The sequence below is a fragment of the Pinus tabuliformis genome, chromosome X (assembly GCF_031772625.1).
Source record: "Pinus tabuliformis cultivar Carrire ecotype Pingquan chromosome X, CPIR1, whole genome shotgun sequence".
Classification (NCBI taxonomy): domain Eukaryota; kingdom Viridiplantae; phylum Streptophyta; class Pinopsida; order Pinales; family Pinaceae; genus Pinus; species Pinus tabuliformis.
Genome location: NC_142308.1, coordinates 652,905,449 through 652,977,537, shown reverse-complemented (window position 1 = coordinate 652,977,537; position 72,089 = coordinate 652,905,449). Strand labels below are relative to the sequence as shown.

Genomic DNA, 72,089 nt, shown 5'->3' with positions numbered 1-72,089 from the left:
ATAACGACACTCACAACATGCTCTCTTCTCAACATCGACATCGTTCTCATTAATCATCTCTAGTATAATCATGACCGTCATGATTTCCTTCCATTATTTTCTCACATTACATGACTCCATGTATATATTGCCGAGGATTTAAGTGACGTGGGAGTTGAAAAATGTTGTTTAAATGTATTTAAATAAACATATGATAATGTTGGCAATAATATTATAACAAAAATATTAATTTTATGGTTTGGTTTGCAACCCTATTAGTTTTTCAGCTATGGATTAAAAAAATCTTAATTTCTTAATTTTTAAGTGCCTACATTTCCTTATTAGTAGTTGCTTTTCAATTTCGGGATTGATTTTAAGATTTTGGCCACAATGGTATTGGTTTTCAAAAACATGTTTTCTAACAAATTGTCATTTTAACCCCAAAAATAGAAAAAAATACTAGTAACCACACCATTTTTTATACAAATATTGATTATAAAATTTTGTTAACAAAATTATAAGTTTCAAAGTCACAGTTGCAAAACATTTTAATTTTAAGTGCCCATACAAACATCAATATAGATCAAAAGAATATCCGGGGGAAAAAACAATAACATCGACACTTTGACTAATCATCAACATGACTCCCTCGTGTATATATTGCCAAGGCTTTAAGTGAAGTGGGGGTTGAAAAATGCTGTTGAAAAGTATATAAAAACTCCTTTTATGATTTTGGAGTTTCAAAACTCCTTTCACCTCTCTTCCAAATGATGGACACATAAGTAGAGTTTCAAAACTTCTTTTATATATTTGACTACTATGTTGGACCGGACCAATAGAAACCGTTTTTTTTTAATAGCTTTATTTTTATTGAGTCATGAGCTTATGTGGATGGCAGATTTAAACATCTAACCCATGGCAAAATCTACAATGATAAAGTAAAGTAAATTGAGAATTTTGTATCATATTTATTATGTGGATGGCAGATTTAAACATCCAACCCATGGCAAAATTTACAATGATAAAGTAAAGTAAATTGAGAATTTTGTATCATATTTATTATATTTAGCTGCCATGTATACAAAATGTTTTCCGACCAAAATATTTCATACATTTTTTCACATGTTATATTACTATGTTCGCGTCTTTCTTAAATGGAACTAGCTTAAATCTAATTTAATTTTGAATCTATCAAGCACCAAGAATGATCAAATCTCTTTTCACTTTAAAAAAGGTTTGTATCTAAAAAGATTTGATTCCTCTCAATACTTGGTAGGTCCTGAATTAAGATGAATCTAAGCTAATTTAATTATTAATTATTTTAATTTTATTTTGACCTAGTTAATTTGTTTAGAAGACATTACATTACATTACAACATTTTTACTACACTAGATGATCCCCTGTTTGTTGGGGACATGTTCAAATAAAACACAAGGATTACTTAGAGCATTTGCCTAAATTCTTTTCAATAAATGCTATTGATTAATGATCAAATCAGTACTTGAAAAAAATATAATCTTAACCAACAAGAATGCCTAAAATAAATTTATGGGGAAGTTCAATTAGTGAATCTTATGTTATGAAGTATTATATAAACCATAAAATTTAAGATTCAAATTCCCTGAAAATCAACGTAACCTAAAAAAAATATTTGATCTAAAATAAAAAATAATACATACTGATGATTAATTAAAGCAGCTCCTATACATCCTTAATAAATCTTAATAAATAAGAATATGATCTTCCTGGCACGATGAAAATCACTAATAGAACCCGATAAACATGTCTGATTTTTTTTGCCCATGGAGTCTGTTATCACTCAAGTTTTCCCAAAAGTTGTAAGAAAGAGAAAGGAGGCTGAGGTAATCACAGACCAATCTTTTAGATACAGAATCTAGCCAATCTGTATCCAGAGAGGGCTCTATCTTTATGATTTAGATTGTTTTTTAAAGGTATTAGGCTAGTTAATGAAGTTCAAGGGGTTTTGTTTGAGTTTGGGTGGTGAGATTCAATAGAGCAGAGAGGTAAGACAGAGTAGTTCAGTTCATTGGACTAATGGAGTCAAAGAAGATGGCTTTCTGGATTGAGTTTCTTTACAGAGGATGGCTTCACAGAGCGAGGTAGTCAAATATGGAACAAATAAAAGACTTGAAACAGATGGAATGGGCTCAAATGGGGTGAAGGGCAGTTAAGAGTCCTTCAACCTATTTAAAGAGGGAAATTGGATGATTACTGATAAGGAGCAGTTAAGTATTCTTTAGCAAATAATCAACATGAAAGAATTAGGAAACATGCGCAATTAAGATTTCACTGTTTATCCTAATTCTGAAAAAAACACAGAGAACAATAATGACTTGAAAACAAAGTGCAATCAAGCATATTTTGAAATTAAATCTTTTCTTTATCATTTAGATTGTGAAACACGGATGATATAATAAACAAGAAAACTTTAAAACACAAGATATAGAGGACTTATTGATTTGGTGGTTGATTCAAGAAGTCTGTGACAAGTCCTCTGCTTCAATTCTTCATCCAGTAGGCCAGTCAACAATTGATTCCAACAACTCTTTATTCCAAAAAATCAATATTACAACAAAGTCTAGGAATCCACCCCCAATCCTCTAATTGAGGGGATATTTATTCAGAAAATTATGCAACAAATATCTCATAATGGAGTGAGATAATATCTAGGATGACTAAAAATAGTTTACAAGAAAAATAGAAACAACTAGTCTTGAAAATAAGAAAAAAAAAAGATAAACTAATGTTGTGCTGGAGGCAGGCCCTAGGATTCAGCTTGTAGTTGCTTTCTTCAGTAACTCTGCGCTGGCTACCTGTCTTAATTGATACTCTTTGATTGTGATCTGATACACTTTGACCTGTTTTGACCCCTGTTCATCTCTGTTTGGTAAATAACTCTGTCTAGTAAATAACTCAACATTTACCTTTTACCCGGGGTGAATTTAACAATACTTCTAACATGCCTTCTGTGAGGAGCATTGAGGGGTGCAACCTTCAGGGCTAAAGGGGTTTTCTATGGAAAAATAGACCAAACAACAGGTTTGGGGTCTTTTTATGGCAGTTTGTTATGAAACCAGCTCAAGAAAAGATAGAAAAGAAAGATCAACGCCTTAGAATTCAGCCTCTTCGAGGGGGCAACCTCCTTTACATTACATAAATGAACAATTCTTGGATGATACAAATGACAAAACCTCCTTTCTATATATAGGAGTCTAAGGAGTCACAATATAATCCAGCCGACCTAACAATAATAATATAAAGCCACAAAAATAATAATAGAGGGATTCTATGGGGCACAGAAATAACAATATGTGGGTAATAGGGGCACAACAATATAAATAAGGGGTATAACTACAATAGTAATGGGGTAATCACTAGTATTATAGGGACCCAACATGCCCCTCTCCTTCAAAAAAAGTGTTGTCCTCAACGCTTGAGTAGTTCTGGATACTTCTGCATAAAATTCTCATCCTCCCATGTGGAATCTTCAGCGGATAAGTTCTTCCACTTGATAAGATACTCTGAAATTGATCGATTTCGTAGCTGTCGAGTTCTTGTTTCTGTGACTGCTTCCGGTTCCAATATAATTTTTCCTTCCTCGTCAAGTTCTGGCAATATTGTTTGAACTGGGAGCTTGTCGCCTATAACCTTCTTTAAACATGAAACATGGAAAACTGGGTGCAATCGAGAAACTGCAGGAAGTTCCAATTTGTATGCCATAGTACCAATCTTTTCCAACACCTTGTACGGACCATAATACTTTGGTGATAATTTATTATCCTTCTTAGCTTGCTTTAGGGACATTTGCTTATATGGTTGTAGCCGTAGGAATACCCAATCACCTACATCAAAACTTCTTTCACTGCGATGTTGATCTGCCTGTTGTTTCATTCTATTTTGTGCCAACACGAGGTTATCCTTTAAGAGTTGGAGGACTTGTTGTTGATGTTCAATGTGATGTTCCACTGCTTGAACCTTAGAATTTTCTCTTAAATATGATGTGATTGATGGTGGTTGGTACCCATAAAGTGCCATAAATGGGGTCATTTTTGTTGCTGTATGGAAGGAAGCGTTATACAACCATTCAGCCAGAGGCAACCATTTGACCCATTGTGTCTGTTTATCAGATACAAAGCAACGAAGATATCCTTCCAAACATTTGTTTACTATCTCAGTTTGCCCATCAGATTGAGGATGATAAGATGAGCTATGAGCTAACTGAGTACCAAGACAAGAAAATAATTCTGTCCAAAAATTTCCAGTGAAAATGGGATCTCTGTCACTTACAATAATCTTTGGGTTTCCATGTAGCTTTTGAACTGTTTCCATAAATGCAGTAGAAACTGTACTGGCTTTAAATGGATGTGATAATGCACAAAAGTGTGCATACTTGGTAAGTCTGTCAACTACCACCATGATGACACTCTTTCCCTCAGACTTGGGTAAACCTGTGATAAAATCCATTGAAACCTCCTCCCAATGTTGGCTTGGAATGGATAAAGGTTGTAATAGACCCGGTGTCTTAATTGTTTCAACTTTATTTTGTTGGCAAACCAAACATTCCGCTACAAACTTTTGAATATCTGATTTAAGGCCATCCCAAAAAAATTCCTTCTTAACCCTGTGGTAAGTTTTTAAAAATCCTGAGTGCCCTCCTAAGGGAGAAGTGTGCAATTCCATAAGAATCTTTTGTTTTAGCTGGGAATTCTTACAGAGGTATAAGCGATCTTTGTACCATAACGAATCATTTTTCCAGCTAAATGTATCAGAAGTACTGGAATCTTGTTGTAGCTTTCGAATAAGTGCCCACACTTCTTCGTCATTCTTCCATTCCTCCTTTGCTTCGTTTATCCAATCTGGTTGGATAATAGAAATGGCACACAACAATGCTTCCATATCCTCATCCTTTCTTGAGAGTGCATCTGCCACCACATTTTGCTTCCCTTTTTTGTAGATGATTTCAAAGTCATAACCCAACATCTTTGTGACCCACTTTTGTTGCTCTTCAGAGGATAATCTTTGTTCTAAAAAGTATTTAAGGCTATCATGATCCGTTTTTACCTTGAAGTGTCTTCCCATTAGGTAGGGTCGCCATTTCTTAAGTGCATGGAGTATTGCCAACATTTCCTTCTCATAAATAGCTTTGCTTAAAAACTTTCCCTTGATTGGACGACTTTCAAAAGCAATGGGTCTTTCATCTTGCATTAGAACAGCACCAATTCCATTTCCTGAAGCATCACATTCCACAATAAAGGTTTTTGTGAAGTCCGGCGTAGCTAAGACTGGTGCTTGGCACATTGCCTCTTTAAGATGTTTAAAGGCCTTTGTTGCTTCCGGAGTCCATGAAAATGAATCTTTCTTCAATAATGTTGTTAGAGGTGCTGCTATTCTCCCATAATTCTTAACAAACTTGCGATAATACCCTGTCAACCCAAGAAATCCTCGCAGATGCTTTATGGATGTGGGGATTTTCCATTCCTTAATGGCTTTAATTTTGCTAGGGTCTACCTTAACTCCTTCATGAGATACAATATGACCCAAATATTCCACCTCCTGGACTCCAAAGAAACATTTGGATCTTTTTGCATATAATTGTTTCTCCTCCAATAGTTGTAGCACCTTGTCAACATGTTCAACATGATCCTTCCAAGACTTGCTGTAGATTAGTATATCATCAAAAAATACTAACACAAATTTTCTAAGGAATGGTTTGAAAATTGAATTCATCAAACCTTGAAATGTTGAAGGTGCATTGGTAAGGCCAAAAGGCATGACCAAAAATTCATAATGACCCTCATGAGTTCTAAATGCCGTTTTCGGAATGTCTTCAATCTTCATTCTGATTTGATGATATCCCGAATGAAGATCCAACTTGGTGAAGTAAATTGATCCATGCAATTCATCCAGTAATTCATCAATGACAGGAATGGGGAACTTATCTTTAATAGTGAGCTTGTTGAGCTCCCTATAATCTGGACACATGCGCCATGATCCATCCTTCTTGTGCACCAATACTACTGGAGCTGAGAAAGAACTTTGACTCGGTTGAATTATACCAGCCTCTAGCATTTCTGCAACCATACGTTCAATTTCACTTTTTTGGACATATAGATATCTGTACGGCCTGATGTTTGGAGGAACACTTCCTGGAATCAGATGAATAGCATGATCATGATCACGCATAGGTGGGAGACCTTTGGGAGTCTCAAATACCTTGGAATGATTGTCCAGGACTTTTTGGAGATCTGGAGAAATAGATGATTCCAATGTGGAAACATCTAGCGAACATAATTGTGCAATTACACCTCTTTGCTCCTTTTTTAGAAGCTTTGTCATGCCATTAGAGCTGATTATCTTTCCTGGTTTCCCTGCAATACCCCTTAATTCAACTTCCTTTCCTTCCACAGAAAATTTCATGAAAAGTTCTTGAAAATTAAAAGCTATTGTACCCAAGGATTGTAGCCATTGGACTCCTAGTACAACATCAGCACCTCCCATTGGAATGGAAAGCATTGGGCTAGTCAATACATATTCTCCCATGGATAGCTTGATATTATGGCACTTTCCAGAACAATTTATTGTTCCTCCATTTGCAATCATCACTTGACACTCTGGTGCTGGATATAGGAAGCAATTCAATTCTTTTGCTACCCTACAATGAATAAAATTGTGGGTGCTTCCTGAATCAATCAACACTATTACCTTTTTCTTCTTGATTTGTCCTTCTATCTTGATGGTTTGAGGAGTGGTAATTCCCGCCAATGCATTACAAGATATGGTCGGATTTATTTGTTCTTCATCTAGGCTTTGTTCCTGGAATATATCCTCTTCTTTTGACCTTTCTTGCTCCTTTTCTTCTTCCTCTTCACAATCTATGTAGAATAATTTCTTCTCAGCACACTTATGACCTTTTGTGTATTTGCTATCACAATTGTAACAAAGCCCTTTTGCTCTTTTTTCTTCCAATTGTTGTGGTGTCAACCTTATAGGTTGTGGAAGACTATGGGCAACAACACTTCCATCTTTATAGTTGTGAATGGTATGCTTCCTAGTTGCCATAATTTTGCTTTCCATTTTTCTTGCTAACCTGAATGCCTTCTCTAATGAATCAGGTTCCCAAAGGCACACATCATGTTGGATATTATCCTTTAAAGACCCTATGAACACATCAATCCTATGCTCCTCTGGAATATCTTTTACCCTTATGTTCAATTTTTGGAACTCCTCAATGTGCTCCATTATTGAACCCTTTTGTTTGAGACTTATCAATTGGCTAAAAAAAGTGTTGCTTTTTGTATCCTCATAATGTGCTATCAATTCTTCCGTAAAAATTGCCCAAGTGATAAATTGTTTACGAGAACAAAGCCATTGATACCATACAAACTGATTTGGTTCCAAATATAAAGTTGCCATACGTACCTTTTGTGTGTTTTGCACATTATTGAGATCGAAGAATTGCTCCATCTGTAATATCCATGTGGCGGGATCCTTGCCATCAAACTTCCTCATATCGATTTTTGGAACATGGTGAGTCTTCGATCCAACATTAGAGTCTATGGAATCATGATTAACATTTCTTTTGTTCTCATCATGAGTTTCCTTTAGTACTCTTTCACCCTTAGTGACCATTTCTTGTAGCAACTTATCCATCTTATCATCCATGCCATCAATTTTAGCGTCCATGCCATTCACCTTAGCTTCCATGCCATCCATCTTACCTTCTACACCTTTCTTTAAACCGTCCATCTTAGCTTCTACATCTTTCCTTAAACCATTCATTTTAGATTCTGTTGCTTTTTGTGCAAGTGACATTCGTTGCACTTGTTCTTGTAATTTTGATATATCATATAGCATTTCTTCTTCTTCTTCATGAGTCATGCTAGAGCTTTCAGGCTCCTTACTAGGTGTTTGCATTTTCTTTCCTCGGGGCATCAGTTACCAATAATAATTCTCTAATATGCCCTTTGAATTCATTCAAAATAAATTTTCAAACCAAGCTTAAGCAAAAATTAAAGAAAATCTACACACCTTTTTTCACTTTGTAGGAGCTTGATATTGCCTCCGATGTATCTCTGAACTTTCTAATTATCTAGTTCTGAATTTGTGACCTGTAGTAGCCCTCTGTGTCCTCTTTCCAATGCCACAAGTCTGACCCAAATTGGATTCTCCAAGGAAGAGTTATGCGAAATCTCCCACAGTGACTTGATTATAGACTAGTTCAGTAGAGCGAACTTGTACGACGTGCCACGTGTCACTGTTTCAACTTTTGACTCTAAAAAATATATAAAAGAAAACTACAGTCCGTCCTCTTTCTGTAACTTCTTACGAAATTTCAATCCGATGCTCAGAAAGAAAGTTATGACGATTTTCCCCAGGTCACCTGTTTTGAGTGTAATTCAGGAGTCTGCAAAAAGACCAACTTCCTCAGATCATATCTCCGAAACTATCACGCGAAAAACTCTGAAATTCGGACCCAAGGTTCAGCGCGATTTCTTCTCAAATGGGTTTTTTTTGCGACTTCTGAAACGTCACAGAAAAAAAGTTATAGCGAAAATGCCATGATGACCTGTTTGGAGCAGCGAAACCCTAGAATCCAAAGCTCTGATACCAAATGTTATGAAACCAGCTCAAGAAAAGATAGAAAAGAAAGATCAACGCCTTAGAATTCAGCCTCTTCGAGGGGGCAACCTCCTTTACATTACATAAATGAACAATTCTTGGATGATACAAATGACAAAACCTCCTTTCTATATATAGGAGTCTAAGGAGTCACAATATAATCCAGCCGACCTAACAATAATAATATAAAGCCACAAAAATAATAATAGAGGGATTCTATGGGGCACAGAAATAACAATATGTGGGTAATAGGGGCACAACAATATAAATAAGGGGTATAACTACAATAGTAATGGGGTAATCACTAGTATTATAGGGACCCAACACAGTTACGGACTGTCCTTAAATTGAATTTGACCTTCTCTGGTAGAATTCTTGGTGGAAAACCGAATTTGCAAGGTTTCATGGCAAGCTAGATAAATACCTGCGTTGAAGAAGAAAACTGTACAAATGCAGGTTGGCTGACAGGCTGCGGGTTTGTTGCTAGAGTCTTTGTGGTTGGGTGCCAGTTTGTAACTGAACTGTTGGCTCGGAAGTTGTTCTGTATGAGAGTGCAATCTGTAGGGTATAACAATGAAAATTGCGCTTTATCTGTTTATTTTGACAAAACTGAGGTTTGGCAGGACTTTTTTGGATTTAATGGGCGGATGACGTAAGCAGTACCAGAGTGACGTCAACGGAATCAGAGTGACGTCAGCAGAATCAGATCTGACGTCAGCAGAATTAGAGTGATGTCAGCGGAGTGGAGGGCGGTAAGTGGTTTGATCGCACCGCTTTTGGGGTCAAGTGGTTTTGGACGGAGGGTGAGCGAGCATGCTGAACGGGCGACGCGTGGTAGAGGTACGGCAGAAAACCGCTGGGTGATCGCGAGTTATCACGCGGTCAAAAGGGGGGTCGCGATATCGTTTTCGGCCGTTGGATGAGCGGGGAATGATCAGACGGCTGACGGGCTTTGGAGATGGTGGGGAGTTATGCTGCAGGGCCGACACAATAAACAACGTTTTAATTATTTCGGGCGCAATTCTATTGGTCGGGGTAATGGTTAGGGACGGTTATTAATTAACCCGGACGGTTAATTAACTCCAAGGTTGCGCGGCGGGGAGGTTATGGTTCTTAACAAGTTTCAAATAAACTTATTAATCCATGTTTATACAGTGTTTTATGATCGTAATCGACCGGGGCGGGGTATTTGTAATATCGGGGTTTTTATTATATTTATATAATACAGGATGGGTAATAATTTATATGGGATTTATATAATAAAAGTTAGAGTTAATATGAAAATGAATCGAAATGAAAAGCGCCAAGTTTTATGTTAAAATTTTTTACATTAAAACTTAGGCTAAAGGGAAAAAGGGGTTTATATGAGAAATGCTTGCCATTTTCCTAAGTAAAATAGGGTTTTACTTAGGCAATCTTTATGAAATGGAATGAGTGGTTTATGAGTGATATTAAGAACAGATCTTAATATTTTAGGGGGAATTAGTGAATGATTAGGGAAAAATATGAAGGGGAGTTAGTTATTCAACCTTGCCTCGCCTGAGCTGCATCAAGTATAATGTCTGCCTTGCATTTTGTGTAGAGATAATGATTAACACATTAAAGATATAATCTATCACAAGTATCATTTTGCAACACCATCTACCTACCCTGCCTACTTTGGCCTAGCATTTTTTCTTCTTTATTTGGGTGCACTTAGACTGACAAACCCTTATCAACTTTCCTTTTCTTTTCATGGTAAGCCTACCTAAGTATGCACTTATAACACTCAAGAGCTCAGATTAAACTGTTGAGCTCCTTTTTATTTACTCTACCTATCTACTTATCTGTCAAGATTAAACAGTTTGGTCAGATTTTATTCTCTATCTCTAAAACAGGAAATTCAAATATGAACTAGCCAATATTAAGCGGTTTGGCCATTCATCAATTATGGCATAAATTAACATGTTGCACACAATTGCTTATTACAGAAAATGAAATAGTAGTGACCTTTTGGACTTGCACACTTTCCTGGTCTTTCTTTGTTTGGGGTTCATTTCTACTCATTTTTTGACCATTTTATTCTTTTTACCTTTTGATTTTTCTTTTAGGGTATACCTTCTTCACATTTTTTTGATTTTTTGATAATATGGAAAACCTTTGCAACAAGAAAAGGTATGAACATATTACAGAGCTCATCAAGTCAATCATGAAATATGACACCTATTGATATAGGAGCATAACAGTGGCTCCACTTGGAGATGGCTTTCCCTGGTGGAAAGTCAAGAACAGCAGGTCAGATGGCCTTCTGCATAACTTTGACTGTGCTCTAAAGTCTCCTTCTGCTGGTTGCTTTATTGTATATATATGACAGTAACACTTGTGAAGCTTAGGACCTTCACTTCGGGCTTCAACTCCAACAAGTTACTATCCAATTAACACTAAACCTCTATTCTTCCTACTTGAATCCCACTTGAGCACCTTGTAACTTAGGTAGGAATCTTCAGTCTTGGTCTTTCTATCAAAAAATCTTTTAACCTTTTTCCTGCACAACTTGAGATCTGACCTGAAACTAAAAGGTGCTACAACCTTCAAACCAAATTAGTAAATCATCAAGATCTTGGATTCAAATCTTTAAGGACTTATTTTGTAATCTACTGAAAACTGAATTAAATCAAACTGAAATCCTACCTACTTACTCTAATTAGCTCTCTAACTGTTGGTTAGGTAAAATGAAACAACCAATGCAACCACTCAAGCATTATATACATTGGTGACCTTTGTTGCTTGTGCTTGTTGGTGTTTAAAATTGAGATCTTGCAATCAAATATAGCTTTGTTAACCTTTGAGAAGATAAGGAAATTCCCGATCTCCTTTGTTGAATCTAGAAACTATACAAAGGATCTTGTAAAATATATACACTATTCTTGAACTGATTCAAACAACTATATAAATGTTCTGGATAGCCTTCATGCCATGAAACTGAAATATCACTTTTACCTTTATCACCCTGCATGTTTTCAACTGCACTTTGTGGTGATATTTCTACTGATTGTAATGTTTGTCTGGTAAGACCATTATCATCTTGATTTTGACTTTCATAGTCTGTTAATGGAGAAAAATTCTGATTACTTTCATCGTCCAACCTATCAGTTGTTGGATCATAAAGAACTTGGAAGGATTGTTGCAACTTATTACATATAGGTTCAAATGGAACTTCATAGATTTCTACAAGTTGCTCCTCCTTTTCTTTAAAAATTTTACACCACATTTCCTTTAAAAATTGAAATGATTCAAAACAAAGAGGCAGGGAATCAACTTGGATCATTTGATCATATGTTCTGGCTTCCAAGTGTTCTTCTGCAACCTGATATTCAATAGCATTTTGGGGCTGCAAATCTAGATATGAGTAGTCTTGAACAAAGATTTTATTGCCCTCTAGATAGTTAATATCAAGATTTGTTAACATTTGATTTCTAATTGCATGATAGTTATCTCTGATAAATTGAAATGAATCAAAACAAAATGGTAAAGTTCCTTCACTGATTTCAAAATCTTCTGCACTTTCCTCCTCATTTTTATAGCTGAAATGAACAAGTTGATCACTATTTTCAAGCTGCTGAAACTGAACTTCCTTATTCCCCAAATTAGCTTCTGATTCCTCTGCAAGGTTAATTTAGATTTGAGAAACATAATCATCATCATACTGATCATATTTGGGTGAATAATCAATAGAAGGAATGTCATCAAATATACACATTAGATCAGGAGATTGCTTCTCCACGTATTGCTCTATGAATCTATCTTCTGGTCTATGGTAGATTGAATTGGTAGGAATTTGTTTATGAATATCAGCCTTTTCCTTTTGTAAAACAAATGTGTCATGGTGATTTCGAACAAAACATTCAACTTTCATTGTGATCTTCTGCATCATTTCCTCTGTTTTCTTTATCAAAATGTCGAATTTTTCCTCTTTTTTTACTTTCAACTTTTCTCTTCTAATTTTCAGATTAACTTCAACATCTATTGCCATGTTCTGCATCTGTTCCATTGTTGAGGGATTTCTTTCTCTTAGATGAAATTCTATCTCTGAATCAAATGCTCTTGGGTAATGCAAAAGAGCCGAATCATGAAGAGGTCTTATATTTAATGGTATTGAATAGTAGGCTTGATTAAATATGTCTGAAAATTGTTGTATTGTTTCATCTAGATGTCTTTTTAACTGATTACATTCTTCTATGATCATGAGAAGATTGACTTTGATTATCCATCTATCAGGAAGAGTTTGAGAAACTGCTCGAGATTTGAGATGCTTGCCTCATGAAGGGTTTTGAACCAACTCTTAACTTTGTCTTGCAAAGAAAGAGCGAAAATCCTAACACTAACATCCTCTTCATCTATTTCAAATAAGTTAAGATAATCTTCAAAAGCTTGAATATGTTTTTGGGCAGTGATACCATTCTCTCCATCAAACCTAGGGAGATACTTGGGATAATCGTTAGGGAAAGCATGGAGTGTAGGAGGCAAAATGAGTGGTTTATACCTATCAGGAACTTTATGAGGTACCGGAATATGTTCAGGGATTGTATGATTAGTCTTAATTTTTTGATTCTCCTTAATTGGAAAATGATTTTCATAAGAATTAGAAGACTGTTGTTCAAATGTGTAAGGAGACTTTGCATCTACATTTTTCAAAGGAAAATAATAAAAATTTAATCTAAAATCATATCTAAAATACAATATACATTGAAAAATCTTATCAATAAGAAAGAACATAATGTCTTGGATAACAATCCAAGCTAAAAGCCTGATCTTTTCACACAGTTCTTTTAGGTTCATTTCTCCAGTGGAGTCTTGATTGTGAAATTAATGTGGAGTCGCCAGGTGGATGATTTTAACCTTTGTGTGTCTGATCACGGTCCACCATCATAGACCAGATTTGAAACTGTAAAACAATTCTGAAGAAAAAAGTTAGTTCTTCAGGAAGCTAAATTTTGAGTATTTTATGATTATTTTACTTTTTTATGAATTTTCAAAACAACTTCTATGATTTCTTTAAGAGGTTTTGATATGAGATTTAAACTTTCTTAAAGACTTATTTGACAAGAGGAACTGATCAAGTATTTGAAACCATATGTTCAGTCCATAAGCTAGACCGAAGATAGACTGAAGCAGCGTTCATTTACTTCTGCAATTGCAAAGCAAAAGCATTTCAAAGGCTACCTGGCTAACTTTAGGCTCCCTCTGTAGCTTATGAAATAAACAATAGTAACAAACAATTATTCAGGTCCCCAGCGGAGTCGCCATTTATGTTATCACTTAGGTTTTCCCAAAAGTTGTAAGAAAGGGAAAGGAGGTCGAGGTAACCACAGACCAATCTTTTAGATACAGAATCTAGCCAATCTATATCCAGAGAGGGCTCTCTCTTTATGATTTAGCTTTGTTTTTTAAAGGTATTAGGCTAGTTAATGAAGTTCAAGGGTTTTGTTTGAGTTTGGATGGTGAAATTCAATAGAGCAGAGAGGTAAGATAGAGTAGTTTAGTCCATTGGGCTAATGGAGTCAAAGAAGATGGCTTTCTGGATTGAGTTTCTTTACAGAGGATGGCTTCACAGAGCAAGGTAGTCAAACATGGAACAAATAAAAGACTTGAAACAGATGGAATGGGCTCAAATGGGGTGAAGGGCAGTTAAGAGTCCTTCAACCTATTTAAAGAGGGAAATTAGATGATTAGTGATAAGGAGCAGTTAAGTATTCTTTAGCAAATACTCAACATGAAAGAATTAGGAAACATGCACAATTAAGATTTCACTGTTTAACCTAATTTTGAAGAAAACACAGAGAACAATAATGACTTGAAAACAGAGTGCAATCAAGCATATTCTGAAATTAAATCTTTTCTTTATCATTCAGATTGTGAAACACGGATGATATAATAAACAAGAAAACTTTAAAACATAAGATATAGAGGACTTATTGATTTGGTGGTTGATTCAAAAAGTCTGTGACAAGTCCTCTGCTTCAATTCTTCATCCAGTAGGCCATGCAACCGTTGATTCCAACAACTCTTTGTTCCAAAAAATCAATATTACAGCAAAGTCTAGGAATCCACCCCCAATCTTCCAATTGAGGTGGTATTTATTCAGAAAACTATACAACAAATATCTCATAACAGAGTGAGATAATATCTAGGATGACTAAAAATAGTTTACAAGAAAAATAGAAACAGCTAGTCTTGAAAATAAGAAAAAAAAAAGATACACTGATGTTGTGCTGGAGGCAGGCCCTAGGATTCGGCTTGCAGTTGCTTTCTTCAGTTACTCTGCGTTGGCTGCCTGTCTTAACTAATACTCTTTGACTGTGATCTGATACACTTTGATCTATTTTGACCCTTGTTCATCTCTGTCTGGTAAATAACTCTGTCGAGTAAATAACTCTACATTTACCTTTTACCCGGGGTGAATTTAACAATACTTCTAACATGATGTCTGTGAGGAGCATTGAGGGGTGAAACCTTCAGGGCTAAAGGGGTTTTCTGTGGAAAAATAGACCAAACAGCAGGTTTGGGGTCTTTTTATGGCAGTTACAGACTGTCCTTAACTTGAATTTGACCTTCTCTGGTAGAATTCTTGGTGGAAAACCCAAGATGGATAAATACCTGCGTTGAAGAAGAAAACTGTACAAATGCAGGTTGGCTGACAGGCTGCGGGTTTGTTGCTGGAGTCTTTGTGGTCGGGTGCCGGTTTGTAACTGAACTGCTGGCTCGGAAGTTGTTCTGTATGAGAGCGCAATCTGTAGTGTATAACAATGAAAATGGCGCTTTATCCATTTATTTTGACAAAACTGAGGTTTGGCGGGACTTTTTTGGATTTAATGGGCGGATGACATAAGCAGTACCAGAGTGATGTCAGCAGAATCAGATCTGACGTCAGCGGAATCAGAGTGATGCCAGCGGAGTGGAGGGCGGTAAGTGGTTTGATCGCACCACTTTTGGGTCAAGTGGTTTTGGATGGAGGGTGAGCGAGCATGCTGAATGGGCGACACGTGGCAGAGGTACGACGGAAAACTGCCGGGTGATCACGAGTTATCGCGCGGTCAAAAGGGGGGTCGCGATATCGTTTTTGGCCATTGGATGAGCGGGGAATGATCGGACGACTGACGGGCTTTGGAGATGGCGAGGAGTTATGCTGCGGGGCCGACACAATAAACAATGTTTTAATTATTTCGGGTGCAATTATATTGGTCGGGGTAATGGTTAGGGACGGTTATTAATTAACCCGGACGGTTAATTAACTCCAAGGTTGCGCGACGAGGAGGTTATGGTTCTTAACAAGTTTCAAATAAACTTATTAATCCATGTTTATACAGTGTTTTATGATCGTAATTGACCGGGGCGGGGTATTTGTAATATCGGGGTTTTTATTATATTTATATAATACGGGATGGGTAATAATTTATATGGGATTTATATAATAAAAGTTAGAGTTAATATGAAAATGAATCGAAATGAAAAGCGCCAAGTTTTATGTTAAATTTTTTACATTAAAACTTAGGCTAAAGGGAAAATGGGGTTTATATGAGAAATGCTTGCCATTTTCCTAAGTAAAATAGGGTTTTACTTAGGCAATCTTTATGAAATGGAATGAGTGGTTTATGAGTGATATTAAGAACAGATCTTAATATTTTAGGGGGAATTAGTGAATGATTAGGGGAAATATGAAGGGGAGTTAGTTATTCAACCTTGTCTCACCTGAGCTGCATCAAGTATAATGTCTGTCTTGCACTTTGTGATAGAGATAAAAATTAACACATTTAGAGACATAATATATCACAAGTATCATTTTGCAACACCATCTACCTACCCTGCCTACTTTGGCCTAGCATTTTTTCTTCTTTATTTGGGTGCACTTAGACTAGCAAACCCTTATCAACTTTCATTTTCTTTTCATGGTAAGCCTACCTAAGTCTGCACTTATAACACCCAAGGGCTCAGATTAAACTGTTGAGCTCCTTTTTATTTACTCTACCTATCTACTTATCTGCCAAGATTAAACAGTTTGGTCAGATTTTATTCTCTATCTCTAAAACAGGAAATTCAAATATAAACTAACCAAGATTAAATTGTTTGGCCATTCATCAATTGTGGCATAAATTAACAAGCTGCACACAATTGCTTATTACAGAAAATGAAATAGTAGTGGCCTTTTAGACTTGCACAATTTCTTGGTCTTCCTTTGTTTGGGGTTCATTTCTACTCATTTTTTGACCATTTTATTCTTTTTACCCTTTGATTTTTCTTTTAGGGTATACCCTCTTCACATTTTTTACATTTTTTTTTATTTTTTGATAATATGGAAAACCTTTGCAACAAGGAAAGGTATGAACATATTACAGAACTCATCAAGTCAATCATTAAATATGACACCTATTGGTATACGAGCATAACAGAGTCTAGAAAATTTGGTGATAGGATGCGGTTTGTATACAAAAGTTGATTAAAAAATCCCATGGAACTAACTTTAAAAAACATGGTTTATTTTTTGTTTTGAAATAATATATCTAATAGAGGTAGTTGTGTGGAAGCTATCTGCAATACTGTAATTACTTACATGATACACCTTATGAATGCGAAATCACATTGTTGATTTCAGAGACATAGCAAATAGATTCTACTCCTCTATGCTACTTCACCTCTTATATATGTTAAGGAGATTAATAAATAAGTGTTGGTTCGAGCAGTTAATTTAAACAAGAAAGAAATGAAACTAAAACTGAATGGAAACTGAAAAAAATAACATAAGTAAACACAATATTTTACGTGGTAAAACCTTGACAGTGTGTCAAGGAAACATCCATGGGGTAAGGGATTGGATCTTTATTTGATCAAGAATGATTCTCCATGATTACATTCTCTCGGGCATTCACCAGTTTTATAAGAGTCTCTCCTCTGTTACATAACTGCTATTAGTTAGCAATCTCGTTACAAAACTAACTGGTAGTAATCACTAAGATTTTACCCATGATTACATGTCTTGTTGTCACATTTCAACAAACTCCACCTTGACAACAATTTTCTAATCCCTTGCCCATGCCCATTCATCATCTCTTCTACAAGCCAAGAGAAGCCAAACACCATCGCAACTTCTCTACTGTAATTGGCTTCATGAATATGTCTGCACAATTCTCCCGTGTATGGACCTTCTTGAGAGCTACTTTTCCACCATCGATCATGTCTCATAAAATGATACCATACATCAATGTGCTTGGTCTTGCTGTGATAAGTTGGATTTGTAGCCAAGTGAATAGCACTGTTAGAGAATATATTCACTCTCTCTCCTGCATCCTTTCAATCTCATCAAGTAGACCCTTTAACCAAATTGCTTCTTTACTGGCATCTGAAGCAACTATATACTCTGCTTCAGTAGTGGATAATGCAACTATTTCTTGAAGCTTTGACATCCAACTAATTGCTCCACTTGCAAGAGTAAAGACATAACATGTAGTAGATCTCCTTTTGTCCAAATCACCTGCATAATCAACATCCACATATCCGCAGACTGATCCTTCACTACCATTAAAGATGATGCAATGATCACTTGTGCCTCTTAAATATTGAAGCACCCATTTCACTGCTTGCAAATGTTCTTCACCTGCATTTGCCATGAACCCGCTAACAACTCCAACTGCATGTGAAATGTCAGGTCTTGTAGATACCATCGCATACATTAAGTTGCCTACAACATTTTCATATGGTACATAAGACATATACTGCTTTTCTTCATCAGTTCTAGGACTCAAAATCGAAGAAAGCTTAAAATGGGAAGCTAATGGAACATTAACAGGTTTCACACTATTCATACTGAACTTTTCAAGTACTCTTTCCACATACTTCTGTTGTGATAACCAAAGCTTACAATTTTTCCTGTCTCTGTGTATCTCCATGCCCAAGATATGTTTCGCTGCTCCAAGATCCTTCATATTAAACGTCCTAAAGAGCTGAGTCTTTAACCTGTTGATCTCTTCCATGCTTTTGCTTGCAATAAGCATATTGTCAACATATAAAACTAAGATAATGAATATGCCATTGAAACTCTTGAAGTATACACAATGATCATACTCACTTCTAATAAAGTTCTGGCTCACCATGAAGGAGTCAAACTTCTTGTACCATTGCCTGAGAGATTGCCTCAGGCCATACAATGATTTCCTAAGCTTGCAAACTAGTCTTCTGCTGCGATCTTGTACAAAACCTTCTGGCTGTTCCATATATATCCCTTCATCCAAATCACCGTGTAGAAAAAGTTGTTTTAACATCTAACTATTCTAACTCAAGATTAAGTAATGTAGTTAGTGCCAACACAGTACAAATAGAAACAAGTTTTACAATTGTTGAAAAAATCTCATGAAAGTCAATACCTTCAGCCTGAGAATACCCTTTTGCTACCAGCCTTGCCTTATACCTTTTGATACTTCCATCAACTTTTCGTTTCAATTTGAAGACCCATTTGCATCCAACAACACTTCTCCCTTCAGGAAGTTCTACAAGATCCCAAGTATTGTTCTTGGCTAAGGAATTCATTTCTTTTTCCATAGTTGTTTTCTATTTTTCGCTATCCGTATCATCTACTGCTTCTTGATAACAAGAAGGTTCCCCATCTTCAGTAATCAAAGCAAAATACAAAGCAAAATCTTCATACCTTTTGGGAGTTTTTATTTCCCTTGTATACCTTCTTAGAGTGATTGGTTGCTGAACTAGTTCAGAAACTTCAACAATTTCCTTTGTATCTTCATCACATTTTCCTCCAGAAGTCTCTCCTTCCTTTCGACTTTCGAAAAATGGTATAGCCTCCAACTGAATTTGTTGATTTGGCAATACATGTTCCTGTTCAATTCTTTCAACATTTGATCTTAAAAGAGAAGTTTCATCAAATGTTAATCTCTACTAATGACTATCTTCAGTGAAGTAGGATCCCACAACGTGTATCCTTTCGCCGCATAGTCATACCAACAAAGACATAACATTTCGATTTTGGATCTAATTTTGAACACTGATTTTTAGGAATAAGAGCATAGGGATCACAACCAAATATCCTTAAATGTGAATAATCACAACACTAACCTAACCAAACTTCTTCAAGAATTTTACAATTAATTGCTACTGAAGGTGATCTGTTAACTAAATAGCAAGCAGTGGATAGTGCTTCTGCCCACAGCTCCTTTTGTAGGTTAGCATTGTTGATCATGCTTTTGGCCCTTTCCATAAGAGTTCGATTCATACATTCGACAACACCATTTTGTTGAGGAGTATAAACAACAATTTTATGTCTAACAATTCTTTCATCCTTACAGTATTGTTCAAATTCTAGAGAAGTAAATTCACCACCATTGTCAGTTCTTAAACATTTAATTGATTTGCCTGTTCTTTTTTCTACCATTGCTTTAAATTTTTTAAAAACATTGAATACATCAGCTCTCTTTTTTAACATAAAGACCCAAACTTTTCAGGAGAAATCATCAATAAACGTCAAGAAATATAAAGCACCTCCATACGATACAACATGAGATGGTCCCCATAGATCAAAATGAGTATAGTCCAAAATTTCTTTACTATTATGACTTCTAGTTTTAAACCTCTGGTTACACTGTTTTCCAAACACACAATGTTTACAAAAATCCAACTTCAAGGATTTTAAATCAAGAAGTAATTTACGGTTCATCAGTACCTAAAGACCTTTCTCGCTCATGTGACCCAATCGCTGATGCCATAGGCGAGTACCCTTTTTTTTTTTGACACGATTGTTGCTTCACTGACCTAAGTATTTCCTTTGAGTCTGTAAATATTTCCAACCTTTTATGCTTTCATAACAACTAGGGCGCCTTTTGAGACTTTCAACACTCCATTCTGACCTGTAAACTTATAACCATCTGAATCCAACACTCCCAAAGAAATCATTTTTTTTTTCAATTCAAGTACATGTCTAACACTAGTTAATGTTCTAACTGTGTTATCATACATTTTAATCCTGATATTTCCCATCCCAACAATCTGACATGAAACATTATTACGCATAAACACATACCTACCATTTATAGCTTCATATGAAGTAAACCAATTTCTGTGTGGACTCATGCAATGAGAAGCACCAGAGTCTAACAACCAACTTTCAAAATTCTGAGAGACATTACATACAGGGAAAGTTTCATCTATCATACATAATTCTTCAGCAGATAAAACTTCATCTATCATACCTGAATCAACTTGATTTGCTTCTTTTTTTGGATTTTCAGACTACTTCCGTTTCCAATAGTCTTTCTGTAGGTGTTCAATTTTATTGCAATACCAAAATTTTGCTTTACACTTTTACCCTTTGATTTAGACCTGGAAGAGCCCCTTGTTTTCTCCCCTTTTTCTTTTGACCATCCTCTGCCTACCATGGCTTCTAATGCAAAGGTTTCAACATTGGACTTCTTCCTTACTTCTTCAGCTAACAGAACTCCCACAACTGAATCAAATTCCAAGGACTTAGTTGTGTTCAAACTGATAGAGGTAATGAAGTAGTCCCATGACTCAAGTAGGGAACACAACAAGGTGATAGCTTTATCTTATTCCCGAAATTTAACTTCCATATTCGACAATTGGCAAATAAGTGTATTAAAAACATTTAGATGTTCTACAATTTTGTACCCGCCTTCATTCGAAGACTGTACAATTGTCTTTTTAGATAACTTCTGTTGGTTAACGATTTGGTCATATATAAAGTTTCCAGTTTTCCCCACAAACCAACACCTAAAGTTTCTTCAACTATATTGAAAAGAACTTCATCCGTCAGGGATAACCTGATGGTATTGAGAGCTTGGGCATCCAAGTCCTCCCAGTCCAAATTTGTCATGCCAACAAGTTTTTTCTTCACCCCGTCTAATGCTTTGTGCAACCCTTGTTGCACCAACAAATCCCTAACTTTCAGTTTCCATAAAGCAAAATTGTTTTTGCCAGTGAATTTCTCCACCTCGAACTTTGCATTCGTCATTTTAGCCATTTCTTTCTAATTTGCTTCTAAACTTTGCTTCTTGGGTTTATTTCTGAATTTGAATTTCTCCACAATCTGCCTTCAACTAAAGTTTCTTTCTGATGTGGATTTTCAACCAAAAAAAAAAAACTAATTATGTTGCCGCATTTTTCTTTAACCCTGATTTAATTTCCAAAATTTCTTTTATCTTACTACACAGATTGATTACTTGAAATATACAAGAAACAATTTCCAAAAAAAGAATACTTCAAACCCTATTTCTTTCTTTTCAAAATTCACCAACGCTCAAATTTTTTTTTCATTTCTGCTGATCGAAGTTTCTTCTGAGAACTTTTGATTCTCAACAATCTGCTGTCTCACGCAGGCAGCGCTTGCGATTGCAATTGTCGATATCTCTCACCGGTTATGTTGATCTACGTTTCCTTCCGACGACAGATCTTTATCTCTGCAAACACAACGTTCTGTTTGGGCACAATTGCATCTCTTCTTTCTCGGCCGTAGAGATGTTCAACATTCAATAGACGGACTCTCTTCCCTCCGGCGGCACGTAGCAGCAATCGAAATTGCACTTTTCTCTCCGGCGCAAGGTCAACTTCTCGGCTACAGTCTTTTTTTTCAGCGGCTATTTTCCAGACAGACGGACTCTCGGCTTTTTCCAGACAGACAGATTCTCTTCCTTTTCTCGGCGGCGGCTCCTCTCATTTCAAAAAACCGAGCGGGGCTCAGTGACATCCTTTCAACGGCTTTTTCCAGACAGACGGACACTCTTCCTTTTCTCAGCGAGAGATCCTCTCCGCTCAGTGACAGCCTTTCAATGGCTTTTTCCAGACAGACAGATACTCTTCCTTTTCTCGGCGACAACTCCTCTCCTTTCAAAAATCCGAGCAAGGCTTCTTCACTTGACGGTGGCAGCATTCAAATTTAAAAAACCACTGTCTACACTGTTCTTCGGCGGCCGCAGCATCTCCCTTCGGCGCATTTGTCTCACGGTTATGCTGCAACAGACTTCTCAACTCACTGCTCACTCAATAGATTGCTCTGATACCACTTGTTGGTTCGAGTAGTTAATTTAAACAAAAAAAAATGAAACTAAAATTGAATGGAAACCGAAAAGAATCACACAAATAAACACAATATTTTACGTGGTAAAACTTTGACAGTGTGTCAAGGAAACATCCACGGGGCAAGGAATTGGATCTTTATTTAATCAAGAATGATTCTCCATTGATTACATTCTCTCGTGCATTCACCAATTTTATAAGAGCCTCTCCTCCGTTACATAACTGCTATTAGTTAGCAATCTCGTTACAAAACTAACAAGTAGTAATTATTAAGATTTTACCCATAATTACATGTCTTGTTGTCACATTTCAACAAAAAGGAAGCTTTGGAATAAACAGACCAACAAAATCAATAATCAAGAAACTCAACACAATCAGATTGAGATGACATGCCAAGGAGATTAAACTCTATTGTATAAGCATGTAAAGCCTCCAAGAGGTATTGAAAATTGCCATGGCACTCCATTGAGACTTGAAGTTCAGACTGAGATGAGTACTTACCAACATAGTTTCTAATTTTACAACTATGCTTTAGGATCAGATCAGATATGAAAGTCATTCTTCAATAATTTAAGAGCATCGTTGCAAATATCAAATATTTGAGCCGAAGTTCAGACTGAGATGAGTACTTACCAAGATAGGTTCTACTTTTACAACTATGCTTTAGGATCAGATCAGATATGAATGTCATTCTTCAATAATGTAAGAGCATCGTTGCAAATATCAAATATTTGAGCCCTTTTCTACGAATTATATGTACAAAAATACCACAAACCAAAAAAATATATATGATATTAAGCCTACTGTTTGAGCTACTTAAACAATTCAAGAAAGTAGCTTGAGTATTTACAATGTAATTACTGATTTCTGATTCCATGACAAATATGCCTTGGGTTATGTTGCAGACATTACTAAATCCTAACTTATTCAACTGATCGAATCAATAGTTTGATGATGTGAACACATTAATTAGGCACTCAACGTTCTCTAGTAACAAGTGGTGTAATGTGCAGCTCCTTCCTCAGCCACATCACCTACCCAATAAACTTAGCAGGGGTACGCTTGAGCATCGCAACTCCAATTGGATAATTTGGGCTCTGTAAAAAAGAAACACCACCACACCATGAGAGGTGAATTTTAGCACCCTTCTTTAATGTTGAAAATTAACTATACATATTTGAAGCAACTTTAACAGCCCAAATCATTTGAGTGCACGGTGTGTGAATAAAACTCAATTATCCTCATGTCATCCGATGGTGTGCTTCTTGGGATTATTCTACAATATAAAACCTCTTCTTACAATGCTCAACTTCCAATAGATCTTAGAGGAAAACACAATGGTGAAAATTAAAATCACTAACCTTAAGGCATGTCCCGGCATCAAGCTTGCAGATTGGGTATTCTTGAGGACAGCAGTGGTAGTGATCATTACAGCAGACAGCAGATTCAAGAGGACAGCAGCCCCAGCCAAAACAGTAGCTGCCATAGCTATATATACAGCAGCAAGTGCTACTTTCTGGACATAAATAATAGTCATCACATTTATTTGGTGGCTTGATGGGTGAGGGTGGAGATGGTCCTGGGTTTGGAGGATTTGGGCCTAATTTAATTGGGTATGATGCTTCCATTGCAATACCGCAGATACCATTTGAGCTATCTATGTTTCTTTGCATTCTTAAGTATCCCTTCTCACCCCAACTTGATCCCCATGAGTTTTTCACAATCCAATAGTCCAACCCGTCGTCCGACCCATAACCAACTAGTGTCACACCATGGTCCAGGTTGGTTCCACATGTGCCTGTAAATACACCCTGATGTTCAACAAAACAAAGAAGGGTCAACCAGAAGAGAAACAAATAGTGGATTGTAGAAACAAGGTCTCTTTCATGATTGCTTATAAGTGAAAATTGAAATATAAAAGTAATGCTATGAATGATAGAACAAAAATCTAATGACTTAAATGATCCCAAAAAATTCATAAGCGATTAAAAATTTTAGTTTTTGGTCTTGCCTATAATAAAGAAAAATTGTTCAGTGGATTTATGTCCCTTAGATATCAGAGTACTCTGTTTTCTTATCACTTCATACCTTCATTTACCGTCTTTTATCCAAAATAATATAAAATGTTCACAACAATTTTTATTATCAGAGGAATTGACAGAGTAGAGGAAGCATACAGCTGTATAGAATTGGAAGTCACGACCACCAGCTTCAATCGCCACACTGATGGGTTGGTTTGCTGCAGCCTTCTTAAGTGCCTTCTCATCATTGTGAGGCACATCTTCATAGTCATCGATGGTTACCACATGTGCATTTTTCTACAGGAGGAAAAAAAAAATTAATACATGAGTCAAAATTACATATAAGGAAGGAATTTTTTTGTAGCTAGAATTCGAGCGGTAGCCAATGTTAAATTTAAGCAGAATTATGGTTATTGTCGCTAAACAAAATATAAACATTATCGCTCTATAAATTTATTGCTTTGAAATGCTAACAACATTATGGCTCTATGCATTCACTACATTGAAAAGCCAACAGCAGCTTGGTTGGTTGTCAAGCAGTTTTGTTTGTAAGCTAAGCACAAATGTTTATAAAAAACTGATTAATAACACTGAAAAACTATTTATTACAGTGGAAGAAATATAGTGTGTCCTGATTAAAAATCTAAACAAAGATGAAGTCTTGACCTGCCTATCTATTGCAGTGGAAGAAATATAATTTGGGCTGGTTAAAAAAGCAAACAAGGATCAAGTCCTAACCTGCCTTTCGTTATTGGACTGCTCTCCTATTGAGATACATGGCTTCTTGATCAGGCCTGAGCCATGTTCAGGTGTGGATTGACAGTCAAACACCTCCCCTCAATCAATATTCATAGTTAAGATTTAGCTATAAGAAACTCATAGCATGCAACCATGGTTTCCATAACATGATGAAATTTAAAATTCCAAGATTAAGCAAGTAATATTCATCTAGTGATGTGCAATGGTAATTTTGATTGAGCAAAGTCTTATTATATATATATATATATATATATATATTTCTAGAATCTGGTGGTACAATTTTTTGTTAGATCATTATTTTCATTGTTTGAAATGTATTTTTTCAGAGTCCTGAGAATCTCCAATCCATTAAATCTATACAGATTTAACAACTCAAATTTGCCATCCAACTATTTTTAGACAAATTTTAGGCAAAACTCATAAAATATATATATATATATATATACCCAAAAAAGCAAAAACATAAAACATTCAGACTGTGATATTTGATTCATCTTGATTTATATTTCCGGCTTTATTGATTTTAGGATTTCACCAACTCTTATAATGGAAAATCCTAGAATTCAGGAATTACCAGTAAACATATAAACTGTTTTGAAGTTATTAGGTACCAGATTTCACAAATATCTTAAATATACTAGTAATTATTGAGTGAGCTTAGTGATTAAAAATTTGTGCTGCTTCTTAATGGTTAAAAAGCCAAAAATCAAAATCCAAAGGGATTAAAGTATTTAGTCAGAATCCAATCATATAATCAAAAAATTCATTTGGTTGGCTAAGAACATTACACAGTATCCTGCCATCTTCCAAATAAAATTCAATGGCAGGAGGATAGAATAGTTACCCTATTTATGTCGCACTGGGAATCGACCCCCTTGTAAGGATAATCTTTGTCGCTGTCAATACCTCCATTGTTTATGATGAATTCAAAAGCATAGTCCATCAAGCCACCATTGCATCCCTGGTTGTAAGAAGTATCACAGTCCACTAACTCTTGTTCAGACAGAGTAATCAAATTATTCGTCACAATTTGGTTTATACCTTCCACAGCCGCAACTGCCGAGAATGCCCAACAACTTCCTGCGCAAACATCCCAAACCACAGGCAACCAAATACTCGATATGAGGTAGGCATATATGTTTTCTTAATATAAAATTTGAATTTCATATTTATCATACATCTCTCAAAATATTATTTGACCTTTTCTTGAATTTATGTAAGGATCTTAATGGTTAAAAAGTTAAAAGGTAATATGTTCAAATTCAAAGAAACAGACTACCTGCATTTTTATAACTTTGAGCAATCAAAATAGTTAAGATCATACGTTTAGATAAAAAAAAATAGAGTATTTACATTTTATAAATTTTTAGTAATCAAATAATTCACTAAGTTCAAATCCAAAGAAACAAAATACTTGTCAAATAATTGAAAATCATAAATTCAAATCCAAATAAACATAGTATTTATATCTTTATAATCCTTATTAATATGAATATCTTATTTTGCAAAACAGAAAAATCTCATCTTTCCCATCCTGTAAAAGAAATATTTCTGACTTAACAATGAATTTATTCTTACATCATTAAGAAAATATTTTCCCGCCTAAAAAAATTTGGTTCTTCTGCTGACGTACAACTCACCGCAAGCGGCTTGATTCTTCACTTTTGCCACGGCCCCTTTTTTTCTCCAGTCCACACTATCTGGCAAAGTATCGCCAACATTGTACTGGTATCTAGGGCTCGGAGACTTCCTCTTTCTTGTGACATCAGATCTGGCTCCCAGGTATCTCGCCTTGAATTCTTGGTGTGTAAGATCTGCAAATTCATTGAGACCCAGCCAGTATGATAGGTTCCTCTGGTTCTGCGCATCGATATAACGCAAGTTATCCTTGAAAACAATAAATCTCTTGCGTTTGTCATCCAGTGAATTGTCTGCCTTTCTGTACCTGATCAGCCATGATTCATACATTTGCCAGACTTTATCATCCGACTCCAGATCATTCGGATCGTACCCAACAATTGAGAAATCTCTCGTCGCCAACACGACAGCACTGCCGCCCACCACCAGGACTGCAACAGCAAGAATCCATGTTTTCATGGCTGACTCTACTCAAAATTTAACAAAGATCACAGATCTATTGAAATCCAAAACTCAAGTAGCAGTTTCTCAGAGAATGCATGCATACTACTGCACTGAACATATAGGAATAAGGAAAATCCAGGACTAAAAAAGAGTAGATGAGGCCTCTAGCTTGGGCTCTGCTACTTCTAAGAATAACTAGTAGATTGGCTCAGGTTAGTTAATCGCAGCTGGTCACACGGCCATGACAACTTTCAAAGCCAATTATTGACGAAGGTCGCGCATACTTCCTGAATTGCCTCCAACTTTTTCCTTTTTGGAAACGGTGGATATAGACTGAAATTAATAGTGAACCTCCACTCTTTCTCTCTCTAAAGTGACACATCAAACTCATGATTGAAACACGTTGATATCTTCCACACTTCCGATTTAAATGATAAGAAATAGCCTTTATGGTTAGTTTTAATATATTTATTTTATGTCAATTATAGGGTCACATGAATCTTTAAAGAAATAATTTAATCAAGGGTTTATCATTAGAGTTGAGTAGAATTTCTAATGAATGGTTAAAAATATAATTGAACTTTTTAATATGGTTGTTTAAAATTAGAATTGTATTGGTCATTGTTTCTATATTTATTTTTTAAAATTAATTATTAACACTTAAGTTAATGATTTTATATTTAGAGATATTTGAGGTGTAAATTTATTAATTTTTATTATTAATTGAATTATATTAAGATGGAGTTGTTTTTTTGGATTTTTTACACTGGGACTTCAATGTATGTAGGGCACTTGAGTGTATGTAGGGGTTACCAATCAATCCAAAAAATCTCACTAAAGACAATTCTTATTAAGTTTTGCTTTTTATCAAATTATTATTATAATGAGTGCAATCATATAAATTGATATCCAAACACTTACTTTATAATACATCTCACATTGTCAAGATTTAAAAAAATCATAAAAAATAACTAAATTATAACTATAAATTATTATTATTTATTACAAATAAGTTAAATATATATAGCGAAAAGAGCCATACACGGACCCACTTGGTGCGTGCTTTGCAAGGAAGCATCGGAATCGACAGAACATATATTCATGAGATGCCGAGCAACAATAGACCTGTGGCGAAATCTCAGGGCGCATATAAATTACACAGGAGAATGGGAGGGACAGGATATCACTAGTGCATGGAATGATTGGGAAAAGAAAAACAAAGGGACCAAAGTGATAAACCTCCCCATCATTATTAACTGGGCTATTTGGAAATCAAGAAACCGAGCCATTTTTGATGAAAAGCCCATCCACTGGCCCTTACTCGAAGCTAGCATTGTTGCTGCCCTGAAGGAGCTGCCCGATCCTACCCCTCCGCCTTCTCGACATCCTGTTCCGCCTCCACCCATCGACCCAAGCATGCCTTGGGCATTTTTTGACGGTGCTGCAAACCAACAAAGCTGCGGAGGAGGTTTCATACTCCATGTAACAGAAAACCATCATTACAACATCAAGGCTGGCCTGGGAGTCGGAACAAACAACTATGCTGAACTGATTACACTTCGACACCTTCTACACTTTGCATTAAGACACCATTGCATTAACATCAATATTTATGGAGATTCTCAGATCATTGTTAATTGGATTAATGGCACAGCTATATGTCACATGCACTCTCTCAGCACTATTCTACAAGAAGCACTCGATCTCAAAGCAGCTTTTAACCATATTTCTATCTCTCATATATACAGGGAACACAATAAGGGTGCCGACAAACTTTCCAAGGAGGCAGCGCTGATGGACAGAGGACTATGGGAGATTACAGAGATTATTGATCAACAGGAGCAAAAATTCTATCATCGGCCATATATAGATCCAGGATACCCAACCCTGGACCCGCAAATAGCTCACTAAATATATTTATGTTTTGACAGCTCTTTACAGACAATACTGTTATTTTGGTTTTTGTTAAGATGAACAGCATAATAGAATGAACTGATAGGCATGCCCTGCGTGGTATTGCACAGACAGCTTTTGAAGAAAATCTGTTTATAACAGACATTTATGTAAAACTGCTTATTATTGAAATATATATTGATTTTTCCAGTGGAAAAAAAAAGTTAAATATATATAATTCAAAAAAACATGTAACAAATTTTTTAACCATGGAGATTCACCCTCATTTTATCATGAAGATTCTTAATCTATAAATAGGCTTTCTTACAATATCATGGACCAATAGTATGACTTACTAATACCACATGCCCAAAAAATCATAAGTGATGTTCATATGGCATATGTTCACATGACAATTTTTTAACTAATCAATTTAATTAAATTAGCATAACTACTTTTGACATAAATCTCAACCTTTGATTTGTGATTACAACTAAGAATATTTTAGAATATTTAGTGGAGGGTTATATCCTACAATCCACTTGTCTATTTTGGAATAAGACTTTCCCAATTTTAATTTAATTATCAATAATTATTAGATAGATTCTACTGCTTTAACCTACACTAAATATTCTAGAATATTCTTAGTAGTATATACAAATCAAAGGTTGAGATTTATATTCAAAGTAGTTATACCCATTTTTCCATTTCAATTAAATTGGTCAATTAAATAAATTATCATATGAAGTGAGTTGTGATTTTTTTGGCATGTGGTATGGATAAGCTATGGTATTGGCCCATGGTATTGTATCAAATCCTATTTAAGATAAAAATTTTCCATGGTAAAATAAGAATAAACTTCTTCCATGTTTTTTTAAATGTATATATGTTTAACTTCTATATAATTTTTTTTATAATAATAATAATAATAAAGTTATAATTTAGTTAATTTTTTTTTTTTTTTTTAACATGTATCATGAAGTGTGTGTTTTGATAATTATTATGGATGGATGCCTATCAATGTTTACCACTAACTATTTAATAATTATGCCAATAGGCATGTCTATTTTGGAATATGACTTTTAGAATTTTAATTTAATTATCAATAATGGTAGGGATTTAACTTCCACCAAATATTCTAGAATATTCATAGAATATTAGTAGTAGCATGAACAAATCAAAGGTTGAAATTTATCTCCAACGTAGTTATGCTCTTTTTTTCCCTTGATTAAATTGATTAGTTTAAAAAAATATCCTATGAACAAGTGTTATATGAGGTGAATTATGGTTTGTTGGGCCTGTGGTAGTAGTAAGTCATGGTATTGGCTTATGGTATTGTAACAAAGTCTGTTTTCAAATTAAGAATCTCCATAGTAAAGTGAGAGTAGATGTCCGTGGTTATCTTGTTTAACTGTTATATTAATTCTTTTTAATAATAATAATAATAAAGTTATAATTTAGTTAATTTTTATGATTTTTTTTTAATTTCAGTAACATGATATACATAATGAAATAAGAGTTTGATGTTTATTATGATTGATGTCTCCATTTAATTGATATAGCTAGGTTAGTTAAATTAAAATTTGGAAATCCCTATTCCAAAATAATCACCCATATCATCGTAATAATAATAATAGTAACACTAGTAACACCAACTATAATAATATAATTTACACATAACATCTAAAAAAAATATGAATAACAAAATAAATATTCCAACGGTTAGCCATAAAAAAATATATTTGAATATCATATTAAGTAAAATAATTCAATATCAACTTCACTTATGTTTTGAAAATAAAATATTTCTTATTGGAAATGTACTCTTTAGGGGCTTTGCTTGGCATTCGTCAAGGTTGTCCCTTATCACCTTTTTTTTTAGCTCATCATTGAAGGATTGAGTAAACTAATTATGGATGCAATATCAGAGGGTAGAATTAACGGAATACACTTTGGTCGGGAGATGACAATAACTTACACTTTATATTTGTAGATGCTTTTTTGTTCTTTGGCCTGGAGACTCTTGAGGAATGAAAGTTTTAAAGGTATTTTGCATTGTTTCTATGTAGTGTCAGGCATGCAGGTCTGCCTAGACAAATTATCTTGTTTTAGCAGCAAATTGGAAGAAGCCCAAGTGAATTTGATCCAAGAATTTTTTCCTATGAGGTTTGGTTTTTTAAATGATGGCTTTAAATATCTTGGATTTTTCTTAAAGCCTAACAATTATCAAACCACATATTGGTCCTGGCTTGTTATAAAGGTGTAAAAACACATTTGTCATTGGTGCAATTGATGGCTTTCATTAGGAGGTCGCATGATCTTAATCAAACCAATCTTTGAAGGAATCCTAGTCTTTTGGTTGACTTTAGCAAAAAAATCCTAAAAGTATTTTAGGTGCAATAAAAAAGTTACTTATTCATTTTCTTTAGAATGGTAAGAAGCGAGGGGGGAGGAATGGCTCTGGTGCCTTGGAACAAACTAGTGCTTCCAAAGTCTTTGGGGGGTTTGGGATTATGTAATATGGATAAATTTGGACTAGCTCTTGCGAGCACGATTTGTTGGTTTATGCTTTTTCACAATAGTCTGTGGATTTTGTAATAAGGGTGAGGGAAAAACATTTAAAATCCATGCCGGTTTTAGATTGGCTTAGGTAAGAGCCAAAAGTGATTAGGGGAGGTTCTATGATTTGGAGGAATTTGGTAAGTGGTCTACAAGCTTTGGAGAAATGGCTCTTGTGGAATATTGAAAACGAAGCTAAAGTTATTCTTGGTTGTGACCCATGGATATGATGCAATGGTTGCCATAAACTCTCTGATAGGTTAGTGAAGTTTTTAAATCATTTGGGTTATATTTCTATTGTAGATGTTGCTAGATGGTAGATGTAGCTTCATATAGTTAAGAGTGACTTTCAGCTCAAGATTTAGGCCTTTCTCAAGTTAATGTAGGTGAATGGAGCTATTTTGTATTGAATTTAGGTAAGTTTGGCATTGTAATTAACTGAAAGGAGGAAGATATTATCAGGTAGCCTAAGAAAACATAAAGCAGAATTGTAACAACTAGATTTAGATATGATGCATTATTTCAAGACTACCCTCTTGCTTCTTCAAATGGTGGTATAGATTGGTATGGAAGGGACAAATCCCCCTTAAAGAAGGTTGTTCCTTTGGCTGTTGTTGGAATGAAAAATATTGATTTGATATATTCTTGTTAAGCGAGGATGGGTAGGTCTTCAAATTTTTGTGTTGTGTCAGATGAATGAGGAGTCAATAGCTCATTTATTTATTCATTGTAATTTTTTAATTTATGTTTGGAAGGTGGTTTTCTCTAGTTTCAACTTTGATGACTGGTGGAATGGAAGCTCGGTTGAAGAGTGTCTCTAGACTTGGAATCAAAGGTTTATTTCCTCTTCTCTTAAATTCCTTCCGATCTTTGTATTTTGGGGAATTTGGCTGGAGCGAAACCACTATTTGTTTGAAGATTGTGTAGTTTTCTCTAAAGTTATTTCACACAATGCAAGAATTTCTTATCTTGAGCATGTGAAACAATTGAAAGCAAAGAAGATCAAACTAATCAAAGATGTGGAGATGTCGATTATTAAAGTATGGGGATTCTTTGATGGAACCAGTCAGAGGGATGCTTGTGGTGCAGGTATAGTCATTTTATTCTCCCAAAATTTGATGATTAGATACAAACTAGCATTGGCAAAGGCATAAATTTTATAGTTGAGATCCTTGCTATGTGGTGTGCCATGAAGATTGTCCTTTGGAAGCAAGTAAAAATATTCAAATTGTATGGGGATTCAAAAGTCCTTGTGTACTGGTTCAATGGAAGAGCTGACTTAAAGGTCCTTCATTTAGAATCATGGCAAAGGAAAATCTACTAGCTACCAGAGCAATATGATGATGTGCAAGTTCTTCATACATACATGGTGTTGTCGCTTTTTATAGCACCTGTTGTGCAAGTGCTTAGGAGATATAGAAAGCTTCTTAGAGACAACCTCTGGGTTGATTGTAGACCAGTGCCTAGGACATCTTAGATAGAGGAGTGTATGAAAAATTATCAGTGAAGGGTTTATGCTGCACTCCAATTGTCACACAGTTTGGAAAGATAATAAAGGGGGGTTTGGTTCAATAGCCTTTCATCATGGTGAACTTAAGCAGATACATGGATCCAAATACATGGGGTGAATCGGGTTGATATCAAAGAGGAATGCCTTGTTCTGATGGCTGACACACAACAATGAACAACTTAATATTGAAGTTGCAGTAAAGGTGAAGAGGAGGAGAGAAAGGAAGGAAATAGATGCATAGGGCTGTAAACAAGACAAAATCATAAGCAATACTGTTCTGTCAAAAGGATGGAAAGCAGAAGAGATGGAATGACAAGAATTGTGGAGCACAAATTAAGGTTTCGTGTTCTATAGCTCATGGATACACTTATCACTAATCAACATATGTAAATATGTGCTCTTAAAGGTACATAAGTAAATCTTTAAATAACACAGGTACTGTTACTACTTAGCAACATACATATAACCATGAGAGAATGAGACTGACAACTTCATTACACAATTTTAGTAGAAGAGAAACATACATGAAATGAGATTTACAGAGGGGAAAACATACTTCTTACATCCATGATTGGAATCACCAAAGAGTTTCATTAATCCTTAAAATGAGTCCAATATACCAGTCCATTAAATTTAGCCATACATCGCTCGAGTCCCTCATGAATAGGAAATTAAAGTGGAATCATAGAATTTGGATCACCGTGGGTGCATAATTCTGGAATCTCTATTAAGTGTTTCTTCCCCCTATTTATAAGAAGAGGGGGAGCTTTGAATTAACAGTTATAAAACATCCCAGTTCGAGCTCCAACTATTTGATAGACCAGTTGTCTTGGCGTGCGAAGGCTACTGCCCACAATGATTTGATTCAGATTTGATTTCGTTCTTGAAAATATAGAAATTATAGAATAATAAGTTAAAGGAAATCAAAATGATGATGTGAGGAAAATATCTCTTAGACACCCCTGTTATGGTCTCTTCTCAGGCCACGTCTCTGCCTCAATGATCTGGCCAGTCCACTTGTCACTTTCACCTTAACTATCTGGATTCACCACTCTCTAGAGTTGGTAGAGATCAACTATGTTGGCTTGTCACAGAGTGGAAGCAGAGATCGATTTGACAGTCCTACATTGTATGACTGAGTGTTGCTCCATGCTAAGGCATTAAGTCTTCCTTGAGCCCCATACTAATTTACCACCGCCCATGCCTTCGTTTAATACTGCAGCTGCCAACCAATACGCCTTCAAAGCTCTGTACCATATTACCTGAATGTGACACGCCTCATAAAATAACCATGGTGTGCTATCGAGGATTCTCCATATGGAAACTTAACACTGCAAAACATTGCGAAACAGTGAGTTCCGATCCCTTTAGGCCCCTTTTGTTTTGAGCCCTTTCATTACCTTTTCGTCATATCACGAACTTCACACTGAACAGGCTTCATGAAACAGCAAACGCTGATCACATTTTTTGCTTAGCTCTTGGTTCTTTGGCTCTTCCTGTGACCACAAGCTGACCACTATATTAGAGGTTTTCAATCTACGATTTCCATTTGGAAATTTAGCTTTGGCGCACAACACTTCACTTCACCGATCGTCAAACTCCGATCACCTTTTCTGCTTAACCATTGGTCCTTTGGCGGTCCTTGTGATTGTAGGCCAACCCCCATATTGGAGCCCCCCAATCGAAGGTTTTCAATCGACGATTCCACTTTGATGCACAACACATTGCAATCACCAATATCCGATCACCTTTTCTTCTTAACCCTTGGTCCTTTGGCGCTCATCGTGACTATAGGCCAACCCCCATATCAGAGCCCATTTATCGACGGATAGTAATCAGAGGTTTCACTGGGAGCGATAATGCTCATCCTTCGATCATTGATCACTGATGTGATGTCATCCTCTACCACGTGTCACCTTGTGAATTGTGACACGTGTCACCCTGTTTTTCCCCTTATGACCCTCAAAACACTGAATTTTCCTACCACATGTCCACCGTACTGCCACGTTATGCTGACGTCAACTGCCCGTGTCCCTATTGCGATGGGGTCCCCTGGGTCAGTTTTGGGGTTAATATAACCCAAGTTTTGGTTCATTTTATGTAAATAATGTAAAGTCTCTACGATTTGTGGATGCAGAGCATGTAGATGATTAGGAGTCAAAGGGGTTTAACCCCTTGTTTTATGTAAAGTTTGAGTCAGTTTTGAGATTCACCCATGGTCCGCGGACCATGGCATTGTATGAAAAAGGATATAAATAGGTGTGTCTTAGAGAGTCTAAGGCAATGAAGAGTAGAATGGGTGAAAAATGATAGTGAGGATAAGTGGGTAAGATAGAAGAAAGGCTCTGCAGCTGAGTGTGCAGAGGCCTAGGTAGAGTCCACAGCTGAGTACACGGACCCCTGCAGCTGAGTGCGCGGATCCTTGCAACTGTGTGCACAGGGTAGTTTTGACTCTGTTTTTATACATTGAAGATTAATAAAGACAATCTTCAAAGAAATCTTGTGTATTTTTGTTTATCTCTGTTAATATTATATGTTGCTAATGAATAATGTGTTTTATGGAATATTGATCGAATCTTCCGCGATTCCCTTGAATAAGCTCTAATAATGTACGCAATGCATGTTTAAGTACTTTCGTGAAGACTCTGATGAATTCTGTGATGTTTACTAATAACTTAAGTAGATTTGCGTGAACACTAAGTTAGGTTTGTTCTCTAATGTGCGTAAGTGGATAAATTGACTGTTAAAGGTCCACAAAGACTGATCATAGACCTTCGCGAAGGTCTGGAGACTGTTTTAATAAAGTTGCAGTAACAAGCCCTAAGGGTGTATCGATATGCACGAAGTCAGATCTGAAGAGCTAAAGGACATCACACTAGTTTCTGGATGTAGAAACTTGGTTCTTGCATCCCCCTGTACTGCTTCGGGTGAGACTGCAACCTGCACTACGCAGGTTTTTGTTGAAAGGGCCAATAGTGTAGGGTTTTTTTGGTTGGCGCAACTAACTCTAAACCTGGGTCAGGACTCCCTAAGCCAAAGAGATGTGTGATGTTGCATCATTGGAATCCGACCAAGAAAGAAATTGAAAAGTGGTTGGATAAGAAGATTCACGAGTTCACGGTGCAAGAAAACAAGAATTCACACTTGTCAAAGGAATAATGGTTGAACATGTATCTGTATACAAATATACACAATATATTCTTCTACACCTTACCCATTGAACTATATGAATGGTTTGCTAAATTGACAGATAGCCAAGGAAGGTGGAAGCTCGATAGTCCTATAGTGTGGACTCCAGAATTAGTGTGACGATTAGAAGCTTCTGAAAACAAGATCGCATGGGCTGTTGATCACTGGCTCGACCGAATCATAGGAGGATTTTTTACCGAATTCGCAGTTGATACCTCAGTCAGCTATAGCGAAGTAGAGCGAATATTTTTCCAAGGACCACAAGGTAAGTAGTTAAGATCTTTGAATACGTGGATTAAAATTCTCTTGTGTGAAAATGGGTGACACCATTACCTTGATGTTCGGAGCTACGCGAAGTGGATGATCCTTTAGAAATCATGGAGGATCATGACCAGAGTATACTCCATTGATTGAACCTCATTTAAGTGACGATAAAGGGGTGGAATGGACTCTGCCGCGAAGCGTTGTTCAACTAATCACTCAGGGGATTCCTCGAGTAAATCATTATTTCACTCTGCCACCACCTCCACTGCATACACCTTCGCCTACACCTCCACCTCCACCACCACCATTCAACATGGAGAACACGATGAAGTTGTCGATTTTCAAGGGCATAGGGAGTGAAGATACATAGCAGTTTTGGTTTGTTGCGAATGCTGTGTGGACAACGCAATATATTACTGATGACAATATAAAGAAGTCATAGTTGGTCACCGCTTTGCAGGGTCATGCGCTAACTTGGTATATTAAGTATTGTTATGATAATCCTCTTGCATCGCTAGTAGAAACTAAGGCGGCTTTGAAAAAGGAATTTAGTAAGCCTAAGTCTGACTCGCGGTCAATAATTGGATTTAAATAAATCACGATGAAGGTTGATGATATGCCTTGGGATATAGATCAAAGGTTGAAGTGTCAAATTCGAGAAGCTAACATGTAGCTCACAGATAGTCGACATCACGAATGATTTATAGCTTCGCTTCTGCCGCACCTGAGAATTGCTCTGTCACAACAGAAAATAGGAACGTAGGTAGAAGCCTTGGAGATCATGATGAGGTTACATGCGTCACCTATTTAGGATGCCACCTTGGGGGTACAACAGATCCACTCTCAGTTACAAAGCCTGCACCTAGAATTATAGAGTTTGAAGAAAGACAAGGAGACTAAACTGGAAGTGCGCGTGGAAGTCTGGTGTTTGAAGTGCAAGGGCCAAGGGCATGATAAAGATCATTGCCCAGTGTATGAGAATTATATTAGAAAAGGGGGACCAATTCCCTTGAAGCTAGAAGCCCCAGCATAGCCGAGCGTGGGGACTGCGCTATGGTGTGTTATTTGTTAGGTTGTTGGACAACATGCAATGAATAATCGTCATCTACTTCAAAAGTTCGTCTAGACACCTCAGCAATTGTTCTGTAACGTCTAAAAATCAGTGGGCCATGATGAGCACCACTACTACAACTATGAGTTGATGATGGAAAGAACACCTACATACCGGATGCAAGTAGAAACTCGGCCTCCAGATCAAGGCGCCAGAGGGGCATGCAGAGGATATCAGGGAAGAGGACGAAGCCGCAGAGGAGGAGGACCTGGTATAGGTCGCGTCAGATTATCTACTACAATGGCGGACAACCAGGGCATTATGCAAGAGAGTTCCAAAATCAGACACGCCCGTCATGTCAATACTACAACCACTTTGACCATACTATAGAAGAGTGCCCAGTGCTGATAGATAAAATGCAAGAGAAGAAAGAAAGCGCAGCCTGCGCAAAACTTACAGATGATAAGAGATGAGCCCCACGAAGAGGATCAAAACATGAACATAGTGTTGAGAAGTGGAATAACGACTGGCGATGATAAGGGTAAACAACCTAAAGAAGAAGGATGGGTCGACAAAGCCCCAGAGAAGGAAGTTGGTTTTGATCTGGAGCACACTAAGGAAACTTTTATGGAATCCAAGAAGAGCTTTGCTGAGGCCTCCATCTCTAGAAGCCAAAACAAGGTGCAAAAAACTAGCGCGCCTGCAGAGGTTGACCCCTCTGTCCTCACTACGTTTTTGGAAACCTGCATCAAACTTCTACACGATAGAAAAGCTGTGGAAGGCCCGCAGGAGTTAATAAAAAAATGCACTATCAAAGAGAAGGTCCTTGATGGACACCAGGTAGTTAGAAAAATTTGCAAACATAAGGCACGAACAAGGCGTGAGATGAGGCTCACCGCTGTGGTGTAGGTAAATTCTCAGTGTAGACACAAACAATTCCTCTAGCTCGAGAGAGCGGGTCTAGACACAAACAACAATCTATGGAAAACTTCCTTAAGCTAAAATCAAATAAGAGGGCCTACCTCTTAGAACGCTATTCCGCTTGGTGATGATCCTGCTTCCTTACTCCAACTACCTTTCGTTTCCTTCCTTCGAATACTTGAAACAAGTAAACAAACAAAAAAAACAAACATGATTGCATACAAATTGCATTTAGCCTACTTAACAGGTCAAGGAACATTAAGCCATCAAATGTAAGATAACACTTCAATGTAGGAAATCAATCAATAGTTGTATTCATATAAGTTCAGAAAGAGATTACAACCAATGCCTTGACGTTGCTGGTATCCTATGATGTATCTGGGTTCCCACACTTCTGCTAGCATCTCATGGATAGCCCCAACAATGGAAGTTTTAAGGCTTGTTCCCTTTAGTCTCAAATCAAACCAAACAAACTATTCTCCCTCAAACATAAACTAGAGAGCTACAAGCTATCGATGTCTTGCTGATTATTCAAGCTCCAAAAATACTAAGACTGAAAACTAGTGTAGCTTGGAAAAGGAGGGTTTTATATAGCTTGGATGGAGGGGAGATGGTTCCTCTTATCATGGGAGAAGGCCTTATCTCTTGGATTGGTTCCATCCTAATAGGGGAAAGGAGCCCAAACTAACTTCCTCGGCTCCATCCAGCCTAACCATTTACCAGACTTCTGTTACGAAGCTTCTAGACCTGGAAGCTTCAACTCCATATTTATAAAACTTGCCAAAAGAGGATCGACATGACTGAGAAAAGGATTAGTAGCACCATACGACACTAGTCCTGGTTTTAATATTTGCAAATCAGTGCAAGGAGGAAACTGGTCATTAGCACCGGTCTTGTAAACTGGGGCAAAAGGAATATTCTTGGGAAATGATGCAAAAGGGAATCATTTTTCTCATGAAGAGGGATATAATGGGAGTTTCTTCATGATGGGAAAGCATGTAGGGTTCACTGTAGAGTTCCTCCCATATCGTGGAACGGGGAGTACAAGGACATTGACAAAATACTGTGTAACAGATGCCCCCTAAAGTGTGAAGGCCGAACTATAGTGAGGGGTGAAATTATTTACAAGTAGATGTGGGGAACCAGAGTCCATCGTCAAAAAACCTACAAGCAAGCATAAATACATATACATCACTGAAAAATCTGACAAATGATACATGAATGGTGGTATGGATGCATCCATCTAGAGAAAGATCATGTAAATGGATCCAAGGCATGGGCGTAGCCATCCAATAATGAGGATCATATCAAAACCAAGGTATGGTCGCAACCATCCAATAATGAGAAGGATCACATATAACAAGTCATGGTATGGTTGCAACCATCCATTTGAAAGAGACATTTATATCAGCATGATCATGTCACATCACCTTGCAACTTGAAATTGTGTAATCTGATCCTAGGGTCTTGCGCTCCAACACGACCTAACTCAAAGTACAAATCCTAACATGTGAATGAATGTGTTGAAGTCGAACATGTTAGAAAGTCGCTTGATTACCGGTCAATGATGTGAACCGTTAACACGCACGAGAGAAACCATCAATAATGACAATGGCTCTCAAGGTACTAGCATCATAGTTCACGTAATGTGAATAAAGGAATTGAAGTCGAACACCCATGAAATCACCCGATCGAAAGCCAATGATGTGAACTTGTCATCGAGTGTGAAGAACTTTCCATTAGGGCATGCAAGCTCTAAGGTACTGGAAGGGAGTCTCACGGCCAGTTTCCTGGATAACGAGCTAAAGTCGATAGAAAGTGACTGTGTTGAAGGAGGGAACGTGGTGTATCCCACATCATCGATGCGAGACAAAGGGATGTAATGATTTCAGATGATACATAGAATCAGGAGTAAGTGTAACTGCAGAAGGAATAACTCTTGAACATATCGGCGACACAACTCCGGAGTTTGGCAGCTTTTTGGATCCATAGGATCGATGGTCACGATTATGTGGTAGAGATCAAATGGAAGGAAAAAATGAATGGCCCAACCCAAGAAGGTCAATGATGAAAAAGAGGATATCCCAACCCGACACGAAGTAGAAAGTGTCATGTTCAAGAGTGAGCTGCCGACACAACTCATAGAATTTCCCATTCCCCCCCACCATTTCTGGAAGGTACCCCAATTATTTTTTAATCGCAAGCTTGAAGGAGATAGCATGTGCTTGCACTGTAAGTCCATCCTTAAGATGAATATGACCTAGTAAGTTTAATGAGCCCTAGGAAGGAGAAGATCATGTCTGTCATGGTGATGAATCCCATGTTGTTTAATGTTTTAACGAGTCCGAAAAAGGTGTAACTCAATATCTTTTTCATGTTTAGAGAGATTGAAAAAGACACAAAAAAGAAAACTCCACATGGTCCCTTTTCATACATTTGTGTCTCTCGAGCCCGAAAAGGTAGAAAATGATACTTGAGAGAACGACTTGACCATTTTAGTCAAGGAGTACCTTTTTCGTAAATAGTTTATCCCAGCCCGAAAAAGGGGTACACATATACTGGGTAAACGACGTTTTGAACCTTTAACGAGTTCAAAAATGACAAGAGATCGACAATCTTTTCGTGTTTTAAGAGTTGGAAAAGAGCTAAAAGCAGACCCCTCGTTTTTATTCTCTTTAACGTGTCAAAAAAGGGAAAAATACTCGGAAATCTTTTCATCTTTTATGAGTCAGAAAAGAGCTTAAAGGTGACTCGTCTTGGAGGAATGAGTGGTATAAAGGGTAGCAACTGTAGAAATTTCTCTACAGATCAGCCAGCTCTGATACCATGTAGAAATTCTGCAAATTCTCTACAAATCTCCCTTTGAGATATCTGTAGAAAATACAACTATAGATTAACTTGATAATGCAATATACCGAAGCAAAATACTATAATATACTTCTACTATCAATTTGCAGAAGCTTAAATATTGAGCAAGATCGAGCTGAACACATATAACCAGAAGAAGAAGAATCAATGCACATGAAACACAAAAAATACTTAGGGGAAAGCCTTGGCTAAAAACCCCACTATCTGTATTATCATACAAGGTGGAAATACATCAGAATTATACAAAGCCTTAGCTCTCACAGCTAGCCAGCTCTTAGTACAATCCTTCTGGATGCTCACAAGAAAACTTGGCTTCTCACAAGCCTTCTCCTCTACCCTCCAAGCTCTTATTTCCTTGTACAGTTCCTTTGGGATGATCTCCTTCACCCAGTGAAACACTGCTCTCACACACTACTCTAACACACTGTCAAAACTGCGCAATCCTCAAGGAACCTTTTCTTGACTGCATGCATGAGTTTCCTTTATAGGAAAACACATGCAACTGATAGTACATTGTCCTTGACATTTAGCTCAACTGGGTCTTTCTCTGAATAGACATGCATGAGTTTTTGATGAGGGAACCTTTAGTCATCTGGAGTACACTGGTTGGGTGCATGCATGCATCAACTGACTGATAACTCACAATTAGTTCCTCAACCAGTTTGGAACTAATTTAACTGGACTTAACTCAGTAAATTCAGTTAACTAATTACAACTCAAATATAACTCAATCTTATCTCCTTAATTAAGGGATAATCTCCTTAATTTAAGGGATAACTCTTGCATGACTTCAGAAAGACTTCTAACTTTAATTTCTCCAACTAATTAATCCATAATGAATTAATTAATTATTTCCAAGCAGCGGGTGAGATTAAATTCGAATTTTAATTCACAATTTTAATTCAAGGACAAATTAAAATTGGAATATCTGGATTCTATTTATCATTTCTTATTGCTATTTTCAACAGCAACTGGTTCCGACAATGGAGGAACTGCTCAAAACATGTAACGGTCAAGAAGCTGGCTAATAAAACCACTCATTGCTGTGGTTCCTTAGGAAAGGAAAAAAAACCAAGTGAAAGCATATGATCGGCAAAAGAGATGGTGGCGATGGAATAAAACAACCAAGGCTCATCCAGCATAAATTAGCTGATAAAAACGACAATCACGAGATATAAATCAAGCGTGGGTTCATTTTTACACAAGCTTGAACCATGGGGAACTCTGCTTGAATTTAGTTTCATGTTTACACAAGCTCGAAACAAAAAACTATGCTTGAGATAAGTTTGCATGCCCCTGGCATAATGACTCAATTCGATTTCACTTGGTTGTTTTTCCTTTCCCGAGGAACCGCAACAATGAGTGGTTTTATTAGCTAGCCTCTTGACCATTACATGTTTTGAGAAGTTCCTCCACTGCCAGAACGAGTTGCTACCCTTTATACCACTCGTTCCTCCAGGACGAGTTACCTTTAAGCTCTTTTCTGACTCGTAAAAGATGAAAAGATTGCCATTTTCATCTTTCATGTCATTTTCATCCTTTATGAGTCAGAAAAGAGCTTAAAGGTGACTCGTCCTGGAGGAATGAGTCGTATAAACGGTAGCAACTCGTTCCAGCAATGGAGGAACTGCTCACAACATGTAATGGTCAAGAGGCTGGCTAATAAAACCACTCACTGCTGCGGTTCCTCTGGAAAGGAAAAAACAACCAAGTGAAAGCATATGATCAACCAAAGAGATGGTGGCGATTGAATAAAACAACCAAGGCTCATCTAGCATAAATTAGCTGATAAAAAAAACAATCACGGGATGTAAATTGGGCATGGGTTCATTTTTACACAAGCTTGAACCATGGAACTCTGCTTGAATTTAGTTTCATGTTTACACAAGCTTGAAACGAAAAACTATGCTTGAGATAAGTTTGCATGCCCCCGACATAATGACTCAATTTGAGGTACATGCCCCCCAAGCTTCATTTCATTCAACTAGGTGAATGGAATGAAGGTTCACTTTCGAGATCCAAGAAAGACTCGAATGGGATTTTACGAGATCTTAATCAAAGAATCGATTTGGAAAAGGGAGGTGCTTCATTTTTTAATGAGGTTGACATAGTAAAAGAACTATCCTCGAGACCCTTGTTTCATTTTTTAACGAGCTTGACACAAGACAAGGAACTATGTTCACACTCCTTAATTCATTTTTTAATGAGGTTGTCACAAGACAAGGAACCATCCTCATGACTCCTTGTTTCATTTTTTAACGAGGTTGACACAAGACCAAGAACTATCCTCACAACGTCTGTTCATGACCCATAAGAGAACATGGCTCCCAAGAGGTCTTCACTAGATGGAAGAACCATGCTCTGGGAGGCATACATGTCATTTGGTACCAAAGATAGATCGGTTTCCAATGCCCCCACTACATAATGTACCATCTATGTGATCATTAGTATATGCGGAGACGGAACGGGTAGCCACATAATTGACCTGTGGTAGGGAAGGTACTGCTTCCAAACAAGAGTCGATAGGGGACAATGGTTGCAAAGGATGCGCCTGGTGACCAATGAACGACAGTTGATCAATAGTAAAAATTCTCCCTTCGTGCGGAAAACAAACCACACGGAAAAGTGAAGAAACAAGAGCTCCCATGACATAAACATAGTCGCATCCAAGGAGAAGATTGAAATCTAAGGAACCTTGGACTACCATCACGTCTATATAGACGATCTTTCCTCCAAAAGTAATAGGGAACTTCGGAAGGATCCCTAAGGGTTGACTAGTTCCTCCATTGAAAGCCAATATATTCTGGGTGATAGGCACAAGTTGTGGGGAACCCAAAGCTTGCCAAGTAGTAGAAGACATGACGATAACAGACACACCTTCATCTAATATAGTTCCATGTACTACCATATTATAGGCTTGTAATGTGATCTAGAAAGGCACATAAGATGGAAGGCGGAAATCAGTCAATTTACTCCAATAAAAAGAAACGACAGAACTACTTGGTGGGGGTATCATATGATTTCCTCCATGCTTTGCAGGAATAGGAGAAGGACTCTCCTGAACAACCGGGATGGGAGGGTCACTCTTCGATTCATGAGAATCTGAGGAGACGAGAAGAACATGAGCAGTATGATCACCACTCTCTTCAGGAACATAGTGAACAACTGAAGGCGGAGCCAAGTCGACACTCTTTTTGACCAATGGTTGGTCGGGAACAAACACAAGAGAGCCATGCTCAAGAAGACCAGGATGGGAAAGAGATGAATCCAATTTAATCTATTTACCAACTAGGAGAGAGTTAGAAGAAAGCCTCTGATAACCAACAAGAAGTTAGGGTTGAGGAGCTGTAAGGTTTTCCAAAATTTTGGAAGCTTTATCCATAAGAGGAAAAAGGTGAAGAAGATGCTTCCCTTCACATAACCTACAGGGGAATCTAATATTTCCCTTCTTCTTACCATCATTAGCTGAAGGTGTAGCATCGACATGATATTTAGAGGTCTACGAGGATGGTCGATTCAGATCTTGAGACCATACCTCTAAGACTTTGGGAATGCTAGGACAATCTCAAAGGAGATGGTGACCCTTACATAGCATGTAAGGGAATTTTACCTTTCGTGGAGGATCAGAAGGTTTGTCTATGGGAGGTGCACTTGGAGTAACAACTGCATGGTTGGCCTGTCGCTTATCTGTCTTCTTCTTAGCCTCTTGGTTACTGGATTTCTAACTTTCACCAGGCGAAGTAGAAGAGGAAGGTGAAGAAATAGGGGAAGAAGGTGAGAGGTCAACCTTAGAATCAACATGATGTGGTTCAAATGAAGGAGATGGTTGGGTAGGGGTCAGGACACTTGGGATCACCGAGTTTGAAAATAATCAGATAGGTAAACCAATGGTTAACCTAGGGAGGGACAACATTGCCATATAAGGAGCACCAATGTTTCCAAACAAAGGAAAAGGCCCAGGATTCCAATCCGAGGGGAATCCTTAACTAGTAGACTCTGGAAATGTTGCCATTGGAATCAACCCTAAAGAATTACTAGGGAAGATAACTTTAACTAATAATATTTCATGGGAAGTTAATTTAAAACACCGAAACAAAACTTTGCCTTTTCATGTTTTAAGAGTTTAGAAAAGGGAAAAAGGTGACTCTAGTCTCTTTCGGTTTGAACGAGATCGAAAGGACAAGTGCTCGATGATCTTTTAAATTTAAAGAGATTAAAATACCAAAATGACTGCTCTGGATGATCTAGGCAAAAATATTACTAGGTAACCGTGAACTGCAGAATACCTCTCGGCGAACTGAGAAGTACAGACATGCAATCTCCCCGAATGTTGTGTTCAGTGTATCACGTTTACAAGGTGGTAGAATCAGCTTCCAATGGATAAAGGATTATAGACCTAGTTAGGTCTCCCTTTATATACTCGACGATACAGGGAGCACAAGTCCGTACTAGCACTGTCTAGTGCCAAAGCAAACGACAACTGCTAGGTTTAAAGACGTCGGAACACGTCTCTAGCCTAGACCTCTAAATATAAGCGTTAAGTTTCAATGCTTCCTTAGGTTAATTCAATAGATTTTAATGGTTGATCTTGAATTAGGTTTCAATTACAAGGCCTTACCACTGTCAACTAAAAAAACTCCTACATGCAGCTATATGAGAAAGGAAATCTTTGTCTTCGATGAAAGTTAACACTAATTGAGAGATAGAGAACACACAATCAATGCAACAATCAAATAATAAAATATTTCACTAATAAATCTCCAAAATGCACTGAATCTTCTTATCGAATGCACTTCAACTAGTCCTTTTAACAATAAAGAGAATTCATTTCTTTTCAAATACAAATGATGATGCGACTCTAGTCTTCAATGATGCTAGCTAATGTAACATATTGAGTTAGCAAACTAGAATTATGTATTTTTCAATGGAATGATAACATGAATCTTTCACAAATACTTCAAAGAATTTTTTTCAAAACAATAAACATCAATCAAATGGAAAGCACGAAAAGATAATTCCTTCCAAACCAATGATGCAACGATTCAATCAAGAAAAAGACGATAAATCTAATCTATGCCCGAAAAGAGATGCTTAATCAAGAGAAGAACAAACAAAACTTTTAAAACTTGTTTAATTGAAATCAAAGTGATAAAAGACCTAAAAAACGAAAAGGCACAAAGAAGCTAACCAACAACTTGACTTGTTGAGCACACAAACAGCTGAATGGATGACGACCTAGATGCCCTAGGGCCACAAATCATCCAAAGACTCAAAAAATCAATTAAAAGAAGGCAAACCAAACAAGCACACAAACCAAGCCAATGAAGCTTTCCAGTCAGGGAGAACACAAGAAAAATGAGCTAAGAGGTAGAAATTAAGAGGGCAAGACACACTGGTTATGATCTACGAGAAACCCTGAACTTCACTTATAGGAATCGACATGACTCCCTAACTGACAACAAGCATTGATCGACACGACCGAAATGACTGGACAGACTACAAATAGTGCTGATAGGCCTGAATGGCGCGACTGTTTGGCCAAAATGAGCACTGATTGAGGGATTCAAGAAAAAAAATAAAAATTTTCAAAGGCCAAAACTAGACCTACCACTGTAAATTTCAGACTAAGAGCAGTAAACTAGGAAAAGCAGAGAAAACTAAATGGAAATGGTGATACTATAAAAGTTCACACAAAACCCTAAAATGACAATCGATCAAATAGAAGGATTGGCTCCCCAGTGGAGTCGCCAATTTGTGGTGTAGGTAAATTCTCAGTATGGACACAAACAATTCCTTTAGCTCGAGAGAGCGGGTCTAGCCACAAACAAACAATCTATGGAAAAATTCCTTAAGCTAGAATCAAATAAGAGGGCCTACCTCTTAGAACGCTATTTCGCTTGGTGATGATCATGCTTCCTTACTCCAACTACTTTTCATTTCCTTCCTTCGAATACCTGAAACAAGAAAACAAACAACAACAAAAAACGTGATAGCATACAAATTGTATTCAACCTCCTTAACAGGTCAAGGAAAATTAAGCCATCAAATGTAAGATAACACTTTAATGTACGAAATCAATCAATAGTTGTATTCATATAAGTTCAGAAAGAGATTACAACCAATTCCTTGACATTGCTGGTCTCCTCCGACATATTCGGGTTCCCACACTTCTGCTAGCATCTCATGGATAGTCCCAAAAATGGAAGTTTTAAGGCTTGTTCCCTTTAGTCTCAAACCAAACCAAACAAACTATTCTCCTCAAACATAAACTAGAGAGCTACAAGCTATAGATGTCTTGCTGATTATTCAAGCTCCAAAAATACTAAGACTGAAAACTAGTGTAGCTTGTAAAAGGAGGGTTTATATAGCTTGGATGGAGGGAAGATGGTTCCTCTTATCATGGGAGAAGGCCTTATCTCTTGGATTGGTTCCATCCTAATAGGGGAAAGGAGCCCAAACTAACTTCCTCGACTCCATCTAGCCTAACCATTTACCAAACTTTCTTTACGAAGCTTCTAGACTTCGAAGATTCGACTCCATATTTATAAAACTTTCCAAAAGAGGATTGACACAATTGAGAAAAGGCTCAGTAGCACCACACGTCGCTAGTCCTAGTTTTAATCTCTGGAAATTGGCGCGAGGAGGAAACTAGTCATTAGCACCGATCTTGTAAACTGGGGCAAAAGGAAGATTCTTAGGAAATGATGCAAAAGGGAATCATTATGATCATGAAGAGGGACATAATGGGAGTTTGTTTATGATGGGAAAGCATGCAGGGTTCACTGTAGAGGTCCTCCAAGATTGTGGAATGGGGAGTACATAGATAGTGACAAAATGATGTCTAACAACTGTGCAGATATGTGATTATGAGATAGACCATGTCATTCTAGATCTGGGGTCCAATGCGAACGTATTACCAAAACAAACATGGGAAAGAATGGGGAGACCTATGCTGCAGTGGTCTCTGATTCAACTCAGAATGGTGAACCAGTAAAAAATCATCCCCATGGGACGATTACATGGAGTAACAGTTGATATAGAAGGTGCGAGCGTGATGGCCGAATTTGAGGTCATAGAAATCGTCAATGATAGTAATCCATACCCCGCACTCCTAGGAATTGACTGGGCCATTGATATGAATGGGGTCATAAATTCGAAGAAGAGGACAATGTTGTTTGAAAGAAAATCGCTTCGGGTTGTAGTACCATTATACCCTGCAAAAGGGGCGCGATATAATGAACCAGTCTGTGATTATGAAGAAACTGATGATGAATTGGATCAAATTTACAAAATAACAGTGCGAGACCAAGACTGGTTCAACCCAATGGCAGATGGACGAATTTCATGGGACTGGGAGAGTTCCTGCACCTATGATTCATACACAAAGTTGGAACATTAGCAAGATCGCTTGCACAAAGTATCCACACTGCGATGCAATATGATGATGAAGTCGCTGCGCTGTGTTTCGTCGGAGGTAAGGAAATTACCCTATTATGATGGTTTAATTGACGTTGATCTGTTTTTGGATGAATTTGAGCATGAAGACCCTGAGGATCACCGCTTCCAAGCACTAGAATTGGCACTGTGTGCTACGCCTTCACGATGGTGGGGTACGCATAAGGATAGTTTTGCTGGATGATGAGATTATAAAAGAATGATGAGGCTATGGTTTGGGCGTGCTAACACTCAGATGACTGAGAGATATAATGGAAGGGATGATTCATGCGATCACCTAGCAAAATGGACTAAAGGATGGGGAACAGAACCGCAGCTAGAGTCGGTACACATATTTTTCCATACTTTGGATATAATTCCCATGAACTGGTATCTGGAAACAGAGCTCTGCCATGGCATGTCGGAATGGGATGTGTTGAAGGAAGGGTTCTTATTGACCTTCTACTTCGAAGATGGATTTGCAAGCATCGATGAAGTGCTGCAAGATATTAAGGCGGTTATCTTCAGAACGCTGACAAAACCTATGGAATGGACCCAACCAGATTGGAGCACCCAACTATGCCATGTGTTGGAATGTTATAATGTGACCGCTAAAGAAGAGGATGATGATCCAAGGAACATTGATATTCTAGAGGTAGAAGGGCATCACGAGGTCAAAGGCCCACAAATAGACAACCCAGACATCACTGCGCCATTGAAGACAAAGCAAGTAAACATTGACACTGAAGCAAAACTGAAGTTCTCAAAGATTGGAGATTATTGGGACAATGCCACCGTGGATAAAGCTATTGAGTTACTCCGCGAATACCAGGATCTCTTCCCTACCAAGTTTTCGGATTTGAAGGGCATAATTGGCGATTTGGGCTTTATGAAGATCACTTTGAAACCAGATTCGAAGCCTATTAAATAGAGGTCGTATCGCCTTAATCCTAAATAAAAGGAAAAGGTTCGCCAAGAGTTGGATAAGATGATGGAGGCAGGCATCATATGACTTGTCGAGGAATCTGATTGGGTGAGCCTGATGGTGGTTCAAGAGAAGAAACAAAACGGTGAGATAAGGATTTGCGTAGACCTGCGGAAGCTTAATGATGCGTGTGTTCACGACCTATTCCCAATGCCGTTTATAGATGAAGTGTTAGACAATGTTAGAGGACAAGAGGTGTATTCCTTCATTGCTGGGTTTTTAGAGTATCATTAGATCAGGATCGCGCCTAAGGATAGGAGAAAAACGACCTTAGAAACATAGTGGGGATGTTTTCACTACACCGTGATGCTGTTTGGGCTTAAGAATGCCCCTGCAATATTCTCTTGTGTAGTTATAGCAGCGTTTAAGGAGTTCATTCATAAGTTCTCGGAAGTATACTTTGATGACTGGACAATGTTTGGATTAGTGAAGAGCCATGTAGCATGTCTACGCCTGATGTTGGATACGTGTCGCAGATACCAGATCACGCTGAATTTGAAGAAATGCATATTCTATGTTCCCTTTGGGATCTTGTTGGGTCACGTGGTATGTAGGCAAGGATTGATGGTGTACCTTGCAAAGATTGCGGTGATAATGAATTTGGAGGTCCCAAGGAACGTTAAGAAGCTGCACACAACGCTTGGACATACGAGATATTATAGAAAATTTATCAAAGCTTATGCTCAAATCACCGCACCCATGGAGAAACTGTTGAAGAAGGACACAACCTTCTGTTGGGACGAATAATGTCAGCGCAACTTAGATGTATTGAAAGAAAAGATTGTCACTACGCTAATCTTGGTATTCCCGGATTGGAAGAAGGAGTTTCATGTACATGTGGATGCCTCTTGCATTGGGTTGGGTGCAGTACGAACACAGGTCGATGAAGGAGAAATGGACCATCCTATAGCCTTCACTAGTAGGAAATTATTGAAGGCCAAGAAGAATCATTCAATGACTAAGAATGAAGGATTGGCCATGGTGTACGCACTGTAAAAGTTCAGGCATTATCTGTTAGGAGGACATTTCAAGATGTACATAGATCATTCTGACCTGAAATACCTAGTCAATAAGCTTGTGTTGGGGGGGAATATTTGTAGATGGTTTCTATTATTCCAGGAGTATGACTTTGAAGTCATTGTGAAGCTAGGAAGGTTAAATACAGGACCTGACCATCTGTCACAGATCGAAACAGGCGAGGAGCCCAATAATTTGGAGGAAGGGTTGACAGATGCACAACTCTTTGCAATGCGCGTAGCGGATGATCACTTTGCCGATATTATTCACTTCTTGACTATGAGGACGGCACCAAAAGGGTATACAAGTCAGCAAAAGAAGGAATTAGTAGTGCGCACGACATATTTTTGAGTTATTGCGGGACATTTATATAAGATGGGTGCAGATGAAATATTGCGAAGAGATGTGCTGGATTTTGAGCGGGATAACATTCTTGCTGAAGCTCATGGGGGAGATGCTAAGGTCATTATGCAGGCAAGGCAACTGCGCAAAATATTTTGCACGCAGGTCTATGGTGGAAAATGCTGCACAAGGATTCCAAGGCGTATTGTAAGACATGCGATGCATGTCAAAGAAATGGAAAACCATCGTGAAGGGATGAGTTTCCATTACATTCTTAAGTATCTTTACAGCCATTTGAGAAGTGGGCGATTGATTTTGTTGGGCCAATTCAGCCCCTGGGAAAGAAACAGGTGTGCGTTATACTATCACCCGATGGAATATTTAACCAGATGGGCGGAAGCACAACCAGTTAAGGATTATATAGGGGCTACGAAAACAAAGTTATTGTTTGAGTATGTATTAACCAGATTTGGCTTCCCGAAAGTGTTGATGAGTGACAGAGGTACGCACTTTCTGAACGAAACGATCAGTGCGTTGATTGAAGAATTCCAGGTCTATCGCCAGAAGAGTACACTGTATCATCCACAGGAAAATGGAATTGTTGAAGCCTTCAATAAGATTTTGGAGAACACGCTAACGAAGATATGCAACGCGCAACAGAATGATTGGGATGTGCTCTTACTTGCGGTTCTATGGGCTTACAGGACTACTTGTAAGAAGCTGACAGGGCAAACACCGTTCCAATTAGTTTATGGGGTTGAAGCTATAATGCTTATGGAGTATATTGTACCTAGTTTACGCATAGAAACACTGACAGATATGGTGGATCGCGAGGCCTTGGAGGAATGGCTTGCGCATTTGATGGAAATCGAGGAAGATTGATTTTTGGCATGATTTCATCAACAAGTACAGAAGGAACGTGAAAAAGCGTGGCATGATCACTATATCAAGCTTCACACTTTCAAGGTAAATGTCTTGTCCTGTTATATGATAGTAAATTCACTAAATTTCCAGGGAAATTCTAAATGCATTAGCTAGGACCATATATTATCAAAGAAATTATAGATGGAGGTGCAGTTCAGCTCATGAAGCTGAATGGGGAATCCTTCCTGGGAAGAGTGAATGAGAGTGTCAGACCAGGTAGTAACTCCTCAACCAAAATTGATTCGTGTGTTTATTCCTTCAGGTTTTTCTTCATTATATACATGAGGAAGAGACTGTTCACTTCATCTCCTGATGACTGTTCACATTATTTATTTATTTATTTACATTATGTTCACCCAATCCTGATGATTAGGTGTCAACATTCCCCCCCTTAATCTGAAGGGATGTTGGTGAGTCCAAGCATCATTCTGAATCGGTCAAGCTTTTCTCTTCCAAGAGCTTTGGTGAAGATGTCTGCAATTTGCTCATTAGTGGAACAATGACGGAGATGGATTGTTTTGGCCTTAACATGATGTCAAATTAGATGATATTTAGTATTGATGTGCTTTGTTCGATCATGGAACTTTGGGTTCTTGGCCAACTTTATTGCAGAGGTATTGTTAATCATGAGTGGAGTTGATTGTACTTGTTTTACCTACAAATCTTCAAGAATTTTCCTGATCCATACAATTTCTTTTGTTGCTTCAGCTGCTACCGTGTATTCTGCTTCTGTTGTGGAATCTACTGGAACTGATTGTTTGGGTGATCTCCAGGAGACAGCTCCTGATCCAAGACTCATAGCATATCCTGAAGTAGATACCCTAGTTTCTTTGTCTCCATCGAAGTCTGAATCAGAGTATCCAAGCTAAAGTTGTCCACTTGTGTATACTTGATTCCAAAGTCTTGAGTTCCCTTCAAGTACCTTAGAACTTTTTTTGTAGCAGACCAATGTTCCTCACAAGGCTTTAGCATAAACCTGGAGAGGCTTCCAACAACAAATGAAATGTCTGGTCTGGTAGTAGTTAGGTAGTTGAGACTTCCTACAAGCTATCTATACTTTTTTGCATCCTCAAATTCTTTTCCTTCAATAGATGTGAGCTTTAAGTTTTGTTCCATTGGAGTAGTAAGAGGATTGCATTCTGTAATTCCAAATCTGTTCAACAGATCTCCAATGTATTTCTTTTGAGAAATAAATATGGACTTCGGATGTTGGGTTACTTCAATGCCAAGATAGTAATGAACATAGCCCAAATCGGTCATTTCAAAACTTTTCCCCAATTCCTTCTTTATGGATGCAATGTAGCTTTCATTGTTCCCTGTCATCAAAAGATCATCTACATATACCACAAGATATACAACTGTTTTGCCAACTTTCTTGACAAATAAAGTTGCATCATCAAGATCATCATGTTTGAAATTGAGTTTCAGAAGATGCTCAGTTAGTTTTTCATACCAGGCTCGTGGTGCTTGTTTGATGCCATACAAGGACTTCACAAGTTTGCATACTTTATGTTCATGTCCTTTCACAACAAATCCTTCAGGCTGAGACATAAAAACATTCTCTTTTAGATCTCCATTTAAGAAAGCAGTTTTTACATCCATTTGAAGGACTTTCCAACCGTTCTGAGCTACTAGGGCAAAGAGTGTCCAAATGGTAGCCCATTTTGCTGTGGGGGCAAAAGTCTCCTCATAATCGACCCCTTCCTTCTATAAAAAACCTTTTTCCACAAGCCTAGCTTTGTGCTTGTCAAGTGAGCCATCAACTTTATACTTGTTCTTGTAGACCCACTTGTAGCCAATTGGTTTGGTTCCTAATGGAGGATCAACCAGCTTCCAAGTGCCATTATTTATGAGGGAAACATAATCCTTTTGCATCGCTTCTTTCCATTCATCATGAGAAGCAACTTCTTTGAAGGAAGTTTGTTCAAAATCTGTAGACAAGTTCAATTCACAATCATAAGAAACATCCATATCAACAGGTGAATTAGAGTCATCTACATCACCTCCATTTTTCCAGTTTGAATTTCTGGTTCCTGTCTTTCCAACCTCATCAGGATGAACACTTTCAAGTGTCTTTGTCAGCCACTTTGGGGACCTTTTTCAGATGGTCCAGGCTGCTCTGCTGATTGAGTTGGGACTGAATCAAGATTGAGTCTCCCAATTCTGTCAATCACATCACTTAAGGCATCATCCGTTGTTGGAGTTTCATGCAGGGGGGAGTGTTCTTCAGAAGAAGATTCCACATGTTGATCTAGTATAGGAATCCCCCCTTCAAGATGTGGAATCTGATTATCAAATTCTTGAAATGATTTTGCTTTTGCGAATCTATCCAAGCGATCAAGTTGCCGCTCAACAACATTTTCAATTTTGGATGATTTGAGAAAAATTACATCTCTAGATACAACAAACTGTTTATTTACTTCATCATAGAGATGGTATGCTTTGGAGGTGTTTGAATACCCTAGGAAGATACACTTACGACTTCTAGCTCCAAGTTTGTTTCTATGTACTTTTGGTATCAAGGCATAACAGGTGGAACCAAAGACCTTGAGATGCTTTACCGAAGGAACATGTCCATACCACATTTCATAAGGAATCTTGTTTCTAATAGCATTAGATGGACATCTATTCTTTATATATGCAGCACATAGAATAGCATCAGCCCAAAACATTATCTTTACATTTTTGAAGAAGAGCATGGATCGTACCATATTTAATATTGTCCTATTCGTTCTTGCAGCTACATCATTCTGTTGGGGATTATAAGGTACGGTTGTTTGATGTTTGATCCCATGTTGGCGAAGAAAGTTTTCAAATTTATTTGATGTGTATTCTTTTCCATTATCAGTGCGAATAGACCCAATATGAGATTGTGCATCATTTTCAATCCATTTATGAAAGTTCTTGAATGTTTTAAAAGCATCAGATTTGTTCTTCAATAAATAAACCCAACTTATTCTGGTGTAGTCATCAATAAATGTCATCATATATTTATTTCCATTTGTAGAAGGAACAAGCATTGAACCACATAAATCTGAATGAATGAGTTGAATTTTTCTTTGTGCTCTTGAATGTGAATCATGAAAAGACTGTTTGCTATGATTTCCTAGAATGCAAGCATCACATTGCTTATGTTTCCTAGGAATTGTAGGCAAACCAGCAACACCATTTTTCTTCAACAAGCGGAGGCTGTCATAGTTCAAATGTCCAAATCTAGCATTCCATAATAAACTTGATGGAAGTGTACCTTCTTCATGATGAGAATTGTATGAGAAATGTTGTGCACAAGTAGAGGTTCCTTGCAGCTTGAGAAGCCTTTCTTCTTCTATTCCCCTCATGACAAGTGAGTGGTCAAATGCTTTTCTTACCTCAAGCTTGCCATCAAACATATGAATGGAGTGACCTTGTTGGCGGATGTGGACCAAGGACAACAAGTTTCTCTTGAGCCGTGGGAGATATAGAACATGATGCAGAAGAAAGTTTGGAAGACTAGGCAGTTTAAGCTTGATTGTGCCAAGCCATGATGGCTTGATGTTTGATTGGTCTGCAAAGTATACTGCTCCATCAAAATTGTCAGTAAATTCTTCAAAAAAATCTTTTCTATGAGTCATGTGGTAGGTTGCTCTTGAATCAAGCAACCAATCATTTTTCCAAGAAGCAAGTGAAGCATTAAATAAATCTTCATTGACTCCAATATTACATTGTGCCACAACATAGTGAGCGGATTCAGGTGCTTTACCTTTGTCTGTATCATCAGTTTTACCTTTCTGTTGGTTTCTTTGCTGCTCAATTTTGTCCCATGGTAACTTGCATGTAGAGGCATCATGTGATCCATTTCTTTTGCAACGTATGCAGTGCAGATCTACCTTTTCTCCTTGAGAGTGTCTACCCCCCCTGCCTCTGAAATATCATCCTCTTCATCTTCGAGCACCTCTTCCTCTTGATGAATCTTGAGCAGGATGCTTTTATCTATGAGTAAGGCACACAACCTCTTTAGAAGATTCATGGGCTATCTTCTTTCCAAAATCTTTCTCTCTTTCAACAAACTTTTTCACAAGAGAGTCAAAGGTGATATCTTTGAGATTTCCATTTGCTTGCAGTGACTCAAGATAATTGGAGTAAGTAGGATAAAGTGCCTTGAGAAAAGCGATAAGAGGAATATCTAATTCAACCTTAGTGGATTTGATATCATGCATTATAGACTTTACTTTAGATGCAAGAGCAAGAGGATCATTATTTTGTAGTTCAAGAGTGAAGAGTTTAATCATGAGTTGAACAACTTCAAGTGCAGAATGTGAGTCATAGAGTTCTTTCAGCTTTTGTAAGGCTTCAAAGGCAGTTGAAAATGACGAAATATGGCGACTCACCTCTTCATTTACAGATGTTTCAATTAATGCATAAGCTTTGTTGTTCTTGTTTTCCCAAATGACGAGCTCTTTGTCTGAGGTAGGCTGTTCTAGTTCATTGTCTCCGTCTCCGACACACACTCCTTTCCACAACTCATTGAAAATGAGGGTGTGTTTTATCATGCGGGACCACTCAGGATAGTTCTCCTTGCCAGTGAGAACTATTCCCACAATAGATATGATTGAATGCATCGTATAGTCTAATCTGGCCTCAAAATAATTATAATACTTGCAACAATAGATTGATGTCTTTGGAATAAAAATGTTTGGTTATGTCTTCAAAAATCTTTAACTAAAAAAAAGTAGGCTCCAACATATACCTTCCATATACCCCAATGGTAATTTTATATAATATAATATATGTCCATTAAGAGCTCAACGAATTCCTGTGCCTTTATGGTATATGGAAAAGCATCACATATATACGTCATGGTATTTCCCTTTTTTACTCCATTATATACCATTTCATACCATATATTTAACCCATCATATTACTCATATACCCAACACACATGCATGGTCCGATTGGTCAACATATATTTAAGTTTGTATACTTCAAATCAATATAAAAAATGGCATGGAGAACCATATAGCGTCAAAGCATTTTTTTTAATACTTCAACACTAGTAGCATACGTACACAAGAGTTGTCCTCATAGTCTTCATCTCATGACATTCAATGCACTGTGACTAAAATGAATTGCTGATATAGTCGCTGCATGTTGCACTCAACGCAAGGTATGAACGACCACCATATAACAAGGCAAGAACGACCCTTTCAAGTATTATTCCTTTCTGCAAGATTCATCACATGACCTTCAAGAAACAATGCGCATAGAGACAGAGGCATTCCCTTACTATTCCTATATTGCTTCAATGCATATCTCCCATGCATTGCAAAGATCGCATAGGTACAATGCATGGCACTCATTTCATCCTATGGACCTCGATGGACTCAAATGTACAAAGAATTGAGATTCAAGAAGAATCTAAAATGAAAGTTGAGTGGTAGCAAAGAACTATATGCATTCAACGGATAGAAGACAGAGTAGGAATAACTCTGAGTGACGGTGAAAATTGCTAGGAAGGTTCATGCAAACAACCATGTTCATTCGGACTCTGGACAATACGAAAAAGGTTTTTGGATATGGAGTAGCATCAATGCATAGTAACGAGTAGTGTTGTAATGAGAAACATCAATGCATACCATGTCAGACTAGCGTTGTAATGAGCAAGGTTCATAATGTAACGAGCATGATAGTTCAATGCATGTCAGGCCAGTGTACAACAAACAACAACGACTGTGGAGGGGACAAAGAGCAGTAGGTAGTGGACAGAGAGCAGTAGGTAGATGGGAGTTACAACTATTTTGGGAGCTGGCTCTAATACCATGTTAGACCAAGCAGTAACTCCTCAACCAAAATTGATTCATGTGTTTATTCCTTCATGTTTGTCTTCATTATATACATGAGGGAGATACTGTTCACTTCATCTCCTGATGATTGTTCAAATTAATTACTTATTTATTTACATTATGTTCACCCAATCCTGATGATTAGGTGTCAACAGAGAGCAGGCTAAAGTTGCATACAGGGGATCTTTCACAATGACTATATGACAACAGGATAGTCTCAGTGCTCTAGGCAGTTGCAAGGGAGCGCGGGACTGTAAACTACACTGCCTAGTTTAGAGGACAACGCAACGAGTAGGTTGCGCGGAAAATGATGAAGATACAACCTATAAAGCTATGCGCAGGAAGTTGTGCCATGGAGGAAGGTGTCACGCAGCACAGTAGGAAAGTGACTGTTGAAGTCATTGTTCATAACTTGATAGCCAGAAGATGGTTAAGTGGAGCGGGATGGCGGCGTTTAAGGAAAAAATCTTTGAAGATTTGCCGCTAAAACAACAATTATTATCAGAAATTGGGGGGAACGGTTAGATTTGAATTCAAAACTCCCTATAAATTACGCATGCCGGTCCATCAGAGAACACTTTGTGCTCTCAGAATAGTTAGTGAAATTCGTTGTATGTCACCTATGAATCGATTAGCTTGGGAAGATTTAGTCGTGAGCCCCATGTTTTCTAAGTTGTATGAGATAAACCAGAAGTTTATTCTTGACAAAATGCTTGGACCAAGTTCTATTGAAACTGTGAATACTAGCGATATTGCCTCTAAGGGAGATGCCCCAGAAGTTGTAAGTATGGAAGCTCCGGCTCCTGTGCCTACAACACCGAGGTTTCCTAGGCCGAAGCCTACCCCTAGCAGAGAAACTCAAACAGCTAAATCAAATAAGGTCAAATAAAAAAAGCAATTTCCGGTGCGCGAATCACCAAGAAACCATTCCGTAGCACAAGTAAAACAAAATAAATATAAGCAGCCGACGAAATTAGCAGACCTGGAGGCGGAAGAAGCCTAAGGAACATAAGATATTGACGTTGAAGGGGTGAAACCCCTAATAAATCTACCTAAGTATATCCTTCCACGGAAGGGAAAAGCAAAGGTCACAAAGGACCTAGATTATGAAAAGTTCACCATATCTACATCCCTGCTACTGAGTAGGTCCCGTTTGAAGGCCCACAACTCGCAAAATTACCGCTACTGAAAATGGAGGGTTGGGACCTCGCAGACCACGCTAAGTTCCCAAACTTGGTGACGGAAAAGTACATGCACAGGGTTTATTATGTAGAATCAGGAGTTACAATGCTAGAAACGAAGGAATGGGTCTGTGGTGTCGAGCACTCATGGTTACTCAATCTGATGTGGGTGCCCCACTATCACCACTCCCCCATTAATACAATATGTGTGCGCCAACTGCTCACATTGGTGCATGATGTGTGTTTATGGCTAGGAGGCCCTATCCCCATTACATACATTCTCATTCACAGGATCACACACCTACCTTACAAGGGTGCAAACCTAATTAAGAAGTTTGGCGGAAAGACTGGGGAAAAAGAGCTCGCAGAGAGAATGAAGAGGGATTATGACCTCGTGAAGAAGTCATAAGGGTATTCAATTATGTCTATAACAGACCTGAAAATTCAATTGGCTACCCAAATTTTAGCAGGGAAGGTGATGAGAAAGTGTCACGCGGATGAAGTTCCAGCGCCTGTAGTTTCCCTAGTTGTACATTGCCCGAAAGGCGTACAGTTCAATTGGGAAAGATACCTCTGTCAGGAGTTCCTAGCAAACTGTCACGAAGCCTAGGACGAGATGAAGCTATTCCACTACGCTTGGTTGTTGCTGTCGATCATGCTCGTTGCATGGGAATTGTCGGAGGATAGCCAATTTCCTCCGCTCGAGGAAGGATTACCGGAGGCAACACAATTCGCTTCCTTATGGGCTACAAAAGGATCCTGCGTGGATTACCGAGACGAAGATATTTTGTGTTCTTATGAAAATGAGTCTCCGCATGGCCATCAATCAACATCCGAGGTTGTCCCCAACCTTGTTCATGTAGCTGTCACCCTACGTGACATTCAAGGCCGACTTCCACAGAGTGTATATCTAGGCGCAGAAGGATCTAGAGTAGAAATTGCACGGCTTGCCATATTTGGTGACAGAAACACATGTGCAGGATGTTGTCTCAAAATGGCCTGCAGAGTGGCGCATCCCATCAGACTTAGATGCTAGACCAAGCATGGGTGCGGGAAGTTCTGTTGCGCAGAAAAGAAAGGAGGCAGCTAAGAAAGCTGCGTGCACACTCGTAGAGTAGAAAAAGAAAGAAGCCACAGAAAAGGCTCGTGTGGAGCAAGAATGCGTTGCCAAGGAGTAGGAAGAACAAGAACAATGCGAGTCATTAAAAGGTGACAAGTCACCTTTGCCAAAGACAGAGGCAAAAGAAATTTCAGGACAAGGCGAAAAAGGGGATGAGGGGTAGAGCACCCCATTTATTCTGAAGAGACGCATCAAGGAGCAGTAGGGTGGTACAAGGAAGAAGAAGAAATCAAATAAGTCGCAGGGTGATTCCATGGTGTTAACCGAATGAGATCTCGATGAGGTCGGGGATAAAATCAGGGATACCATAACTGAGGTGCTGTAGCAGTTTGAACAACAATACATGTACATCCAAAAGGATCTGCATGAGCTGTAGATCTAGGCAAGCAAAATACAGGTGGCATCGAACAAGCGAGCACTGAGCAAGCGAGCCTAGCAATCGGGAAAAGCCAAGCAACATAGTTAGTAAGGACCCTAGACCTCAGAACTATAGCATTTCCAGATGGGGCCCTTCATGCAGAGACAACCAACAATCGCATTATCCTAAGTAAAATCAAGAACATTGGGATGAATATAGCAGTGCTATCCAACAAGACCCTCCACACACTGCATATAGGGATGGAAGATGAATTGAGAACTAGGGAGTAGCGCACCTTCAACCTTATCAGTGAGTACAAAGTGAACAATGAGCAAATGTTCGCTGAAAAGATGCAGTCTTTGAAGGAAAAGGAGGTACTTTAGATGCACAGTTCAAGCCTGGAGTCAGCAGTAGCAGAGGCATGAAAGACAATGCTTGAGTTTCATATCCAGAAGGATGCACAACCAGAAGCAAAGATCAGAAAACTAGCCGCTGGTGTGCGCGAGGCTAAAGAAGAGGTTGGCCAAGTCACGTTTGAGCTCAACATGAAGATTATAGAGCTGCAGTTAAAGTTGTAGCCCACGAGTCTGCCTGAGATCCAGGAGCAGCGTGGAGCTGCGATAAAGGAAAGCATGGCTACATTGGATACCACCATCAGTGAATGTGTGGCGCTGTTTGAGCAGGCTATGGAGCTTGTGACCAATATGTAGGAGGATCTGAACCTGTAGACGCTGAACACAGAGGTAAGGGAGCTGCAACGGAAATATGATGAAGTCAGGGCAATCGTGCGCTCCATAGCACTAGCGCAGTGCTTTGCTAAGTTACAGGAAGGAAAGCATCTCCTATCACAGGTGGAGGAAGCACAAAAGAAGGAGGCCTTGCTAAAGGCCCAGTTGTAGCCTTGGATGGAGGAGGCTTATCAAGTCACAACTACTATTCAGGATAAGCTCAAAGTGTTGCAACAGAAACAACAGATGATGAGACTGGTCGTAGAAGGACCAGCCACATAAAAACTAGTTGAGGAAGTCAAGAAGGCAACAACGAAGAGCACCGCCGAAGTTGCAGTGATCAAGGTGGAGCTGGGAGGTCTTCACAGTAAGATTGCAGCGCCAATAGAGTGACTTGAGGGCGAGTCACAATCTTTATGTTGGGGTCCTGTTGGGATGGGGTCCCCTGGGTCAGTTTTGGGTTAAGATAACCCAAGTTTTGGTTCATTTTGTGTAAATAATGTAAAGTCTCCATGATTTGTGGATGTGGAGCATGTAGATGATTAGGAGTCAAAGGGGTTTAGCCCCTTGTTTTATGTAAATTTTGAGTCGGTTTTGAGATTCACCCATGGTCCACAGACCATGGCATTGTATGAAAAAGGCTATAAATAGGTGTGTCTTAGAGTGTCTAAGGAAATGAAGAGTAGAATGGGTGAAAAGTGATAGCAAAGAGAAGTGGGTAGGATAGAAGAAAGGCTCTAAAGCTGAGTGCATAGAGGCCTAGGTAGAGTCTACAGCTGAGTGCACAGACCCCTGTAATTGTGTGCGCAGGGTAGTTTTGAGTCTGTAACCGTACATTGAAGATCAATAAAGACAATTTTCGAAGAACTCTTGTGTATTTATGTTTATCTCTGTTAATATTATAAGTTATTGATGAATAATGTGTTTTATGGAATATTGATCAAATGTTGCGTGATTCCCTTGAATAAGCTCTAATAATGTATACAATGCATGTTTAAGTACTTTCACAAAGACTCTAATGAATTCTGTGATGTTTACTAATAAATTAAGTATATCTGCGTGAACACTAAGTTAGGTTTGTTCTCTGATGCACGTAAGTGATTGACCGTTAAAGGTCCGCAAACACTGATCGTAGACCTCACAAAGGTCTGGAGTCTGTTTTAACATAGTAACGAGCCCTAAGGTTGTATCGATTTGCGTGAAGTCATATCTGAAGAGATAAAAGACATTGCACTAGTCTTTGGATGCATAAACTTCGTTCTTGCATCCACCCATACTGCTTTGGGTGAGACTGCAGCCTATGCTATGCAGGTTGTTGCCGAAAGGGCTAATTGTGTAGGGTTTTGTTGGTTGGTACAGCTAACTCTGAACCTGGGTCAGGTCCCCCTAAGCCAACAATCCCTTATCGGAACCAACCATACGCTAGCAAGTGTCATGTATCAGAACCAATCATGTGTAGCCACATTTCATTTATCGGATACAATGATGTTCAACCACATGGACCCCTCGAGAAGAGAGAAAAGGTCAACCCTTTTCTTGTTTTTCATATAATTTCCTTTGCTAAATGTTTCAAGGAATTCCCAGTGCTTTAACGCTAGAGGCTCAAATCCCTATGAATTTAATCACAATCGGAACTCTATGCTATATCACAACTTTGAAAGGGTGTCACCTGTTTGATTGCCGATTGTGATGCACCGATCTCTTGATCCTTCGATGGCTTGGACCTGTGATGTGCGGGATTGCTGATGTGAGGGATAGCCGATATGCAGGATTCTTGATGTGCAGGATTGCCGATATGCAGGATCAACGATGTGTGGGATCACTGATATGCAGGATTGCCGATGTGCGAGATCGCCGATATGCAAGATCGCCGATGTGTGAGATTGCCGATATGCCGGGACCTGAGATTTTACCCTTAGGCATTTTCTCCTTGTTTTTTGGTTTTCAAAAGGGCAACTTCAATCTTCTCTAAACTTTGATTCCGGACTCCACTTGAGGAGTTCCATATACTGTTGGAAATCTGATTCTGAGCACTATCCATTTGAGGAGGTTCTATTTAGATTTGAGGGCTTATGTGGCTTGAAAAATGGATGAATTTTTTTTTGTTCCTTTGTACATTGGTTAGCTGAAAACAAATTTTGCAATGAGTGACAACACATGGAAGATATGTTATCCAAGGAAGCTTTGTTATTAGATGTTGGGTTAGTTTCCATCTTAGAGGTGTCTAATGGTAATGTGTTGTCTGTTTTTTCCTTTAATTTGTTTGATCCTATTCAAATAGGATTTAGTTAAGCTTCAAGATATGTTTAAGGTTTAAGATATATCTGGGATTTTGTTCTCACCCAGTTTTTAAGTTATCAAGTGTTCTACTATGCAACTGAGGGATTCTACTTTTTGATTTCCTATGAAATATCAATTTTTTTATTTTATTTTATTTATTTTTTAATTTACACAAAAAATAATGTGTAAATAAAATACTTTTATATCAAATATATATAAGCGTAGTATAACTAATAGAAGAAATGGTTTTCTTGGTGGAAATACCCCATACATTTTCGAAGAAGATTGTGATTTTTTGTTGTTTAAAATGCACAACAAAAAACCCCTAAGACATTCAAACTTTGTAGATTAAACAACTTAAAATTATAATTTTTAAAAAACGAGAGTGAGAGAGAGAGAGAGAATGACCGACCATAGTTTTATTAAACTTGTTCCCTATGTTTCCATGTTTTTGGGAGCTTAGGAATGAGAATGATATCAAATTCAATAAAATAAGGGCTTGGGGAAGATTTTCCAATACGAATAAATACCATTTTTAAATATTATTAAATTAAAATGTAAATATTTTAACTCAATTATTACAAATAAATATTTAATTACAAATATTTTTATTATATTTAAATAAAATATCACTATAAAATAAATATAAAAGTACATGTAAATCTTATTCAAAATTTATTTAAATAAAAAACTCAATAATATTTACTTTTCCAAAAATGATTTAAATAAAAAACTTAATAATATTCACTGTATAGTTACGGATGTCCATAAATTTTAATGCATTTATTTTTATCTTTATATAAAAATTAAACATGATGATGATGCTGATTAACCTCCACTAAACTCTATATGGTTTATCAGACCTCAAGAAGGTAAGAGATTAAATAGCTTTCTTTAACATTTAATTTCTATCCACAAAAAGAAGTGAGAGAAGCACTGTCAAATCACCATAGTTTTGTTGAGTTAAAAGGTCACTAAGGTTGGTGGCGTGACAAATATTTGGAAAATTAGATTGAGAAAGTCTAATAAATCAAAGTGAATGTAATAAATTTAAGTTGCAATATATTGTTACTATAAACCAACCACATTATTGATTTTTATTGTATTTTTATGTTACAGAAGTAACACTATTTAGTCTTTTTTCTAATCCAAACTAGAACAATGATTCAAATTTGTTCAAAGTCAATTTATATATCTATCTATATATATGTTTTTGTTGTCCATTTTGTAAATAAATATTTATGAATATTAAAGTTCCAATATTTTGGTAAATACATTCATATAATTAATAGTACAAATTAATAAGATTTCAAATTTGTAGATTTTAATACATTTTGAAATGGGCAATTATTAATATTGAAAATAGAATTAAGTATATTTACATCAATAGATGTGTCTATTTTGGAACAGGTTTCCTGAATTTTAATTTAATTGTAAATGGTATGGTATGGATTTAACTTCTATGAAATATTCTAAAGTATTCTTAGTAGTAATGATAAATTAAAGGTTAAGATAATTGTGCCCTTTCTTCCTTGTTAATTAAATTGATTAATTAAAAAAAATGTAATGTGAACATGTGTTATGATTTTTTGGGCATGTGGTATTAGTAATCCATGATATTGTAACAAAGCCTATGTAGAATTAGTAATCCATGGTATTGTAACATAACCTATTTATAGGTTAAGAATCCTTGTGATAAAGTGGGGGTGAATCTCCATGGATTAAAGTCTTGTTGCGCGTGTGTGTTTTACTCATATATTAACTCTTTTTATAAATAATAGCAATAATAGTAATAATAATTTTTATTTATTTATAATCTTGGCAACGTGAGATGTATCATGAGATAGGTGTTTTGATGCATATCCCTAGTAAAGCCTAATTACTAGGGCTTCTAGAATTTAATTTAATTATCAATAATGAGTAGGTGGATATCTCAAAAGTAATTGTTCTCTTTATGTCCTTTTAATTAAAATAATTAAGTAAAAACATGTCATGTGAATATAAGTTAGGATATGTGGTATTAGTAAGCTATAATATTGGTCCATGGTATTGTAACAAAGCCTATATGTAGGTAAGAATCCCCATGATGAAGTGAGGTTGAATCTCCATGCTTAATAATCTTGTTTATATATATATATATATATATATATATATATAACTCATATTTTATTTCTTTTAATAATAATAATAGCCCATGGGGTGTAGAATAAACGTTAACATGGTGCTTTGTTAAGACACTGTGTGGTGAAAAGGTCACCTGTTTGAAACTCTGTGGGCAAAAATCCACTCATGCTAAGGGCTTGTGTGGCCTAGGCCAGGTGTGATCCTCGTGTGATTTTGATGGATTAGATACCCCTGGGTCACAACTACTTAAGGATGTTAGGCTTTCTAGTCATCTCAGGGCTCACATCACCTAGCAAACATAATAATAATAATAAAGTTATAATTTAGTTAAATTTTATAACATTTTAATATTGGCAATGTGAGACGTATTAAGAGATAAGTCTTTTGATGTTTGTTGTCATTTACCCATCATTTAATTTATATGGCTACACGAATACATAGTAATCTAAAATAATTTTTATAATTTTTTCAATATACAATATTCTCACTCCTAATTTTATGTTACCAAGAGTTTCTGTATCCATGTTCTCAATGTTCCAAAAACTCATGCAACATACATTGAAACTAAAAACTTTCTTATCAAGTGAATAACTGTTTTGTACTTCCCAGTGTGATTTATTCAATTTTTGATATGGAGTTGATATGTGACACTTAAAATAATATTAATAACCAAAAAATCATTTCAATGTGGTTTATATATATATATATATTTCTTATATATGGAGGAGATATTCATGTCAAATGGTTATATTTAAATTAAATTAAAAAATATAATAATAAACATATAAAACCTTAACTCTCTCTCTCTCTCTCTCTCTCTCTCTCTCTCTCTCTATATATATATATATATATTATCCAACGCTTAGGGGTAGCTCAATTGCAGATCGTCATGATAATGAAGTGTTATGTACCATGAAATTATAGGTTCAAATCCCCCCAATTTACTTGTGGGTTATATGCTTGGGGTAGCATGGTTCACCTACAGTTATAATGGTAGCGGTTGGAATAGACCCCGTGTCATGTGAGTACGAGATCACTGTTGGTTCCTCTATTAAAAAAAACCATATATCTATTATATGGCTTTTAATACAATTAAACATAAGAATATTTCTATATATAGAGATGTGAAATTTATATAAAAATAAATAATATTATTAAGAACTAGCAAAGATCCATCTTAACTCCAGATATACCAAGCTAAGAGTAATCGAATCTCTTAAGGTGCAAACATTTCTTCAAGTTTTGCACTGAAAAATAGGTTTGCATCTTCAAAGATTTTATCCCTCTCATCACTTGGTAGATCAAGAGTTAATATGGATCTATGCTAGGTGGTTAAAACATTTCAATGGTGTGTTGTCGAATATGAGGGAAATGTAAAACTGACAATTCTCAACAAGATGCTAACACATGGAATATTAGGAGCTAATGTAGATCCATCTTAACTCTGGATCTATCATCCACCGAGTGGGAACATGGTGCTAACACATGGCATATTACGAACTAATGTAGATCCTCTGGATCTATCATGCATCAAAATTGGAGGAAACATTTGCACATCTAATAATTTGATCCCACTAGACACATGACAAATCTAAAGTTAAGATGGATTTACACTAGTCTAAAAAAAGTCTTCATAATATGATTTTTTTTTTGTAAGCTTGGCAAGACTACATATTCAACCTGTCCAATATATCACCTCGATAGGGGTAGGGAATTGAACTAATGAATTCACATCAAGGAGTGCCTTAATAGAGGACCCAATCATTGTCTATCCAAGACCCAATTTATGTCTTGATATTATGATTGAAAAATATAAAAGGCATAATAAAATCTAGTAGGAAAAAAAACTTTTAGAAGAAAAACCAATACTCACAATTAGGTGTTTTTTATTCATAAAAAAGTATATTAAGGGTCCTTCCTATGTTTGTCGCTACTAATAAAACATTATCTAAAGCCTATTTTAAATAGGTTAAATAGAGGGAGATACACAAAAACCTTCACTCAAATCTTTTCCTTTGTAGTCCCCTTAGTACAAGAAATCATAGGCAAAAGGGCAAGATCAAGTGCTATGAATTTTTCATTCCTATCCTTACCTGATATTATTACTCCACGTACGCGAGAGTTAGAAGACATGCCATTTTTAGGCTTAACTTCATTACTTATAACAACAATAGAATCTAGTAAGGTTGGGAATAAACCTAGATAAATACTACTCACCACCATGGGATCTTTTTGGTTGTTTCCCATTTTCCTAGATGCTTGTACACAATTGAAACATTCCTGATCTAAATACCCCTCTAAATTTAGAAATTTCGTTAGCCCAAATTTTAGATATGGTGAATATTACATTATAAAATGGAAAGAACCTCTTTTTGACCAAAAAAATAATTAATCTTTGCTATACCATAAATGGATCCAAACATTTACCCCTTTGCATATTTGACTCAATAGACTCCTCTCCATCTTCACATAATCTTGGAAAAGAGAGGATATATGGTACTAGTTGAGATAACTATCTAAGAAAATCCATTGGTGGAGGGTCTTTTATAGGAATCAAAATGTATACTTGAGCATTCTTATTTCCATGAGTAGGTCAATTCTCTAAGATCTCTTGAACCTTTTTTGAAGTTAGGTCATTTTCTATCTTATAGTCCACATCTAGCTTTGAATTTTTGGTTGAATGACCATTCCCTTTTGATGCTTGAACATATATCTCTTTTATGAGAGTCATGCAAAATGTCCCCTGTGTTATGGAAATATATTCATTGAAATGGCATGCTTTTGTAGTCAAGATCTTAGACCCAAAATATTTTCTCACTTTCCTTAGAAAATTTATTTTATAGCCCCCCATTAGTGCTCATGAAAATATTGAGTCTTGGGACCCCTTCCATTTGAACAATTTCTAAAGATGCAAGTTGGAATGTACTAAGAGAATCACATATAGCTTTAACATATTTGGTTTCTAGTTGTTAAGAGGCATTCTTGAGACACGAACCTACAACAATCGTAGATCCCTTATTGTCATATTAAAGTTAAATTATTCATTTAAAGAAATAATTACAAGACCTATTTCCCCACATACAGACGCCCCTTGTTAAGGAAATTTCTTCTTTCCCCTTTAAATTCTTGAAGAGGAATGAAAAAAACTAAATTTCATAAAGTAGAAAACTTAATTTTACCAGCTACTAATGCTAATCATTCCTTCCCTATCCAATGAGTCACACTTGATAATGAAGGTTTCCTTTCAGTGAAATATCCAATCAAAGCTCTATCTCTCAAATTTTCCATGCCTTCCAAAATCCAATCATAAGGAAAGGAATCCTTTGTCCCCCTATGGCAAGTAGGAATACAACATTTTTTTATTTTTCTAGAGGCCATAATCATCTACACCTTTCAAATGGATTAGCATTTTGAACATTCTAAAAAACCTAGATCCTTAACCATGTTTGACATACAACCTATGTTGAACCACCCTATCAAACCATCTTAATAAACCCTTTCAAAGACTATTATTTGAACCTTGGCTCTAATATGGGCTACTGTAGCTAAGTTCAAGTTTTTTTGCAGCTTGCCGCTAGCTCTATCGAAACCTATCCATCTCTCAAGTTTTTATATTCTAAAAGGTTTTTCCATAAAAATATAATCCTTAAACTACACTTAATAAGTCCAACATTAAAATAAAATTACATTAACATATAGTTAAAGGAATTACCAAGGGAAAAATGCAACTATACATAAACATAATCAAGTAATGTAAATGGAAAAAATTCTAATAATCCTATTCATTAATGACATTGAAGTGAATGAGAAAAGAACTTGCACCATGCATAATGTCCTTTCAACTAGTAGGCCAAAATCCCATATCTAAAACTTGAAGCTGTTGGGTTGTGTTATATTCTTTCCATGACTAGCCCACCTAGTTAACCGGGGGGTTAGAGGGGGGGCAGAGCCCCGCCTTCGTTGCGTTGACGGCACAACGGGGGGGTCACAGGGGGTTTGAGGGGGGTGGGTAGCCCCCCGAGGAAATATTTTTGGGACCCTATATTAGGTGGGGCGAACCTACCTATGGTTTTGTGCATGGTTTTCGCACATGGTTTTGGGCGCGATGGTTTTCGGTCCATGGTGTTGGATGCTTCAACATGTATATATATGTATTGTAACATTGAAAGGAACATAATGAAAAATCAATCTGGTAGTCCCAATTTTGGGATCCACAGGAAAATATCTGTGTATATGTGTTATGCTCTCACATTGTTTATTTTCTATGTTTTAGAATTTGTATGCAGGTAATTTCTGTATGGGGTTAAAACCTACATTTGGTATTAGAGTTGTTTTGGCTTCAAGGGGATGCCTTTGTTGCTGAGGGGTTTCGCTCTGGCCCGTGGTAGACCTTGTTCAGTGGGAGATCTGTGGGACCGATTTTGGTGGTGAAAGAAGATGGTGAGTAGTGGAAAGATAGAGATCGAGAAATTTAATGGTTAGACTTTTGACTTATGGAAACTTAAGATGGAGGATCTGTTGGTAGATAAAGATCAGTGGATCGCAGTAGATCCGGGTACTAAACCAACGAGAGTGTCCGATGAAGAATGAAAGAAGTTGGATCAGAAGGCAAAGAGCCCAATATAATTATGTGTCTCAGATTTAGTATTGCCGAATGTATCAGGGGAAGCTATGGCTAAGGCTTTGTGGGTCAAGTAAGGGACTTTGTACCAATCTAAGTCTCTGGTGAATAAAATGTTCCTACCAAAAAAAGTTGTATAACCTGAGGATGAAAGATGGAGACTCGGTGACAAAGCATCTGAATTCATTTAATACTGTGGTAAGTCAGTTATTATATGTTGATATTAAAATTTCATATGAAGATAAGTGCATTAGTTTGTTGTGTTCTCTACTAGATTCACAGGATAGTTTGGTTATTGCAATAGGTAGCAATGCAACTGCCTTGCAGTTTGATGAAAGAGTCTCATCCTTGCTGACAGAGGAGATGAGAAGGAAAAATATGGAGAGCTAGAATGGTGATGCCTTATCTGTACGAGGACGGTCCTAGAACATAAACAAAAATAAGTCATCGAGTGTGAGATATAAATCTAGAGGGAGATCTAAATCTCCAGGAAAACCTGTAAAGGTGGTGTGCTGGAATGTGGAAAGGAAGGGCACTACAAAAGGGACTGTAAATCTAAATCTCCTGAAAAAGGAAAGGGATCTGATGATGCTCCTTCTGCAGAGGCGAAAAACACCTCAGATGAAGGTGGGGATGTATACTTGGCTTCTTCAAGTACACATGTAGATCATGAAGCATGGTTGATTGACCCAGGTGCATCTTTTCACTTCACTCCCCATGGAGAGTGGTTCTGTGAGTATGAGAAATATGATGGTGGTGATGTCTTCTTGGGGGATGATAGGAAGACTAGAATTGTTGGTCACGGAAAAGTAAAGTTGAAGTTGTAAGGTGGAAGGGTTAGAACACTTCCATGTGTTCTGCATATTCCTACATTGGCCAAAAATCTGATTTCTATAAGAAAGCTGGATGATGTAGGTGTAAAAATAGTGTTCGAGAAAGATACCTGCAAAATGGTTCGGGGTGCATTGGTATTGATGCGGGGAGTTCAGATTGGAACTCTGTACAAGATGCAAGGTAGTACTATTATTGATGGGTGCAACAGTTATGTGGTTGCTGAAAGTGGAGTAGAAAATCTAGTGGTCTCTGGAGAAAAGACCATGCTATGGCATCAAAGGCTTGGACATATTGGAGAGAAGGGCCTTCGAATACTTCATGGTAAAGGTATGGTAGAAGGTATGACTAATAGCTCTCTAGATTTTGATTTCTATGAAAATTGTGTATATGGGAAGCAGAATCGGGTGAGTTTCCCCTCTGGTGGTAAGAGGGCGAAACATATATTAGAGCTTGTGCACAGTGATGTGTTTGGACCTGTGAAGGTTCCATCACTGGGTAAGTCTGTGTACTATGTATCA

General features: G+C 37.3%; 1 protein-coding gene across 1 annotated transcript; it reads right to left on the bottom strand.

The window, feature by feature from the left end:
* Positions 1-23,368: 23,368 nt before the first annotated feature.
* Positions 23,369-27,908, bottom strand: LOC149141669 (cysteine proteinase mucunain-like). Its single transcript, XM_089447099.1, has 5 exons — positions 27,108-27,908; positions 26,312-26,547; positions 24,865-25,005; positions 24,049-24,498; positions 23,369-23,784 (listed from the first exon to the last, which is right to left on the bottom strand). The coding sequence occupies exons 1-5, from the start codon at positions 27,562-27,564 to the stop codon at positions 23,722-23,724; spliced, it is 1,347 nt and encodes a 448-aa protein (XP_089303225.1). The 5' UTR covers positions 27,565-27,908; the 3' UTR covers positions 23,369-23,721.
* Between the last annotated feature and the right edge of the window lie 44,181 nt (positions 27,909-72,089).

What these genes read in the sequence shown, in the direction of transcription:
- LOC149141669 (XM_089447099.1), bottom strand. Translation starts at nt 27,564, where the DNA reads ATGAAAACATGGATTCTTGCTGTTGCAGTCCTGGTGGTGGGCGGCAGT. An exon ending in CCCAGTGCGACATAAATAGG is followed by an intron (nt 25,006 to 26,311) that starts GTAACTATTCTA and finishes TTCCTCCTGTAG; the next exon opens with AAAAATGCACATGTGGTAAC. An exon ending in ATGCCGGGACATGCCTTAAG is followed by an intron (nt 23,785 to 24,048) that starts GTTAGTGATTTT and finishes TCTTTTTTACAG; the next exon opens with AGCCCAAATTATCCAATTGG.